The sequence below is a fragment of the Humulus lupulus genome, chromosome 4 (genome assembly GCF_963169125.1).
Source record: "Humulus lupulus chromosome 4, drHumLupu1.1, whole genome shotgun sequence".
In the NCBI taxonomy this organism is placed as follows: Eukaryota; Viridiplantae; Streptophyta; class Magnoliopsida; order Rosales; family Cannabaceae; genus Humulus; species Humulus lupulus.
The window spans coordinates 56257926-56330014 of NC_084796.1; the positions used below are offsets into that span (position 1 = coordinate 56257926).

The 72089-nt window shown below is 37.4% G+C and overlaps 3 protein-coding genes, 1 non-coding gene and 1 pseudogene across 5 annotated transcripts; all 5 read left to right on the forward strand.

The window, feature by feature from the left end:
* The first annotated feature begins 7871 nt into the window (after positions 1–7871).
* Positions 7872–11497, forward strand: LOC133832197 (uncharacterized). Its single transcript, XM_062262572.1, has 3 exons — positions 7872–8358; positions 8623–8794; positions 11416–11497. The coding sequence occupies exons 1-3, from the start codon at positions 7872–7874 to the stop codon at positions 11495–11497; spliced, it is 741 nt and encodes a 246-aa protein (XP_062118556.1).
* A 9551-nt stretch (positions 11498–21048) lies between these two features.
* LOC133830454 (pentatricopeptide repeat-containing protein At1g74750-like) lies at positions 21049–24786 on the forward strand. The gene is made up of 2 exons (XM_062260427.1): positions 21049–21212; positions 21985–24786. The coding sequence occupies exon 2, from the start codon at positions 22006–22008 to the stop codon at positions 24628–24630; it is 2625 nt and encodes an 874-aa protein (XP_062116411.1). The 5' UTR covers positions 21049–21212; positions 21985–22005; the 3' UTR covers positions 24631–24786.
* A 1866-nt stretch (positions 24787–26652) lies between these two features.
* On the forward strand, positions 26653–35819 carry LOC133830455 (uncharacterized). 2 transcript variants are annotated; one of them, XM_062260428.1, is made up of 16 exons: positions 26653–26954; positions 27090–29720; positions 29799–29927; positions 30013–30207; positions 30345–30397; positions 30528–30843; positions 31027–31147; positions 31230–31427; positions 32539–32652; positions 33255–33451; positions 33560–33775; positions 33883–34158; positions 34251–34398; positions 34494–34627; positions 34856–34942; positions 35022–35819. In XM_062260428.1, the coding sequence occupies exons 2-16, from the start codon at positions 27126–27128 to the stop codon at positions 35106–35108; spliced, it is 4866 nt and encodes a 1621-aa protein (XP_062116412.1). In that variant the 5' UTR covers positions 26653–26954; positions 27090–27125; the 3' UTR covers positions 35109–35819. The 2 variants fall into 2 exon arrangements, with proteins under 2 accessions (XP_062116412.1, XP_062116413.1); XM_062260429.1 differs by having other exon boundaries at positions 31233–31427.
* A 19391-nt stretch (positions 35820–55210) lies between these two features.
* On the forward strand, positions 55211–55317 carry LOC133833510 (small nucleolar RNA R71). Its single transcript, XR_009892887.1, has one exon. It is a non-coding gene; the product is annotated as a small nucleolar RNA R71 (small nucleolar RNA).
* Positions 55318–59825: 4508 nt separating this feature from the next.
* Positions 59826–70299, forward strand: LOC133832198 (uncharacterized; annotated as a pseudogene).
* The last annotated feature ends 1790 nt before the right edge of the window (positions 70300–72089 follow it).

Here is a 72089-nt window from a genome sequence, read left to right on the forward strand (position 1 = left end):
CGAACTAATGGCACATTTTAAAATCACATGGTAACGACTCTAGGGGGGTAGGGCGTTACACAGACATAGAGCGTTCGATGGGGGTACATCCACCTAAAGTGCACGGGTCCATCTAGAATTGCTTTTTTCGGCAAGTTCATAACTAAGTGAACCATGATGTCAAAGAAAGTTGGTGGAAAAATTGTTTCTAATTTATAGAGGATGACTAGAATATTTGTTTGCATACTCTTGAGATCATTGACGTTCAAAGTCTTGCAACATAGTTGCTTGAAAAACATGCACAACTCAATGATAGTATCTCAAATTTATTTCTTCATAATATTTTGGATAACTGCCGACAACAATCGCCGAAACAACACATGACAATCATGAGACTTTAGGTCGAATATCTTACCATCTTTCTCGCTCCAATTTTTGGACAAGTTCATAGCGAAACCATCTAGAAACTTCACAGACTTGATAAATTTGTAAAAATCACGACGCTCGTCAACATTGAGAGTGTAACTAGGGGTGGACACTGGTGGAAGCAAGGTTAGCAGAGGCTCGGAGCTTCAACCTTGGAAGATACTTAACAATGGTGAGAAAAAAAATCACAAAAATGGATACCAAACACTTTTATGCAAAAAAAAAATGAAAGATTAATAAAATATGAAATATAATACAAGAAAGAGAGATTTAGAGGGAGAAAAACTCAAAAAATGCCAAAAAAGGGACATACTCGTTGCTGAAGATGGAACTTTTCGCACTAGTGGAGAGAGAAAGAGAAAAGAGAAGCAAGGAGGAAGAAAGGCGCTTGGGCTAGGGATTTATTTCGAGTGATTTTTGTCAGCGTTTTTCATTGTGCCGAAAAAACCTTATTAAGCATCGGAAAAAGTGATCACTTAAATCCCCAAGTGAAAATACACCATTTAGAACGCAACCTTACTTTTACCAGCACAATTTGTTTTTTCAGTAAAACATTTTCCCACCAACTTTTTGGCACCAATTTTACCACACGGGAATTTTCCCAACAAAAATTTTGCCAGCACAAATATGCGCCGAGAAAAGTTTGATTACCCGCCAAAAATTTGCTGTGAGTGGGAGGGAAAATTGTTGGAAAACCATTCAGAGCACGCAGCAAAAACTCACGCGTGGTGGGCCCATTGTTGTTTTATTAACAACAGAACAACAACAATCAAGTTTTTTTCATTAATCATATAAACAATTTATATGACCAGGAAAACAATCCAGAAACATTATCATACAATACTATTAATCATGCAACAAACATATATATAAATATACAATATATTTATATATAATATATAAACACAAAAAATCAAGAACATAAACTTTTACCTCTTGAAGCCTATCAAGTGTCATTGAGTCTTTTTGTATTTTTAACGATCTTCCTATCCAAAGATGTGAGCACTCAAACCACGATTTTCCAGAGTGTTCTCTACACCTCTAGATGTGTGTGGGCACATAGAGAACATGAGTTTATATTTTAGGAATCACAAGTGTTTCTCAACACATGAGAACTTGGGTTATGGTCTAAGAATGACTAGAATAAAGAAGAAGAAGGAAAAAAAATTGTCTGACAAAAAACTCTGAATGATTTGTGTTCTGTGTATTGTATATTTTTTCTGTTTTTTCTTCTTCTTCTATATCATATATATAGAGATTATATTACCTTATCATTCCAAATAATAATAATATAATATAATATAATAATGATGATAGGATTTGATTTAGGTAAATATTTAACTTACCATATTTGAAAAACCATTTTCAAATTATTAAATAATTAAATAAATAAAACAAAAAACTACACAGATACAATATTTGTATAGTGGTACACGCATTGCACCATCTTTGGACTGTGTTAGGCGTGTACTGCTATTCCTTTTTAAGGAATTTTGCATTTTTCTTTTATTTAATTATTTAACTAAATCAATCTCCCACAAAATAATGTATTTATCTTTTTAAGGAAAAGATGACAACTATATTTCAAAATTTAAATTCTTTTATTCTAAATTCAAATTGATGATCATTATTATCATCTTCTTTTAAATTTCAATAAATCAAAACTTATTTTTGACTTACCAATTTTATTTTCTCCCACTCAAATAAAATAATTAATTAATTTATTTATATATATGTAATTCGAAAATTTATATATTTAAATTAATAAATATATTTTTGAAAATTAATAATTAGTTCCAAATTAATTATTCAACCTCAATTATCATATAATTGCATACTTGACCCAAAGAATAAAATTCTTCTCAAATTCTCAAATTACAGTTATACCATTGTATCAACTCTTACATTGATATGATGTTGATAGAGCCATCTTGGGGACCTATGAACCTATAATATCAAGCTCCAATAAATATTACATTATTAATCAAAGCTCTTTGATTAAATAATCATATTTATTAATCTCATGATTACTCCACTAAAATCATGAGATTGAACTCTTGATAATTATAGATATATATTTACTGAGTACTTTATTAAGAATAAAGTGTCCATTGATATAATCATTTCATACATCGTTAATCCTCTATTAATGGTTCATACTTAAAAGGGAATAAAATTACCGTTTTAACCTTTTAGCTATATCTTGTTCCTAGGATACCATTGACTTTACTAGTGAAGGTTGTATCACAATAAGTTTGCGACGTGAGCGCTCATGTAATGACCCACTACTCTAGACATTTAGACCATTAACGAAACTATACATACAAATCCTTAATAAAACTTACATTTGCGAAAATACCATAATTTATTAGAAACTTGTAGAAATAAAAGTTACTCTCATAAAATATCAAGTAGGATATGGGATCCCATTGTCTTTAAAACAAAACATAATTTAAAGTGAAAAGGAGTTACATAGAAAGTGCGGAAAAATACATGTAAAACCATAAATAAAAGACTACATCCTCGAAATCGAACTCTCGACTCCTTGAATCCATTCACCACCGATACACATTCCCCAAGCATCCACGAATCTTACCGCCACTATAGCTATTTTCCTACACATAAAAACAAAAAGGAATGAGCCTAATGCCCAGCAAGGAAAAATCTAACACATAGTTCATATACATAAATTTCATGAGAAACATAAAAACTTAACATAACACTTATATCATGCACATACTATAATGGCCATTATTACTTGGGGTCTCATAGACTAATCAAGTCATATGCCCATTAGATTAGTGGGGTCCTACTAGCTAAGTAGGTCATATGCCCATAATCTATTTGGGGCTTGTTAGTCAAATGGGTCATATGCCCAAGCCTACAAACATACATATTTCATAACATATTTTATAACATATTTCATAGCATAAAACATAAGATAACATAAGCATATAACATATATATTCTATCCTATTTTCCTTACCAAAGTTACTGGGATATGAGGACAGAGTTGGGACTTTTGGAACACTCCTAATAACCATTACGAAAAGGTGAGTCTATAGAAGAAAAAGAGAAATGAAAGGAATGGAAGGACTAAACCTTGGAGAAACATACTTACCAAAAACTTATGTGCAAGTTCTTAGATTTCCTAACCAAAATAAGAATAAGGTTAGAAGACTGAGTAGAAGACTATGAGAAAGAAAATAACATAATACCAATGAACTAGGGTATAGAAATACCTTGAAGACTTGTAGACCAATCTAAACCTCGAACCGAAATACTATGAAACCTTACTTCCCAAAGTGTTTGATAAGCTTATGATGATCAAGCTTATGATTCCCCAACCCAGGTGTTTACACTCTCACACTCACTTAGCATTTGCAGCCTCTGAACTTAGAGCAAAAGATGAATAATGGCTGGGTACTAGGTCCTATTTATAGAGTTTAGGAATGAAAGGATCTTAATTTTACTTGAATAAAAATAGTAGCTTTTTAGGTGAAAATAATTTGAATAATTGTTCAGCAGAGGCTGAAGACTCGTTCAAAAAGGTGCTGGACTTATCAAGAGGTTGAATGGCTGAAAGGAAAACAAATTCAAAATGTTTCAAAATATGCTGAAGGAGGCGATATATCGCCCCCCTGTAGGCGATATATCGCCTGGGCCAGTATGCCAGAGGCTGTCGTGCATCGTCTCGTGTTTTCCGTATCTACGTGCTGCGATATATCGCCCTTATAGCTGCGATATATCGGCACACGCTGATTAATTAAACACGAAATTACACATTTTTAGCTAAGTTTGAATGGAGTAAACAGCCTTGACTAAGCCTTCAACGTATTCAAAGCTGCTGACTGACCTTATAGCATTCAAACTTTTACCCTTATTAAATTTAATCCTCAAAAATACTTAATCCTTAATCATCCATACATAACATGTGCTTAAAATCCTATTGGTCCTTATCTAAACCTTATAGTATAATAAATATTATCCTTAATATCAGTCATATAATCAAACCTTAGGTTAACATTAATATTCTTAAACTATAGGTTAAACTTAGAAAATCTACAAGTACTACTATGAGTGTCCAAATAATTCTCGGTCTGAACCAAAAATCTACAGTTACAAAGATAATGCTATAAATACTATAATACTACTATCTAACTAGCTAAGTAAAGTTCTTGGACTCTACAGCTCATAACCTTTTCAGTTCCAAAAGTCAACCCAATAGGAAACCATTATTCATTCTATAAGAATGTATAGATTCCATGTCTGTTAAGCTACATCCCCAGCCATATACATCATTGAGTCCCCAAAATAATTGTTCTTAGCCTGATCATTATGAAAAACCTTAACGCATGAATCAAATGATCATATGACATATATAGGAGTTCATAGTAACCTCTAGATTAAGATCAACGTGTATATGATCATCGTTTGATGTATTTGATTAATATTATGCAACAATGTTTAAACAAAGTATTAACAAATCACATCTGGTCCAGTTCTACATACTCTCAGCATGCAAAGTACCTCCACTAAAGTGTCCTACTACACTAGTAACTCGGATCTAGGTCACATGTATTCATAATACTAGTGGACCGCACTAGCAGTAATTAATCTACTGATTCCATAACTTTATTTTACTGCAAACTATTTAAGTTTATTATCTTAATCTCGATCCTCCCATACCAATATGAGATTAAGACCACATAGATAAACTTTGGAATTTTCTGATATTCACTTAATATTATCATATAATATCAGACATAGTCTATATATATAATAATTCAATTCAATTATTTATTTTATTTAAAAATATTTGTCAACTACAATTGCTTTAAGGGCACTATTCCCAACAAAAATTCTTAACTCTTTTCCGATGAGTTGCTCTAACACCATCAGTAAATATGGTCTTTTCCTGCGAGAAAATACTGTTGGCAAAAGTTTGATTGTAGGAAAAAATGGTGGACCCTTTGGCCAGCGCTATAACATATACAACACCAGTCAAAGATACTTTTACCGACACATAACTATAAAAGCGTCGGCAAAAGTGGTATTTTTTGTAGTGTAAGTGTTAAAATACAAGCTAGGTATAAACACTTCGTGAATTTCACATAGTGAAGATGTGAAAATTGAATTTCAATTGTAGGCACCTTAAAAACGTGTTTTTGGGTCTAAAGTGATGCATGGAGGTATCCAAGGGTCCCCAAAAAGTTTTGTAACATTTGGAGCATTTTTAGGACCTTCTGAGGGGTCAAAAAACAGAAAGGGTCGCGATGCTACACCACTTGATGTGTCGCCACCCAAGTGGTGTAGCATCGCTTAATGCTTAGGGTTTCAAAATCCCTAGCATGCGATGAATTTCCTACATGCAGGCGACGTATCACCTATCAGGTGATACATTACTTGCATGCATGCAATGCGTTGCCTACAGAGTCCGTACGACTTACGTAAATTAGTTCAAAATGACATGTTTTACAAGTCTAATCTTATTGGTTAGACCTAATAACGATGTCTAGTCTATATAAGGGTCAAAATAGAGTTTTGGAAGACTTGATCACTCTCTCCAATTTCTCTCTAACCTCTCTCTTTCTCTAGCTCCAATAATCTCAAGTTTTCTCCAAGAACTAATAAAGAAAGTGCCTGATTTTATGAGTTTAAGGCTTGTTCAATCTCAATCCTCATTTCCTCCTAGAAAATGCCTCAAGCATCAATGGTGGTTGGGAAATAGAGTATTATGACAACGTTAAGAAACGTGTATAAGCCTTGGATTTGTGGTTTTGCTTTGTTCTAAGGATTTTCTCAAAGTAGTGGTTCTACAAGGGTTTTGAAGGTTCATCAAAGTTGAAGAAGATTATTCACCAACTTGAGTTTGCATAATCTTTCTCAATCTTTATTTAGTCTCTGTCAATCCATTTTTTGTGAAGATTCTAAATTTTGAGGTGGTGTTATCTCACTCTCCCCAAAAAAGATGTTTACACGATGAGGTGGAAAACACTAAAATTTTTACTTAAGTTGAAGTGAAAACATGAGATTGTGTAGTAGACATCTAAAAGTGACTTTTATGAGATTAAAGTGATACAATGATGTATCTAAACATTCTCAAAAAGTTTGGAGGCATTTGGAGACATTTTGGGGTCATGCTCGGGGCATTAATACAGAGGCATATGCGTTGTATCGCTTGTGGGAGGCGGTGCATCGCCTAAAGGTGCATAGGAGGCAAAATGCCCAGCATACTGGGTGGTGATGCATCGCCTGGTCAGTTCGTACAGGATTGTACAATTATGTGACTTAGCTCCAAATAATGTGTTTAAAAGCTCTAATCTTATTTTTTGGACTTAATGACAATGCCTAAACTATAAATAAGGGTTATTAGAGTTTAAAAGCCTTTATCACACTTTTCAACTCTTTCTCTAGCTCTCAAAGACCATAAGTTTTCTCCAAGAAACTCATCAAGCATTGCTTGACTTGCATGAGTTTCAAGGCTTGTTAAATTCCAAATCTCATTCTACTTGGTTGAAGCTTCAAGCAATAAGGGAAGACTTGGAATATAGATTTTGGACAACAATATTCTTATTGTGTATAGGCCTTAGATGTTCCCCAAGTTTGAAGATTCAAGTTGCTCAATACAAAAGGTTGTATCTCTCTAAACTCTAATTTTGTATTTGTGTCATTATATTGTGTTTATGTTGTTTGTATTGATGATGAAGTGTTTCTAAGTTCATCTTATAATCATTTAATCACTTAATCCTTTATTATCAAGATTTGCATTCATACTTTGAATAAGGTTCTTGATTAGCATATAGGGTTTGTAATATTGAACTATTCCTATTATGCATTATTGATTAAGAAAGTGTAAAGCCATAAATTCCTAACAAAGTAATCTTGGCTATAAACCCAGATAGCACTGCCATCATCAAATCAAATATGGTAGAAGGCAAACAAATATTTAAGAGGGTATACATATGCTTAAAGGTATACATATGCTTAAAGGCTTGTAAGGAAGGTTTCAGATGTGGTTCCTCAAAGGGTATTGCAAAGGATTGCTTTTGGCCGCAATAGGAATAGATGCGACAAACTCAATGTACCCTATTTCCTATGTAGTTTGTGAGAAAGAAGATACAAACACTTGGTCGTGGTTTTTAAACTTGCTGAAGGAAGATCTAGATATTGACAAGCCTTCTCAGTTTGTTATGATGAGCGATAGGTAAAAAAGTTTAGAGAATGTTGTTGCTTGTGTTTTTGATGGAGTAGAGGTGAGAAATTATGTGAGGCACTTGCTTACCAACTTCAAGAAGGACCGCCCATGTCTGTTATTGAAACATCAACTATGGGTAGCAACAAATGCAAACATTATTCTAGAGTTTCAAAAGAGGATGAGAGAGCTAAGGGAAACCAGTGAAAGTGCCTACAACTAGTTGGTACAAAAGAATCCATCTGAGTGGTCTAGGTCACATTTTAGTGAAATGGTGAAATGTTACATGTTATTAAACAATCTTTGCGAGTCTTTTAATGCTACAATAGTTGATGCCAGAGACAAGCCGATTGTTACATTGTTGGAAAAAATTCGTTATCGGCTAATGAGTCAGTTTTTCAACAAGGGGGAAAGTGTGAAGAAGTGGATACATCCAGTTGGTAAAAGAATATTGGAGATTGTGGAGAAGAATAAGCATATTTCCAAGAACTGTTTGACTCCTCTGGTTGCAACTTATCAATTTCAAGTTGACTATCCAAACAATGAGTCATTTGATGTTGATTTCCAAAAGAGGACTTATAGTTGCTCAAGGTTTCAACTCATTGGTATCCCGTGTGGTCATGCACTGGCTACCATATGGACAAGTGGTTCGGATGTCATGGACTTTATCCATGAATGTTACAAAAAGGAGACATTGTTGAAAGCTTATGAAGGAATGATTTACCCCATGCCAAGCTCGAAACAGTGGCTAAAGACTGGTTTGAACCCTATATATCCACCTTTTGAAACTAATCTACTAGGGAGACCAAAGAAGGCTAGAAAAAGAGAGTCTGATGAACCAACACCAAGTTTAATAATGACTCAGAGGTTTGGTTAGATCCACCTGTGCAGCAAGTGCAAACAACCAAGACATACAAGCAAAACATTTGTTAATCTAATAGTTGCTCAGGTAATGCATTATGGTTTTGGTTAAAACTTGCTCATGTGTATTGAGATTTGGTCAAAATTTAATGATGATTAAGTTCATGTTCAAAAGAAAAGGGGTAGGCCACCGAATGCAAATCCTTGTGAAGCAACAAAGAAAAGAGAAGATCGATTGAGGAAGCAGAAAGAAAGAGTAGTTGGTGTTGCACAAGGTAGTCCCAGAACTTTCGCCAGACAAGGAAGTTCTCAGCAAGGTGGTCCTTTAACCAGGTCCACACAACATGCCTAGACAACCTACTAGAAGAAACTTGATTTTTGACAAAGCTTTTGAAAATAGTGAATCAACTAATCTATTATAATTTAGTGAATTTTGATGTTTTTGTCAAAACTTGACTTGACAACATTCAATCTGGCTGTACAACTATTTTTTTTTAAAACTAACTTGGTCTTGTTTTGCTTGCTAGTTTTGTGCAATTTGGCCATTAAACTTGATGTAATACTATATGGTTCTTACTTTGGCTAAGTAAGACTTGTTTGGTTTTTTCTTTTTCTAATGTTGAGTTGGTTAATATAAATGGATGAATTTCTGAAGGTTGAGATTACATGACAAGAGGTTGTGTTCATATTGTATCTTTTTTGTTTTTTAACTACAGGAATTGCAGAAGACATATTCAACAACTAGCTAATTAAACATAAACCATCACATTCAATTTAAAACAAGTAATACTTACAAAAGGGTCCAACAAATTGGATCATAATTGACAACAAAACATTCAAATGCTATCTCATAACTTAAAACTATTTACGAATACATATTACAACTACTACAATGTCTATAACCCATAATTTTTTATTACTTTTTACTACCCTAACTTCATCTTCATGCTGTACTTCATCCTTGCTATTAGAATTAGATACAAAAAACATATCATCTCCCATAGAAAAATCACTCAAAACTTGTTGTGTGGTCCAATTGGCATGTGTGTTTCTAGAAACAAGTTCATCTTCCAACTGTTTAATTTTTCTTAACAACCTAGGTGAAGTTGAGAAGAAATGAACAAACCCAGATTTTTCGGAAAAAAAAACTAACCTAATACTTATGGAAACACTTGAAACTTCTTCCAGGATTATCGTTGGTCCAAGAAGTCTTGATGACAACTGCTTTCGATGGCCGACAATTGCACCTCCATTGTTCCATGGTCACATTCAAAATCTTGTGCCCTAGCACTACATGTTCTTCAAATGATTATTGATTGGGGGTTTTCATTTTTTATTTTTCATATATTTACTTTATTAGAACTTTATTTATTTATATTAGTTTTTAAGTTTTATCATCAATTTAGTTTTCTTTTTAAAATATTTTATTACTGATGTTATCCCCAAAAATGGAGATTGATGACGTGGCAATAGAGGTGACAAATGGCAGTACATGGTCCGTAAAAGACACATTAAATAGTCAATAAATACATTGACTCCTCAGAGTTGTGATAAAGTGACCCGGTAGACTGATGAAGAGTTTTGACTGCTTGAGAGTGTCACGTCCAAGCCAAGTACATCCGAGGAGCAGTCCAAGTGCCCGGTCGGACCTTGGTCCGATGAAAGGCCAAGGTGAGGTCGGACCTTGGTCCGAGGAGAGCCAAAGGGACCTTGGTCCGAGGAGAGCCCAAGGGACCTTGGTCTGAGGAGAACCCAAGAGAGTGGTCCGAGGAGAGCCCAAGGGACCTTGGTCCGAGGAGAACCCAAGAGAGTGGTCCGAGGAGAGCCCAAGGGACCTTGGTCCGAGGAGACCCCAAGAATGTGGTCTTTATGTATATGTCCAGCAAGTGCATGGTTGTCCAAATAAAGAAATGTCATGCTAGAGGAGAGTGCCATGTTAGACGAGAGAAATGGCATGCTAGAGGAGAGTGCCATGTTAGAGGAAAGGAGTGCATGTCCTACCACCATGCACATGTCCGACCAGCAAATGCTTGTCCTACCAGCACTTGCATATGTCCAGCATGCATGTGTCTGACTAGCACTTGCATGAGTGGTCAGTAGGAGATATGGATCGACCAGATAGAGGAGGACTAAGTCAAGATTCCCAAAAACGGCTTCAACAAGAACCGGTCTTTGCACACGCAGGAATCTCTCATTCTTCCCACAAATTGGGGGTTTTGTTACATTTTGAATGTTTTTTTTTTGTAATTTAAATGTAATAAATATAATAAAATATCCCTATTATAGGGGATATCAGATGATCCTAAGCATATAAATATGTGGCTTATGAGATTAGAAAGGGGCTTCTTCTCCTTCTTTCTAGACTTTTTGGCAATTTAAGATTTGGTATGAGTTCTAGAGAGAGAAAGTGCGTTTTTCTTGAGAGAGATACCCTTTTTGTATTCCTATTTACACTGAAGAAATTCAGTTGACACTAGTTCATCTGATCTTAAGTACAGATCTATAAATCACAACTCTAAGTGGATTAGGCTATTACCAATATATTGGGGCTGAACCACTATAAAAATTGCTGTGTTATTTACTTTCTGTTCTGTAACAGCCTTTTTGTTATGATTGTCAAAATATGTCTATGTTGTTTCATCTACAGAGTTTGTTGATCAGTCTTTGAATTGTTTGTGAATATGTTGTCTCTGTTCGTTCTACTTAGTCTCGAGTTTCATCTACTGGATGCTGTAGATTAATGAGTACACGTCAGCTTGTGTCAGTATATTTGGAAACATGTTAATTCTGTTTAGCTGGTCGTGTTGTTAATCTGTTAGGTGTTAGGGTTGCTATAAATATAATAATCTCTTTCTAACAACCTAACCCCTTTCTCTGTTAGTTGTTCATTTTTGGTTGAGAAAACAGATTCTTGTTTTTCTCTCTTGTCTTTCTTTCTTTCTTGATTTTTGCAGGTTCGCCATTGTTGAAGGGGGAGCTTGTTGCAGAGCTGTGGGAAGTTCTGTTCTGATTCGAAGGGATTTCGAATCTGGCTAGTAGAGGGATTCAACTAGCGTGCTTGAGGGGATCTTGAGCGTTTCTGAATCGAGGGATTCGATTCATAAGTTCCAAGGGATTTGGAAATTGTTTTTGAGTGGTTACTCAAGCTTTAGGGTAATTTGTAATTTCAGTAGTGTTAAGACGTTGATTCCATTTTGGAACTAGTGATTGTACTTAACATTTGATTTGTTAGTGGAAGTTACATATTACCCGACCCAAGCACTAGTCGGCTGGAAATTGTTCCAGTGCAGATGAAGCTTGTAAAATTCCATGTGTGATTTTACTTTGCTTTAATTGTCCATTATATTCTAGTTGAATAATTTTTGATTCAAGAAGATAGATATTGCACCTTCAAATTGGTATCAGAGCCATCTGATTCTATGAGAATCAGTGATTTCCTGGGGTTCTATAAGGTGCTTTTCATCTAGTTTGTCCTTCATTCGGTTCTTGTTTTTGTGTCTTGCATTTATCTTCTATTGCTTAGTTCTGTTGCGACTAACCCTCTTGGAGTTCCATCTCGAAGAGTGTCACCCTGTTGTTTGTTTGTTTTTGTGTATGATGGACATGTTCAGGGAAGGAGGTTCTACTAGTCGTCCACCAATGCTAGAGGGGGCTAACTACCCTTATTGGAAAACGAAGATGAGAGCTTTTCTCAAGGCCGTGGATGAAAGAGTGTGGATGGTTGTTGAGGAAGGTTGGATCGCGCCAACGGTCAGAGCTGGTGAAATCGAAAGAACCAAACCAATGAGTGCCTGGACTCCTGCGGAAATTGAGTTGGCTAACTACAATTCCAAGGCCATGCATGCTCTGTTCAATGCAGTTTCCACCAATCAATTAAAGGTGATCGCCAACTGTGAGGTTGCCAAGGATGCCTGGGAGAAATTGAGGATCAAGAACGAAGGAACTGATGCGGTAAAGAAGTCTCGGCTTAGATCTCTTGCAAAGGCATTTGAAAATCTGTCAATGGACGAGGATGAAACAGTTGCAGAATTTCATGCTAAACTCTGTGACATCTCTAACGAGTCATATGCCTTAGGAAAGACGTACTCCAATGCAAAATTAGTTCGAAAGGTTTTGGGAGTCCTCCCACGGCGTTTCAAGTCCAAAGTTACTTCCATTGAAGAAATGAGGGATGTTGAGACATTGGATCTTGATGAGCTGATCGGATCATTACAAAACTATGAGATGACCTTGAAGCGGTGGAGCAAGAACAAGAAGCCAAAAGATTCTGAAAAGGATAAACCAGAGAGTGGAGTGGCGTTTGTTCACAAAGAAGAAAAATCCAAAAGTGTAGATCTATCTGGAGACATGTCTGATGAAACATTCGCTCTATTGACCAAAAACTATGCTCGATTCCTCAAAAAGAACTTCAAGCAGAATAACTATGGCGGGAAGGAAAATCAAAACAGAAAGCAGTTCTACAACGGTCCCAAACAAGGTCAACAACCTGAAAAGAAAAATCGTGGCATCAAATGTCGTGAGTGTGAAGGTTTCGGTCACATTCAAGCCGAATGTGCTAACACACTTAAAAAGAAAAAGGCGTTTGCTGTAACTTGGAGTGACAGCGATGAAGATAAAGAAGAAAACAGCAGTGGCGACTCTGATGGAGAAAAACAAATGGTGGCATTCATGGCAAGAAGCTCAAAATCCGAAACCTCAGAGGATGAAGAATCATCTGGGTCCGATGAAGAGAGTCCCCAGAAACAAGAAGCGTATGAGCAGATGTTTGCTCAGTGGGGGTACATGGCAAAAAAGACGAAAGCCCTGGATGACCTAAACAAAAAGCTTGAAACTGAGAAACAAGCTCTAGAAATCCAAATACAGCAGCTCAATAAGCAATTGGATGAAAAAGAGAGTGAGATTTACAAGATCACTGCTGAGCTTGTCCGAGCCAAGCAATCGTTAGAGTTTATTCCTCCTGGTACAGCTGCTATCAATCAGACGTTACAGCTTCAGAAGCCTTATGGTGACAGAACCTCAATTGGATACAAAATGTTGTACAAAAAGGGGAATGATTTGTCCATTGCGGAGTCCTCGTTTGTGACAGCCAAATCTGATCCCAGCGGCGATGAGCCTGTAGGTAAGGCTGATGGAACAGATGTCAGCATTAATAACAACACTGGAGGAAAGCATATTTCTGGACACACATCTGCCCAAGGTAGCAGATTTGTTCCCATCTGCCACTTCTGCAATAGACGAGGCCACATTCGTCCCAAGTGCTACAAATTACAGAATTATATCCAGCTCTTTGTCCAGCGAAATACAATATTTCCGGATAAGACATCAAAACGGGATGAGCGTTTCAAGAGTAATAGAAACGTAGCTTTGGTGGCTCATACATCTCTGGCTGCGTTCAAAGATGATATGTGGTACTTCGACAGCGGTTGCTCGCGTCACATGACAGGGAATAAGGAGATTCTTATGAACTTTAAGGACATAAGCGAGGGACTAGTCACATTCGGGGATGGAAACAAAGGACAGATTCTTGGTAAAGGAGAGCTACAAATCCCGGGAGTCAGTCCACTATCAGAAGTGCTCTATGTGAAGGGGCTCAAGGCCAATCTCATCAGCATAAGTCAGCTTTGTGACGCTGACTATACAGTAAGTTTCTCTAAAACTTGTTGTTTAGTTTCATTTGATGGGTGTTCCATTTTGACAGGAAACAGGACAGCTGATAATTGCTATGCATTGTCCACTCAAATCAAGTGTCAACGGGTGTTTTTGGACAAACCTGATCTGTGGCATTATCGCTTGGGACATCTGAACTATCGAGATCTCAACAGAATTGTGAAACGAAAGGCAGTAAGAGGGATCCCTGAGTTAAAGATTAATTGTGACAGACTTTGCGGACCATGTCAACTCGGGAAACAAATTAGAGCCTCACATCCACCAGTGAGTGCTCTTGCAACATCCCGGGTACTGGAATTGCTTCATATTGACCTCATGGGGCCCATGCAGAATGAAAGTCTAAGCGGCAAAAGGTTTGTCATGGTCTGTGTCGACGACTACTCTAGGTTCACATGGGTGGCATTCATAAAAGAAAAATCAGATACCTTTGGTGCCTTTTCTGCCTTATGTCTACAACTCCAGAATGAAAAATCAACAAAGATTGTCAAAGTGTACAGAATCAGAAGTGACCATGGAAAGGAGTTCGAAAACAGGTTGTTTTCTGATTTTTGTGATCAGCTGGGGATTTTGCATGAGTTTTCAGCCCCAAAAACCCCTCAACAGAACGGGGTCGTGGAACGAAAGAATAGAACGCTTCAGGAAATGGCTAGGGTAATGATGGAGGCTAGGAAAATAACCAAAAGATTCTGGGCTGAAGCTGTGAATACAGCTTGCTATATCAGTAATAGAGTACATCTCAGGACTGGCACTACTCAGACAGCCTATGAGATTTGGAAAGGTAAAACCCCAAACCTAAGTCATTTGCATATTTTTGGTTGTGCGTGTTATGTGCTCAAAGATCGTGAGCACCTTGGAAAATTTGATTCCAGAAGTGAGGAAGGTATCTTTGTTGGGTATTCGACCAACAGTCGTGCTTATCGTGTGTTTGTCAAACGGACTCATTCGGTGATAGAATCTATAAATGTCAAGTTTGATGATCTGGAAGTGCAAGAAGCGTCTCCAGAAGAAGAAGATCAACCTGTGCTCATCAGTCCTCCTGGAAGTATTCCTGGTCCTTTGACTCATCATCCAAATCCTACTTCACTTCCTAAACGGTTTACTAGGTCCTCTCTTCCCTCATCCAGTCCATCCACCCCACGGTCCTCACCCAATCCCTTCAGCCCTCCCTCATCCAACCCCACCCCATCATCCAAAAGAAAATCACCTCCGTCTTCCCCAACGTCTCCACCAAAGCATCCCAAGAAAACATCTAGGGTTCCAGCTACCTCTTCCATTCCTCCAACCACTACAACTCTTCACCATAGTCAGCCTACCCATCCTTTTTGCTCGGACCATAAACTACTGCGATATAGGGATGAGGTCTCTCAGAGAAAGTTATGGTTTGAGTACAATGTTGTTATTGATGATTTTCCTCTCCATAAAGCCTTAATAGAGTCTCGGGGGTGGCTCAATACAGTTACAAATCTCACACCACCTTCTCCGACTTTGGTCCGTGAGTTCTATGCAAATATAGATAAAAGGATCCTTAGTGACACAAGTCCTCTCAAGTACCGAGCCTACATTAGGGGAAAACGTTTTCCTTTTTCTCCCTCAATTGTCTCCAGGGTGTTGTCTATTACAAAAGAGCTGTCTCCTGCATTTAATCCTACATTTACACCATCTAAGCTCGAAATGGGGGTTGCTTTGACTGGTTCTACTTCTTTTGAATGGAGTAATGGTGATTTGCCAGTTCCTGCTTTATCTCATTTTTACAAGGTGCTACATCGGATTGCTTTGAATAACTGGCTGCCGAATACTCATACCACTTCAATCACTACTGAGGTTGGTAAGTTCTTATTTGCTGTCGGTACTGGGGTATCGATTGATTTACCTACTCTTATTTTTGGAAAGATTGTTGATGCTGCTCTAGCCACGGGAACAAGGAATGTTCTCCCGTTTCCTTGCTTAGTTCATCAAATTGCATTAAGAAGTGGTCCAACATTGACTCTACATGATGTGCCTTCAGCTGTTCCATCATTTGGCAAGTCGTGTAAAGCTCTGAAGTCAAAACAGGTTCTGCCTAATACTTCGTCACCTCCAGATCCATCTTCTCCACCTCCAGCTGCATCTGGCACTTCGATCAAGGGTCTTGCTCCTTCTAGTTGGCAGGTTCAACTTGTAAATCGGTTTGTAGCTTTTGAAAAGCGATATGATGAAGATCAGCAACGACAGCGGGCATTTGAGGTTTCCATGTCTCAACAGGTGGATTCTCTTCGACAAACTGTATTGCTGCATCTGTCTAGGTCACAGGCTTCTCATCCTGAGTCTCCACTGGTTTCTGGTAACACTCCTGAGGTATCTGAGGCCACTCCTGTGGTTCCTAATGCAGCTCAAGTTCCTCCAGCTACGACTTTCATGGTTCCTGTTGCAAAAGCTTCCCAAACTCAGGGGGAGTGTGTTCCATCTGCCTCAGCTCCTGCTCATCCAGTTGCTCCTTCTCAGGGGGAGTTATCTTCTGCTGCTCATGGTCCACAGATTCAGGGGGAGCGTTCGTTCGACATCACTCCAGCTGCTCTGAATTCTGCCGGTGTTCCCAAAGTCTTTATGAGGCGTCTTCCCAAAACTCGTTCTGGCCGAAAGAAATATGATCTCTGAAGGGGGAGAGTTTGAGAATTTTATGTTTACTTTTACTTAATATTGTATCAAAGACTGCTCTTTCTGGTTCCTGTATGTCTCATCTTGCTTGAATATTTTTTGTTAATGTTTTCTGACTGAGTTCATTTTAGTTGTGCAAGATTGAGTTTTTATGTATCTGTTGGTTCTTTTTAGTGTTGCCTTGTTAGCTGTTTTATCAGTGATCATATTTTGCCAAGGGGGAGATTGTAACAGCCTTTTTGTTATGATTGTCAAAATATGTCTATGTTGTTTCATCTACAGAGTTTGTTGATCAGTCTTTGAATTGTTTGTGAATATGTTGTCTCTGTTCGTTCTACTTAGTCTCGAGTTTCATCTACTGGATGCTGTAGATTAATGAGTACACGTCAGCTTGTGTCAGTATATTTGGAAACATGTTAATTCTGTTTAGCTGGTCGTGTTGTTAATCTGTTAGGTGTTAGGGTTGCTATAAATATAATAATCTCTTTCTAACAACCTAACCCCTTTCTCTGTTAGTTGTTCATTTTTGGTTGAGAAAACAGATTCTTGTTTTTCTCTCTTGTCTTTCTTTCTTTCTTGATTTTTGCAGGTTCACCATTGTTGAAGGGGGAGCTTGTTGCAGAGCTGTGGGAAGTTCTGTTCTGATTCGAAGGGATTTCGAATCTGGCTAGTAGAGGGATTCAACTAGCGTGCTTGAGGGGATCTTGAGCGTTTCTGAATCGAGGGATTCGATTCATAAGTTCCAAGGGATTTGGAAATTGTTTTTGAGTGGTTACTCAAGCTTTAGGGTAATTTGTAATTTCAGTAGTGTTAAGACGTTGATTCCATTTTGGAACTAGTGATTGTACTTAACATTTGATTTGTTAGTGGAAGTTACATATTACCCGACCCAAGCACTAGTCGGCTGGAAATTGTTCCAGTGCAGATGAAGCTTGTAAAATTCCACGTGTGATTTTACTTTGCTTTAATTGTCCATTATATTCTAGTTGAATAATTTTTGATTCAAGAAGATAGATATTGCACCTTCATGTTCAAAAACCGTCTGTGTCGTTTTATTTCTCTTGAAGGTTTGTCGTTTTTGACGTTCTCACGTCGTTGGCCAAAAACGCGGTCAACAACTGACGTGGTACATAATTAGTGACCTGGACTGTTTAAAATTGTGTGGACCAATTATATATTGCTACGTGTACCTCTACATGACACTTGACGACCAAGTTCCTTATGGTTGCCAATGATTGTTGACAAAAGATATTTTTCCCTAAAAAAAGACTTAGGTATTTTTCGCCGCAAATATCAATTTATATATATATATATATATTAATTTAAGCCTAGGAAAAAGATAGAGGAATGAAAATTTTGGAGAGAAAAAAAAAAGTATGTTTGGTGTTGACTGTGTTTTTAGCCAACGACGTGAGAACGTAAAAAACGATGAACCTTCAAGAGAAGTTAAACGATACAGACAGTTTTAATCAAGAAAAGTAAATAACACAAGAGATTTTATAGTGGTTCAGCCCCGATCAGTCGGTAATAGCCTAATCCACTTAGAGATTTTATTATTTTATCCACACTTAAGATCAGATGAACCAGTGTCAACTGAATTTCTTCAGTGTAAATAGGAATACAAAAAGGGTTTCTCTCTCAAGAAAAACACACTTTCTCTCTCTAGAACTCATACCAAATCTTAAATTGCCAAAAAGTCTCTCAAAAGAAGAGGCAGCCCCTTTCTGATCCCACAAGCCATATATTTATAGGCTTAGGATCATACATCTGATATCCCCTAGAATCGGGATATTTTATTATATTTATTACATTTAAATTACAAAAAAAAATTCAAAATGTAACAAAACCCCCAATTTGTGGGAAGAATGAGAGATTCCCGCGTGTGCCAAGACCGGTTCTTGTTGAAGCCGTTTATGGGAATCTTGACTTAGTCCTCCTCTATCTGGTCGACCCATATCTCCTACTGACCATTCATGCAAGTGCTGGTCGGACACATGCATGCTAAACATATGCAAGTGCTGGTAGGACATGTGCATGCTGAACATATGCAAGTGCTGGTAGGACATGCACTTGCTGGTAGGACATGCATTTGTTGGTCGGATATGTGCATGGTGGTAGGACATGCACTCCTTTCGTCTAACATGGCACTCTCCTCTAATATGCCATGTCTCTCCTCTAACATGGCACTCTCCTCTAGCATGCCACGTCTCTCCTCTAACATGGCACTCTCCTCTAGCATGCCATTTTTCTCTTTGGACAACCATGCACTTGCTGGACATATGCATAAAGACCACATTCTTGGGGTCTCCTCGGACCAAGGTCCCTTGGGGTCTCCTCGGACCACTCTCTTGGGTTCTCCTCGGACCAAGGTCCCTTGGGGTCTCGGACCACTCTCTTGGATTCTCCTCGGACCAAGGTCCCTTGGGGTCCCCTCGGACCAAGGTCCCTTGGGCTCTCCTCGGACCACTCTCTTGGGTTCTTCTCAGACCAAGGTCCCTTTGGCTCTCCTCGGACCAAGGTCCGACCTCACCTTGGCTTTTCATCGGACCAAGGTCCGACCGGGCACTTGGACTGCTCCTCGGATGTACTTGGCTTGGACGTGACACTCTCAAGCAGTAAAAACTCTTCATCAGTCTACCGGGTCACTTTATCACAACTCTGAGGAGTCAATGTATTTATTGACTATTTAATGTGTCTTTTACGGACCATGTACTGCCATTTGTCACCTCTATTGCCACGTCATCAATCTCCATTTTTGGGGATAACATTTGGTATGAGAGAAAAAAGTGGAGTGAGTTCCACCACTTTTTGTCCTCTCCAAAATAGGAAGAAAAGTGGGTGGAAATTTTTTTCAAATAGAAGATAATATTAAATTAATAATGTATTTTTTTTATAGATATTCTATTAACAATTTTAGGAGTATAAAAGTAATTATACAATAATATAATTTTTTTTCATTCCTTCCTACCAAACAACTAGGGTAGAAACTATTTTTCTTTTCCAACTTAAATATTTTATTGGAATCTGTATTTTGTCTAATTACCTGTTTGATCTTTGTATTTTGAAAAATTATTTTATGGATCATGTATTTTGTAAAATGATTCAAATATAAAAAAAATAATATATAAAATTTTGCTATATAGTTTCATAAGGTTTGTGTTTTGAATTAAGATTATGTATTATATATTATTATAATAATAATATTTTATAAAATTTGAATTTATATTAATATAATATGTAGTGTTGTATTAAATATTATTATAATAATGTTATTTTATAATACTTAAATTTATTTTAATATAATTACTAAATAATTATTTTACTTAAATGTTTTATAATAAGAGTGGGAAAAATTTGGGGGCAGAGATTGCAAGTGTTAATAATTTGGGGAAAAAACCTTATTTATTTTATTTTATTTTATTTTTGCTGTTAAAAGGGGGAGTTGGCTTGAGGCTTGAGCACCAAGTAAGTTGACTTTTTAGAGGGTGGTGCCAAAGTAATGTTATCGCACTGTGTCGACTACGACTTAAACTTACAGTTGCTCTTTCCATCACCGTTGATTCATTTCAAAGTTCTTTGATCAAATGATCCACTTGACTTTATTTATTTGCCCTCACCCATTATTTATCCATTTAAAATTCCTTACCATAGATTGGGTAAAAACGTGTTGTTTCAAACATTTTTTTTTGGTCGTAGCTGCATTAAATAATTTTTAAGATTATGTCATTAAATTTATAGAAATTAGTCAAATTATTAAATTTTGGAATGTAATAAGGTTCTGAAAGGTTACAAATTCATACGCTCATTTACAACAAGTTACAAATTCACAATAGATTCAGAATAAAAATATAAGTGTGAATATTAGTTACAAATTTAAATGTGCAAATTATTTTTATTATTTTGTAATTTAATGTTTTAATTATTATTCATAAATTATATAAACTGAAAAGAAAACCTTATAAACAGTTATTTTAACAATAATATGTGTATATATATATTTCATCTTATATTTTGAATTTGGACTTCAATGAGAGGAAATTTCGAGAGAAAAAAAAATTCACAGCCAAACCCAAACACATGAATGAGTCTAAAGAAAAATAAGGAAGTTTTTTTATTTTGGAGTGAAAATAGAAATTTTGTTACTCAAAAACAAAATTGTAAAATAAAAGGTTTTAATTAAGAATCTGATACTGTCACGTGTTCAGGCACCAAAACGAGAACACGTGTCCTAACAGCAACGGTACATATAACGACACATAAGTAAAATAGGGTGAATTGGAAAGCCTAAAGGGCACAAGGCCATAGCTTACCTCTCAGCCTCCATTGTCTTCTTTTCTCCTTTTTTTTTTTTTTTCCCAACTTGCTTGGAAAGAAAAGTTGAAGAGGAGGGCCGCCTCTCCTCCTCTGCTCTTCCTCTGAAACCACACCCGGAAGCTCTTTCTCCATTCTGGTACCTCTCCTTCTCTATCCCTGTCTGTATGTACAAGTGTATATATACGTGTTTATATTTTGAGCATTTCAATGTTTTTGTTTGGTGGGTACGAGTTTCTTTTTTGGGTTTATGAGCATCATTGGTTATTGTGATAGCTGGTTTGTGATTATTTTTGTATATAAATTGTGATTGAGAAGATGGGTTTTCTGGAAATTGATGGAGTTCGTAGAAAAATCTATGCTTTATGTCTGCTGTTGTAGCAAATATGGAAGAGACATGCTTTAATTTTTGTTAGTGTTATTTGTGAAAATTGAGAAGAGAGATTTTAATAGTGTATCGTAAAAAAGAGAGAATTTAATTTGTGGGCATTTGGAACTAGCCAAGTAGCGTTTTAGAGAGTGCTTTAGTTGCTAGCGCCTAGCGGAGCTTCCAAGTTGCTCCTTGGGTAATTGAGCTTCACATGTTGTTTGTTTTGTGCTTTCAGTTAGTTTTGCCAGTTAGTGAAAGACAATATGGAATCAGCTTCATTTAGCTTGTAACTTTTATCTGCATATTCTGACCCTTTTTAACGTTTAATTACAATTATATTGGATTGCATCTTTACTGACCCTTTTGAGAAGGATAATAAGCATTGTTCATTCTTTCTACTAGTATTGTTGAATACCTTGTTGTAGTGGTAGTTTGATATCATTATAGTCATATTTGAGCAAATAATAGTGTGATTTTTCTCTTAATGTTTTACCTTGATTTGGTATCACTAATTAAATAATTTTTGCTTCTTCTTCTGAAGGTGATACTGCATTAGCAAATAATGTTGCGAGCGAAGCATATTGGAAATCTTTCTAACAGTGCAAGATCCTTCTTTTTAAGTGGGTCACGGTGTAATGCAGGGGATGGTAGTTCTTGCACTTGCTCTGAGGATGAAGCTTGTGTTTCACGAAGGCAGCATCTCCGGCATGGAGGTGCACTTGCCCAAAATCAACCCACCTTGGTATCCAGAACGACAGCAAGAGTAGGAAGTTTTGTTCCAGGAGATGCAGTTAAAGTTATCGGTTCACAAAAAGCTAATATCGTTCACCCTGCTTCTTTGAAGCAAGCTGAAATTGCTCCAAAAAAATTGGTGATATCAGATTGTGTAAGTTATGCTAATGTCGTTGAAAATGTTGAGAAGGATGTGGATAACACTTTGCCTCCTATTTCAGACCAGTTTGTTAAGGCTGGTGTTGCAGCTGTAACTTTTCTTTCTGATATTGTGAATTACAAGTTTCCTTTATCTGATGGAATTGGAGTGCTTAACTTCCCCAAAAATTGTATGGTTGATCCCACCAGGATTTCTAGTATCAAACCATCACATGTGAAACACATCAAAAGAGAGAACTTTTCTAGTGTTCATCCTAGATCATCTGCTGAGGCAGCTGTCCAGTTGAATTCTACAAGTAATTCGCACGGGGTAAAGACTAAAGGTGGTAAATCTAGTGCAAGTAAGGGTGTAAATAATGTTCCTCATACCAAGACTGGAAACTCATGGGGCAGTCGAAGTGTACCTACAGATGCCCGGGATAAAAAGGCTGTACCAAATAGAACTAGGTCTCTTATAAATAGCTTCAAAGCAGATTTTAGTTCTAACTATCATCAGGCTTCAGATGCAGGGTCTGAGGGGTGTGTTAATAAAGGCTTTAACAGGCCCCCAAGAGATGTGAAATATCCAAACGCATATGCTTCAAGCAGGAGGCCATCTGCTTATAGTTTTAATCCTGTTGAAAGTGTTTCCCGGATGCTGCAAGGAATGAAGTGGGGGCGTGCTGCTGAAGAGAAGCTTGAAAATCTCAATTATGTGATGGATGCATATCAGGCAAACCAAGTTCTAAAGCAACTTCAAGACCATACCGTTGCTCTTGGTTTTTTCTACTGGTTAAAACGGCAAGCAGGATTCAAGCATGATGGGCACACTTATACCACAATGGTTGGCAACCTTGGTCGTGCTAGGCAGTTTGGTACCATAAACAAATTGCTTAATGAGATGGTGAGGGAAGGTTGCCAACCAAATGTTGTAACGTATAATCGATTGATTCACAGCTATGGCCGAGCAAACTACTTACAAGATGCAGTTAATGTGTTCAATCAAATGCAGAAAGCAGGGTGTGAGCCTGACCGGGTGACATATTGCACGCTGATTGACATTCATGCTAAGGCTGGTTTTCTTGACATTGCTTTACGTCTGTATGATAGGATGCAAGGGGCAGGTCTTTCTCCCGACACATTCACTTACAGCGTCATAATCAACTGTCTTGGGAAGGCTGGTCACTTAACTGCAGCCCACAATCTTTTTTCTAAGATGGTTGGCGAAGGTTGCATTCCCAACTTAGTCACCTACAATATCATGCTAGCTTTGCAAGCCAAAGCAAGGAACTATGAGGCTGCATTGGAGCTTTACCGTGGGATGCAGAATGCAGGTTTTGAACCAGATAAGGTGACTTACAGCATAGTAATGGAGGTGCTTGGTCATTGTGGGTTTCTTGAGGAAGCAGAAGATATGTTTAATGAGATGAGACAGAGAAACTGGGTCCCCGATGAACCAGTTTACGGTCTTTTAGTAGATCTCTGGGGTAAGGCTGGTAATATTGAGAAGGCTTGGGCATGGTATGGAGCAATGCTTGAGGCAGGGTTGCAGCCGAATGTACCCACTTGTAATTCTATGCTCAGTGCTTTGCTTAGGGTGCATCGGCTATCCGATGCGTATAACCTGCTGCAAGGCATGGTGGATTTGGGTCTCAACCCTTCTTTACAAACTTTTACTTTACTTCTCAGTTGTTGTACAGAAGCGCGGTCCCCTCATGACATGGGGTTTTGTAGCAAGCTCATGGAAATTACAGGCCATCCTGCACATACATTTATATTGTCCATGCCATCAGCAGGCCCAGATGGTCAAAATGTACGAGATCATGTGAATAGATTCTTGGATCTGATGCATAGTGAGGATAGAGAAGGCAAGAGGGGACTAGTTGATGCAGTGGTAGATTTTCTTCACAAGTCAGGGCTCAAAGAGGAGGCTGGCTCTGTTTGGGAGGTGGCTGCACAAAAGAATGTGTATCCCGATGCAGTCAAGGAGAAAAGCAGTAGTCATTGGCTTATCAACCTTCATGTTATGTCAGATGGTACTGCTGTTACTGCGCTTTCTAGAACACTTGCCTGGTTTCGCCGAGAGATGCTAATGTCAGGAGCTTGCCCAAACCGAATTGAAATTGTGACTGGATGGGGCCGTAGGAGCAAGGTCACAGGAACTTCTCTAGTGAGGCAGTCAGTGCAGGAGTTGTTGCGAATGTTTAGCTTCCCTTTTTTCACTGAAAATGGCAACACTGGTTGCTTTGTGGGGTGTGGCGAGTCTCTTGGCAAATGGCTGCTCCATCCTTGTGTGGAAAGGATGCATTTGTTCTAGTAAATTATGAGTTTTCAGCATAGTCATTATTGTGGAAACACAATTTTGTCACTGGAGAAATAGGAGAAGATCTCGGCCATATGCTTTAGTGTACAGTTATATATTGAGAACTGGATCTTTAAGTTGTTAAATGAGAAATTTTTTTGTTCTCTTAAATTGTTTGCACTTTGATAATTTGCTGAACTATCCGAAAAGAGGCATAGTAGGACTGAGAATCCATGTCACCTTCATCATATTCAAGTTCTTATGAAGAATGAGTGATGGATAACAATGGTACATCACTATACTGTATCGATAGATTAACTATTTCTTAATCAGGAGGAAAGGATGCATAGACTATAGTTTTCTAGATACCCTTTTAAGATACTGATCAGTAATTAAAGTGGTTGCTGCAATACATTGGTTGCTTTGCATTCAAGACCAAGTAATCAGTCACTATAGAGTTAGAGCTAGACTAAAAGATTCACTATGCTTAAAATTGTAGTTTAATTAAACCTTTTTAGGTGTGGTTATAGGGGCTAAAATATATAAATAAATAAATATATATGTATATATATATATATCTTAGATCTAAAGGTTCCACCCTGAAAAAAAAAAAAAAAATTAAAATATTCCCAATATCCAATGAGAGATAAAAAGTGGGTACTTAAAAACTATTTTTCCCTGGTTGAAGACTGAAAAGCATATTCCATTATCCTTACAGATGTTGATAAGATAGTAAAGAAAATCCCATCTCCATGAAATAAATTATTTATTATTATTATAATTACAACCCTTGACCAGCTCCACCTGTCACTGAAAAATGTCACAATCATTACTTGCTAATTTTAATGAAACAAATATTTTGTTCAAAACACGATCACGTAGTGAAGTGAACTTTTGCACAACAAAGTTATTTGCATGGTTTCTTTACTTTCTTTTGTTTTATTGACTCACTATTACTACTGCTCCATCTATAGGCTACAATAGTATACATTGAAACTAATTGGCTTGTCTATTGGCATGAACTACAAACATTAACTTTGAAAAGAAGTGGACCAAATTTTGCATCAGGAGCAAGCAGTTTGATTGGTCTCTTTTAATTACCAGATTTTCTTTTATGGTATTGGAATGCCTAAATGTTACAATATATACAAATATACATACATACAAAAAAGGTGCTATTTCAGGAAAATGCAAGCATGAGAAGAGAATGGTGCCCAAGGGAAAAAAGAAAGAAAGAGAGATTATTACTTTGGTTTGGACTTGATAATGATAGAAAGCATTGCATTGAGTTTTATTTTATTTTATTTCAACTTTCTAGCATAAAGATTTTGGTGGTAAAATAAAGAAAGTAGTTGCTCCCCCTTTTCACCCATTTTTTCTCTAATGCTTTATTGTAATCCAACCAGATAATTACACCTATCTTTTTCTTGTCACATTAGGGATTTCCTCCTCATACTCCAGATTTATAATTACTTAAATGACATAAATTTCCCAATGGTTTAGGTTATTCAATGTTACCATCTCTCTCCCTCTTTTCCTTCTCTTATTGACTTGGAAATGTTGAGTTCTAAAGTTCAATTTTACTATTTCACTTGGTAATACTTTGTCATTCTCTTCTTCATGAAAATCCCATTTAATTATTGATAAAATAATTTATTTAAGTTTTTTTTTTAGTGGTGATGAGAATGTCTAACCGACCACAAATTATTATTATTATTGAGCCAACCGTTATTTTCTGTGGAATACATGTAACTAAATCCAAGCAACAATTTTTCTTTCAATTATAAAAATTTAAGTATTTATTTCATATATATTTTTTAATTTCCCTAGCAATAGCTGGAGTAATTTGTGATTATACAACGTTAAATATAAATAAATAAAATTTGCGAATTTGAAGGAATTTGTAACAAATTAGAAATAAACACATGTGCATTTCATTTTCAAACGTGAGATAAAGCAAATTTCTTAGCTCAAAAAAAAAAAAAAAAAAGCAAAAAGACATTTTATAATTTAATTAAATAAGAGGGTTAATTAGAGTGAAGGATATATCATTTCTGTTTTGATCTTGGATTTTGGTATTAGGAAATTTCATATCAAACCTCTCTCTCTCTGGGTAGGTGGTGTCTGTGTGCGTGCTCACACAGAGCGACCCGAACCCGACTCCGAAACCCATACCCAGTTAGTTCCTCCCTCTATCTCTCTCTTCACGCACTCACCCACTCTCCTCTTCGATTTCGCGGCCGATCGCTCTACGGCGTCTCCGCCTTCGTCTCCGGCTACAAGTTCCAATTAATTCCCTCGCATTTTCATTCATCTACTATTTTCTTGCTCTGTTACAAGTAAGTTATACTGCACTCTCTCTTTCCTTTTCTCTCGCTCTATATCTCTATGTCAGTATGTGTGTATGTATATAGAGGAATGTACAACGATATGTGTGCGTTGTAATTGTATCTTTTATACGCTTTTGTATTTAGGCGTATGCATGTGAATCAATCGGATAGATTAAGAGGATGGGGAACAAGAAAAGAAATCTTGCGGCGCGTCCTAAACAATCGCCGGCGGCTTCACCGGCGGCGGTGACTAAGCAAGTCGTCGACGGAGCCGCCGGAACCGCTGATGGTCTAAGTTCAGATGAACTGGAGCCTAGCCTGAGTCCCGATACCCCCAATCCTGCTGCTGAGAGTAAGATCCTATCGCTGAAGTCGATTGAATCGGACGCTTCTTCTGAAGCTAATGTCAAACTCGATTGCGACCGAGCCCTTATGGCGCTTCGGCGCGGGAACCATACCAAGGCTCTGAAGTTGGCGAAGGAGTTATGTCAGCGGTACGAAAAGTCGCCTCATTTGGCTATTGTTTACAGAATTCAAAGTACTGTATGTAGCAAGGTGGCCTCTCTTATCGAAGACCAAAACGTCAAGTACCGGCATTTGAGGCGCGCAATTGACTCGGCTCGTAGAGCAGTGGAGTTGTCGTCGAACTCGATCGAGTTCGGGCATTTCTACGCGAACTTGCTGTTTGAATCAGCCAATGAAGCGAAGGAGTATGAGGAGGTCGTGCGGGAATGTGAGCGTTTGCTGGCAATTGAAAACCCTGTCGATCCTGCTACGGAGAGCTCACAGGAGGAGAGCCAGCAAAAGCTATCAACGCCAGAAGCTCGAATTGGTAATGTGCAGAATGAGATAAGACAGCTGATCCAAAAGGCTAATATTGCCTCGATATCGTCCTGGATGAAGAATTTGGGAAACGGGGATGACAAGTTTCGGCTGATTCCATTAAGGAGGATCACGGAGGATCCAATGGAGGGGAGGTTGCCTCCAACTAGGAGGCCCAATGAGATTAAGAAGGCCACCAAGACACAAGAAGAGCGAAGGAAGGAGATTGAAGTTAGAGTTGCTGCAGCTAGGTTGTTGCAGCAGAAGTCTGAGGTGCCCCAGTTGGAAAATGAGGGCGACAAGACTGATAAGGGATTGGATTCACTTTCAGCATCTGGTCAGAGAGCTGGTGACCGGCGGAAGTCTAGCAATACAAGGAAAAGTCAATCTTGTGCGGAAAACAGGGATTTTGTGAGGTCATTTTGGAATTCCATTAGTGTTGATAAGAAGAGAGACTTACTTAAAATTGGGGTTTCTGATCTTAAATCCCATTTCGCTTGGTTGAAGGATGGCTTGGCAAATGAAGTTTTATTAGAAGCCTTGTCTTTTGCTGAGACTAATAGTGGTAGGAAGTGGAGATTCTTGGTTTGCTGCAGGTGTAACGAGAGATTTGCGGATTCTGATTCTCACTTGCGTCACATTACGGAAGAACACATGGCAAGACTTTTGCCTAAAATGAAGTCAATGTTGCCTGAAGAGGTTAATAGTGAATGGACTATGATGCTTCTTAATTGTGCTTGGAAGCCCGTGGATGTGTCAGCTGTAGTTAAAATGGTTCGAAATCAAACAAAATGTAAAGATTCTGAATTTGTCGAGGATTGCACTTTGGGGAAAAATATGGGGGATTGTGACGACAAACTTCCCAACATACAGCCTGGACAATGTCATGAGGACAATGGCTCTATGGCTTACTGTTCTGTTGCTGATAGCTGGCCTGTATCTGATGACTCTGAGTGTTTAAAGCTTCTTGAGAGAATATCTGCTGCATTTGAGGTGCTTGTCAGGAATAAATGTCTTGCAACAAGCCATGTTAACTGGGTGATACAAATTGCGTTTGATGAATTACAGAATATGAATTTAGGATTCCAGCTTCTTAACAATGAGGTGATGCAAACACCTATGTGCATTTGCTTTTTGGGAGTCTCCGAGCTTCAGAAAATCCTCAATCTCTTACAGGATTTATCTCATTCTTGTGGTTTAGGTAGAAATTCTGATAAAAGTATTAGTATCATGGATGATGCTAATAATGCTAGCCAAAGTCTAGAGATTAAGGAGTTACTTGTTCTCAGTGCAGATGCATTATTTGTACTTCTTGATGAATGTTTGTTATCAGATGAATCCCCTCATATTAGCAGTCATCGTGATGCCACAGGCAAGGCTGGAGCTGTTGCTTCTGCAGTGGTCAGCAATGTGAATAATAATGATTCCAGTGCTTTTCTGTCCTGGATATATGCAGGTCCAACTAGTGGAGAAGAATTAGCATCATGGATGCGTGTAAAAGAAGAAAAAGCAAGTGAAGGAATGGAAATACTCCAGATGATTGAGAAGGAGTTTTATCAATTACAGAGCCTCTGTGAGCAAAAATGTGAGCATTTAAACTACGAAGAAGCGTTACAAGCAGTAGAAAAGCTCTGTGTTGAAGAAAATAGGAAGAGGAAAGAATCCAGAGACTATGTCCATCAAAGTTTTGATTCTATTCTGAAGCAGCGGAGAGAGGAGTTGGAGAGTGACAATGATGGGACGACAGTCAGAAGTCGATTTGAGTTAGATGCTGTATTAAACATTATAAAAGAAGCAGAAGCTCCGAATGTCAATCAATTTGGTTATGAGGAAACATATTGTGGTTTGACGTCTCAGTTATGTGATTTGGAATCTGGTGAAGACTATATGCTTCGAGTGGAGACTTGTATAGAAGCTTCAATCCGAAGACACAAAGAACATATACAAGTGGAGGTCAGTGTTTTTCAGTTTTGATATGCTTTCATTAGTTGAGGACGGGCACTTATAATTTTTGGTTGCTTTGTCATGCAGCTTAGCAAAACTGATGCAAAGTTAATGCGAAATGTTAATGTCTTGGAGCAGTTGAAACTTAAGCTTGGCTCTATTGCTGTCCATGATTATCATTCAATATTGCTGCCTCTTGTGAAGTCATACCTGAGGGTTTGTATTCATCGAGTTGAAAATTTGCCTTAGTCTTTAGCAGTTATTTCTTGATTGTATCTATGCTTTTATTCTCTTCTTACAGGCACATTTGGAGAGATTAGCTCAGAAGGATGCCACAGACAAGTCTGATGCTGCAAGAGAAGCATTTTTAGCAGAACTTGCTCTTGATGACTCTAAGAAGGTTGTCAGGGGGGGAAGTGATAATTCGAGACATGCTCAGGAGAAAACAAAGGATAAGAAAAAGAACAAGGAATCTAGGAAAGCCAAATATTCAAAGGTTTCGATTGTTTGGTGTGATTTTTTTTAGGTGGTGGTTGTAAATATGTGTAGAAACAAGCATGACAATAAATGTGAAGCTCACCTGTTTCCCCTCCCTGTGGTGTGTCTTTATTTATTTTTTTCTTTCTTCCACAGGTTACTGGTGTTTCTGAGCCACAGAAACATGATGATGAGATTGATGACCCAGTGTAAGTGTCCTTCTCTCACTGCTCAAATTAATTTCACTCTTTAGTTAATTGCTCTCTAATCAGTATTTTTTACCGGTCTATGAAATAAGGCACATTCATTTTAATGTATGTATATTGTCTCTTGCTGCAGTTCCTTACCAGTTGCATATGATGCCGATCATCCAGATTCTGAGATCATTGTTTCTGTGGATGGTGATAAAATACAGCAACAGGAAGAGGAACTCAGGCGAAGAATTGAACTTGAAGCAGAGGAAAGAAAGCTTGAAGAAACTTTGGAGTTCCAAAGACGAATGGAGAATGAAGCTAAACAGAAGCACCTTGCTGAGCAACATAAAAAAGCAACACAAACATATCATGAGAACGTGGCAGAGGGGATGCATGATGCAAGCTTGAAATTTGATTCTGTTGATTTAGATGCAAGTGAGCAATTTAAACCTTCAACGCTGGTAAGCATTATTTGGTTGCAAATGCTGTGTTTTATTCACTCTCTTTCTGATAAGAGCAAGATATTGAATTTGATACTGGAGTTTATTTAAAAAGCATTTGGGTTCGCTTTAATTTGGAAACAATGTACTTTTAAAGAGGATCTTGGAGTCTTTGAAAAACCCAATGAATTTGCACTCTTTTAGGAGCACTTGGCAAGCAAGTCAGAGGAAATCCTCGCGCCTCACCATTCTGCACTGCCTATCAACTATTCTGCCACTCCCTGTACTCAAATTAGCAGAGATAATCAGGCCAAAATTGTACAAGGTGGATTATTTTTTTTTCTTTTTTTTTTAGATGAGAGTTGGGATGCACTTTAGAACTGCTATAATGGTCTCTTTTATTACAGCAGGCCTTCCTAATGAAGGAATTACCGAGGATGGTTTTGTGCCTTCTGAACGACGATCTGGAAGAAGCAGAAGAAAGCAAAAGAGTTCTGTCAAAGCTCCTGTTGGAAAGCATCAATCCTTGTCATCGCCAAGGGAAAGTGTTGAAGTTGGGAGTTCACTTACTGAGGGTGGTTTAATAGAAGTCCATAGTAGCAGCAGTAAGTTCCAGAATTAATTGACTCTGCACCTAATTATTATTATTAATATTTTAAGTATGATAATAAAAACAAAGTCATACACATGTGGTAGATTTTTTTCAATTATGTTTGTATTCCGTTGCTATTTCGGGTCAAACTACATTTTTCTAAATGGTTACTACGTTAATGTAGTTGCTCTTCATTAACTTTTCTAACTATCTATTTTGTTATTATATATCAATAAAAAAGAAAGGCACAGTTCTCGTGAAGGTTTTATATTTAACGACATTTCTAGATACCTTGTTATCGTAGTCATAGAGGATTGGTTGTGCTAGTGTTTTTAAATTCCTACTTTTTGGTGACGAAAATTGTAGAATATTGTTTTAACAGTTTATGAAAGATCGAGTGATTTTTGCATTTTTAAAAGATGGTTCTATTGGCACTCATTTTTTCTCTCCTTACCCTTTTTTTTAATTAATTATTTATTTACAAATATATCATTGTATAACATGACACCTGTAGGTTTAAACGATAAAATGTTATTTCTTAACCTAAGCATCCCACAACATATTTAGTATTACATTTATTATTTTTAAGAAATTAAAATTATACAAAATGTGAGCAATTAGTTAACAAAATATTGATGTGGAAAAATGTGTTTTAATGGTTAAATGATAAAACTAATGAATACTAAAGTATAAGGTGGAGAATTTTTTTTATCAGTGTCATTGTCTATTTAACAGAGTGCCAATAAATTCAATTCTCTTGAAGATGCGTTTATAATATTTTTCAAAAGGATAACTAATTAACTAATTGAGTTTTTTTTAGTATTTAAACAGATTTGTATAATAATTCTTAAAAACTAAACTATTCCACTTAGATTTTTTTTTTGTTTTTTATTTAAATTTAAATTTGAATTAGGATTTATTTTATATTTAAATTTGTTTTATATTTAAATTTAAATTATTGTTATGTAGTTTTGAAGCATCTGGATTTTTTTTTGAATTAGGTTTATAAATATCTCCATGAATTAATGAGGAGTAGTTTATTATACCAGCTTATCTCTGCATTCTTTTTTCTCTTGTACTGCCTCGTTCAGTTGACACATATAAACTTCTGTTATTTAAATCAGTTAAGTCTGTATTGGGAGACGATGAGGGTAAATCATTAAGACACGTACAAGCAGAAGACGATGATGAAGAAAGGTTCCAAGCTGACCTAAAAAAGGCTGTGCGCCAAAGCCTTGGTAAAATTTCTGTAACATAATTTAAGTTTAACTATTAATTATTGTTTATATGTTATGTGATTGAATCTAAACTGGACTTCATTTTCTTTTTTAAGAATTAGAATTATAGCTTATGACATGTGTACACCATGAAGTTATTTTGTTTACCTTATAAGATCTTTCTTAGTGTAAAGTTCTGTCACTTCCTTCCATAAGCATGTAAACTTCTTTGTCACTTCCTTCCCTAAGCAAATCAGGAAACAAAATACTTGCTCTATACCATAGATAATCAAAACCTTTAATGAAAAAATATTTTCTTTAACTAATAATTTTCTCTTCTTGTTCTGGAAGTTTCAATATATATGTTCAATATTTTAGTGATTAAAAAGACCAAAGAGTTCAATGATTGGCTCAATCAATAAATTGGCAGTAAAAAAATGAGGCACAAACACGACCCATTTGTTCTGGAAGTTTCACTATATATGTTCAAATTTTTCTCTTCTTGTTAAGTCAAATTATCTCTTTTCACCAGTGAGCAGATCTTACAGTGGTTCTTTGTTACCTTGTGTATCGGTTTATGTTACTGGTGTACTGTTTAACCTTATACTTGTGCTGTTTTACAGACACATTTGAAGCACAGAAAAAGCTGCCCTCTGTTTCTAGTTTGAAGATGCTGCAAATGGCTTCTGGAGAAGTAGATAGTGGGAGTGGTGCATCCAATGATGACCAAGTGGATAATATGATCAAAGATAATAAAGTTGGTGCAGGATTGAAAAATGAAGTTGGTGAATACAATTGCTTTCTGAATGTAATTATACAGGTGAGTTTCTTATGATGAGTTAGTTGTGGAATGTATAATCTTTGTGCGTCTTTCTTTTATCTAATTTTGTCAGCACATTGACTGTTTTGACTTTTATTTTGTATACAGTCATTATGGCACATTAGACGGTTTCGAGATGAATTCCTGCAGAAGGCAACATCAGAGCATGTTCATATGGGTGATCCATGTGTTGTCTGTGCACTATATGAAATTTTCTCTGCCTTGAGTATTGCATCTATTGATTCATGGAAAGAAGCAGTCGCTCCTACTTCTTTGAGAATAGCTTTGAGCAACCTATATCCAGATAGTAATTTCTTCCAAGAGGTAACCTGTTTTTGCATAATTACTAGGATAGTTATTTTCATTATCTGCTCATGAGTCTGGCATAATTTGCATTTTGTAAGGTTTGATTGAGATGTGTGAAATTTCAGGCTCAGATGAATGATGCTTCTGAAGTATTGGGAGTAATATTTGACTGCCTTCACCGGTCATTTACTCCTGGTTCAAGCATTTCTGATACTGAATCAGTGGCAAGTAGCTGCATGGGGTCTTGGGATTGTGCAAGCAATACTTGTATTGTGCATTCCATTTTTGGAATGGACATTTTCGAACGTATGAATTGCTACAATTGTGGACTGGAGTCTAGGCATCTCAAGTACACCTCTTTCTTTCACAATATAAATGCCAGTGCTCTCCGGACAATGAAGGTATGAACTTTTTACTTATGGTTGAGAACTTACTGATGCTGTCTTGTGGGTTGGTTGGTTCATCTAATCTTGATGTTTTTTTTGCTATTAAGGTCATGTGTGCTGAAAGTTCTTTCCATGAGCTTTTAAATTTTGTTGAGTTGAATCATCAGTTGGCATGTGATCCTGAGGCTGGAGGCTGTGGGAAGCTTAACTACATCCACCACATTCTCTCATCTCCACCACATGTTTTCACTACGGGTGAGTTAACACAACAGTTTTTGAGTGAATTCACTTTTATTAAAGGAGCTAGGAAGAACGCCACATGTTAACTAGAGATATACTTTGTCTTGCAGTTCTTGGATGGCAAAACACTTCTGAGAGTGTTGATGATATAAGAGCAACATTATCGGCTTTTAATACTGAGATAGATATCAGTGCCATTTATCGTGGTCTAGATCCAAAGAACACACATGGCTTGGTTTCTGTGGTATGTATATTTTGAAAAATCTTGAAGCACACGGTTATTTACTCTTCGTACTGCAAAATTTCATGTAAATAAAATAGAAATCTTTTGTTCGGTTGACAAAAATAATTATCCTTCTTATCCATTGAACTTATCTAGCTTTGCCCTTTCCTCTTGGATTCAAAAGAATGGTTTTCATTATAGTTTTTATCTAATCTGCAATATGTGAAATATACATTTATTTTTCATTAGGTTTGCTATTATGGGCAACACTATCGTTGCTATGCGTACAGTCACGATCATGGACAGTGGATTATGTATGATGATAAAACTGTCGAGGTAAATTCTTTTTCAGTCTAGTACCATGGTATCTTACTAGCCATCTTTCCCTGTCTTACAATTTCTGCTTCATGTCCAGGTAATTGGTAGCTGGGATGGTGTTCTTGATTCGTGTGAAAGAGGGCATTGGCAACCTCAACTCCTTCTATTTGAAGCTGTTAACTAGAATTTTTGCAGAACCCATCACATTTTTGCTTTGAGGTTGTATGTGTAAGTGCATCTGTTTGAAGTCCTCAAAGTTCTGCTGACACTGATTTTTATGTGGTAATACTTGCAAGCTGGTTCCAGTTTTAGATGAAAATGTTTCAATAGAAAATCCAGAGCGGTGTAAAGTTTTTGATAATGGGATAAGGCCAAACAAATTTGTTGGAGCAACCGATCCCCAGGGAATAATCATGTCTCAAAGAAGAGCCTTTAAGCATTTGACACAGTTGCAGCAGCAGCTATTATTAAAAGCATGCATAATTGGGGGTAAAGGTCTCTTGAATTTTAATTACCTTTTATTTCTTGGACATCTACAATAAGATGGCTTTTTTAATGGAGGGCTTAGTAGAAGGTTCTGTGGCTTTGAAAGAACATTGTTAGCCACTTACGGTCGAAGGTCGAAGCATATATAGCATGTAGCTTGTAACAGCAGCAGGGGAATATAGTTTTTAGATTGAGAAATATTTGTTTAGCTGTTTCGAATTCCCCGAAAATTTTTGAAAGAGGTTTTGTACAGATCACAGTATAGCCCATGGCTTGTTGAGTCTTCAACTGTAGGATATACAGTGAATTTCTTTTATCTTTCTTGGTCATTTTGATGCCAATCCCCTAAAGTTGACAAACTGTTATGCTACTAAAAATTTGTTCGTAATGCCATAAATTTTCTTTTCAATTGATCTCATGCATTGCTATCGCATGTAAATGTATGCAGTTAACAATTTTCTTTTGTTCTCTGTTCAGTCTTCTTATTAAGTAATTGTAGACGGTCACAGTTTCGCATGTATATATTCCTTCTGCATCTTAGGGTTTTCAAACCAATGAGATTTTTTTTTAATCAAATTTTAACATTCGTTGCCTTTTCTGCTAGTTGTTATTTGTATCTTTCTACATTTGTGCCATATGTATAATGCAAGATGCATATTTGTCGTTGGAAACACATAATATGATTTTAACACTTGATTTGAAATTTCGATAATAACGCCCAATCACAGTTTTTTTTTTCCTTTTTCTTGGGGAGAATATTAGAATCAGTTTGTGATATGTTAGGAACAGTTTGGTGCAGCAGCTATGATTTTGAATTAATGTAGCTGAATCTAAGTGTTTCTAAACTAGATGTTTAGATTACTTTTATGGCATGTTTTCTATTGTGAGAAGGGACATTTCATGTTATTAGGTGAAGTTTTTTAATATGTGCATAAGTTACTATCTCAAATATATAATAATTTTAATTTTTAGATAAAATTACCCTTAACATTCAAACATTCATTTTCTCTTTCAATCCGAACTCTCTCTCTAACATCTCTCTCTCGTTATAATCTTGTAGATCTAAAAAAAATACCAAAATTTAAAAAAAAAAATCTGAAATAGATATTTGAGTGAAAAAATATGAACCTCCAAAGTTTTTGTCAAATTTCAGTATGGAGTATCGAAATTGCATCGAAAAAATTCGTTTTGGCTAAAAATCAAGTTTTCATGATTGCATTGCAACAACATCGAAACACCATCGATTTTGCATCAAAAAATTATCGTTTTGGCAAAAAAAAAACAAGTTTTCATGATTGCATTGCAAGAGCATCGAAACATCATCGATTTTGCATCAAAATTGCATCGAAAAAGCATCATTTTGGCCAAAAATAAAGTTTTCATGATTGCATCGGAACAACATCGAAACACCATCAATTTTGTATCGAAAAAGCATCGTTTTAGCCAAAAATCAAGTTTAATGATTGCATCGCAAGAGCATCGAAATTGCATCGAAATACTATCGAAAAAAAATGGCTCAACTTATAAGCCGAGAGACTAAAAGGTTCGACTTATGAGTCGAGGGTTTATAAGGCCTGACTTATAAGTCGAGGGCTTACAAGGCTCGACTTACGAGTCAGAGGTTTACAAGGCCCGACTTATAAGTTGAGGGTTTACAAGGCTCGACTTACGAGTCGAGGGTTTACAAGGCCCGACTTATAAGTTGAGGGTTTACAAGGCTCGACTTACGAGTCGAGGGTTTACAAGGCCCGACTTATAAGTCGAGGGTTTACAAGGCTCAACTTACGAGTCAAGGGTTTACAAGGCTCGACTTATGAGTTGAGGGTTTACAAGGCTCGACTTATGAGTCGAGGGTTCACAAGGCTCAACTTATGACTCGAGGGTTTGCAAGGGCCAACTTATAAGTCGTGATTGACATTATGCGCACTGAGTGCAGGCCATTATGGCTAGGCCACCCTGGGAGTGCATCATGCACTTAACTGGCTCAGATGCCATATGAATAAATGGAAGTGTGACACGCACTTGTGTTATCCTATGGTCACTTACTTGTACAGTGTGTATGCTTGGTTTCAGTTATTACTGTTAAGCATGCTGTTATATTCTGTTGACTATCTGAATCTGTTAATATGTTTTCTTGCAGAGTCTTTTGGCTCACGGGTGCTTTGCGGTGCAAGTAAGGGTAAGTAGAAGCTTGACCAGCCATGAGATTGAGAGCGTTAGGGGCGATTTGTACATATGCAGTCTGCTTGACCGCCATGGCCGAGGTATCGCAGGGGAACTAGGGTTGGACCCTGTTTTGCCGCTTAAGTCGGCTTATTTTGTAATCCCTGAGTTGTAAACAAATTTTCAAACTTGTATTTTGGGATCCCATGTAAAAATTAAAGTTTTATTTTAATAGAAATGTTTATTCCTTGACCAAGATTTTTAATACATGAACCCTTAGTGGCTTAATCACATATTTTAGTCCAAATGACTCGTTTAACAAGTTCAACACAAATTTAAACACATGTGGTAACATACCCTAATTAGAGGGATTTACAACTTGGTACCAGAGCTGCCAAGTTTTAAGGGTTCCTGATGATGGACTGGGCATGCACACTCGCCGCTAAAGAGAAGCTCGACTCAGGGTTTGGTTACTATTAATATAGTTATGTGTGTAATTTCTTAAATGAATATATATGCCTTACCTATTTGTTTAAATAGAAAGTATGAGTTATTCTGATAGGGCTTGGCCCTTGACTGCTATATGCTTTTTAAAGATGTGCTTATTAGCACAATAGTGCCTTGTAAAAGCTGTAGGATTGCTTATAAGCATCATTATTGCTCTTAAATGTCAGAAACACTTATTAGCGGGTCTATATGTGCATGTATGCTAGGAAATGCTTATTAGCACCGTTAAATGTTAAAAGGAATGTTTATTAGCATCGCTATTTGTCTATGCGTGCCAAAAAAATGCTTATTAGCATCGTTATTGCTCTTGAATGTTAGAAATACTTAATAGCATTATGTTATGTATATGAATGTTAAGAACGTGCTTATTAGCACCTTGTCTGAGCATGAATATGAATCGACATGCTTATTAGCATGGCTATATATATGTGTGAACTACTGGGATGCTTATTAACTTTGTCGATGCATGTGAATGCTTATTTGATCGGTTTTGAATCATGGGATGACATGGAGTATTGTTATTATTACCGGATAAGCATAGTCATTGATTGCAGCTAGACTTGGAAGTATGCTTCCAGGGCAATCCAATGAGCCAGTTGGTGCTGGAACTCAGGTTGGAAGTAATGACCAGGGAACCCTCCGCCGGCTCATGAAAACTGGAAACAGGTGCTTGCTGATCTGCAAGCTAGGCTGCAGAGGCAGGGAGAAGAGATTTGTGAGTTGGGACAACAGCAGGTTCCGGCAGGGAACGTTGCGTCAGTGTCACCATCTGTTGCTACAATACCGGCCGTATAACAACAGTCTGAGATAGAGAACCGTTGGGAGTTGTTATATGAACAGTTCAGGAAGTAGCACCTTCTCGTTTTTTAGGGTAGTGCAGATCCACTCAAGGCAGAGCAGTGGATGAGTATGATTACATCCATCCAAGACTTTATGAGGATGGTGGGCAACGAGAGAGTGGCCTATGCCATGTATATGTTTCGGGAGGATGCCCGAATCTGGTGGGAGGTAGTATCCCCGACTAGGAACATTAATACCCTGGATTGGGAAGACTTTAGAACTTAGTTCAATGAAAAGTATTATAATGAGATAGTTAGAGCTGCAAAAGCTAAAGAGTTCAGTAAACGGCTGCAAGGGATATGACAGTGATGGAGTATGCACTGAGGTTTGATAGATTAGCCAAGTTCACTGCAGAATTGGTGCCCACCGATGGAACAAGAAGGAAATATTCCTTCAGGGGCTACGATCTATGATAGCCCAAGATGTCAGAATTACAACAGTACCCGGAGTGACGACATGCACTCAGGTAGTAAAAAGAGCTCTTACTACAGAGTGTGCTGAGAACAAGATCTAGCGCGAGAGCGCGGCCAGAAGGGATACCGGGAGAATGGGACCTCCCTTTACAGGATCTGGTAGGGGCGGAGGCCTTAATGACAAGAAGAGAAAGACTCAGATACTGTTTTGGCCTCTGGCTCTGATAGGAGGCCACGAGGTGTATGGTTTAGCCGCAGAGTGATAATGGGAACTGGAGGACATATCTAGGGTGTGCCAGATGTAGAAGATGTCATCTAGGGGAGTGTTAGGTGAAGGCCTACTTTTTATGTGGAATTGTGGGGAACCTCAAGAAAGACTGCCCAAGAGTGAAGAAATAGGAGCCGAAAAAGGAGGACAACTCGACTCCGGTTCGAGTGTTCGCTCTGACGCAGGTTGAGGTTGAGGCTAGACCCTCAGTAGTGATAGGTCGACTTTCTAGTGCTGACATTTCTTATACTGTACTGATGAACTCTGGTGCTACACACTCTTATGTTTCTAGTAAGATTATTGATAGACTGTGTAGACCATGTGATTACCATGCTGCAGGGTTCGGGACATTATTACCCACTAGGGAGTTGGTAGTATCCAAGAGACGGGTCAAATCACTGCCAATGATAGTCGACGACAAAGAGTTGTCAGTTGACTTAGTAGGGTTGGTTATGACCGACTTTGACATGATTTTTGGGTATGGATTGGTTAAGAGAAGTATGGGGCAACCATAGACTGCAAGAAAATGATGGTAACCTTTGAGCCTGAGGGTGAAGATCCTTTTGGTATTTATTGGCACTGTTTATGGACCCCGTGTACTTCGATATCTGTATTGAGTGCCAGAGACCTATTGCAAGGAGGTTGCATAAGATTCCTGGCCAGCGTGGTGGATACCACTCAGGTCATGCCAGTGGGACCAGAAGAGACTGGGTTAGTCTGTGAATTCCTAGATGTGTTTCCAGAGGAATTACCAGGGTAGCCGCCACACATAGAGATAGAATTTGTTATTGAATTGGCACCTAGGATAGAGCCAGTGTCTAGGGCACTATACAAAATGGTCCCAATAGAGTTGAAAGAACTGAAGGTACAATTATAGGAGTTGTTAGACTTGGATTTTGTCAGACCCAGTTTCTCACCATGAGGTGCGTCAGTCCTATTTGTGAAGAAGGGGGATGGTTCTCTGAGGATGTGCATAGACTGCAGAGAGCTGAATAAGTTGATCATTACGAACAGGTGTCCTCTGCCAATGATAGATGATCTGTTTGATCAATTATAGGGAGTAAAGTTGCTGGTGGGCTAGTTGGCCAACATTACGCTACAGTCTACACTGTTGGAGAGAATAAAGGAAGGTCGGTTGGGTGATCCACAACTGACGAGGATCAGAGGAGACATCCTAGCTGGGGTAGCTAGGGACTATACAATATCAGATATAGGTTTACTGAGATATAAAGGCTGGATCCGTGTTCCGATGGATACTGTTATCAGATGGGAGATTCTGGATGAATCTCACATTGCCCCGTACTCTTTGCTTCCTGGAACCACGAAGATGTATCAGGACCTGAGGACTTTATAATGGTGGCCGGGGATGAAGAGGGATGTAACCAAGTATGTGGCCAAGTGTCTGACGTGTTAGCAAGACAAGGTCGAACATTAGAGACCAGCGGGGCTATTACAACCCTTGGATATCACAAGGTGGAAATGGGAAGACATCACCATGGATTTTGTGGTGGGATTTCCCAGGACAGTGGGTCAACGCGATTCGGTGTGGGTTATCATAGACTGATACACCAAATCGGCTCACTTTTTACCAGTGAGGACGACTTATACAGTTGACCAATATGCAGATCTCTATGTAAGAGAGATAGTACGCCTTCATGGAACTCCGAGGTCGATCGTGTCAGATTGGGACCCCACATTTACTTCCAAGTTTTGGGGAAGTTTGCAGAAGGCGATGGGCACGCAACTGAAGTTTGGTACAACTTATCATCCTTAGACAGATGGACAATCTGAGAGGACGATACAAATATTAGAAGACATGCTACGAGCATGTGTGCTGGACCTTGAAAGGTCCTGGAGTAAATATTTGCCTTTGATAGATTTTTCCTACAATAACAACTATCAGTCGACCATTGAGGTGGCTCCTTATAGGATGTTGTGCGGTAGGAAATGCAGATTTCCCATTCATTAGGATGAGATAGGGGAAATGAAATACTTGGGTCTTGAGGCAGTTCAGAGGACCAATGAGGCTAATGAGAAGATTAGAGTTCGGATGCTCGCTTCTCAAAGTAGACAGAAAAGTTATGCTGATCCAAAATGCGGGAACGTGAAGTTCCAAGTGGGAGACTAGGCCTTCCTTAGATTCTCATCATGGTAAGGGGTGAGGAGATTTGGGAAAAGGGCGAGCAAAGCCCTAGAAATGTGAGACCATGTGAGATCCTGGAGGGGATCGGTTAGGAGGCCAATAGATTGGCCTTACCTCCGGCGCTGTCAGCCGTACACAATGTATTCTATATTTTGACACCTCAGAAGTATGTGTTAAACGTGACTCATATATTGAGTTATGAGGGTCTGGAGCTTCAGGCAGATCTCTCCTGTGAGAAACAACTAGTCCAGACACTAGACAAAATGGACAAGGTCCTGAGAAACAAAATCATACCTTTAGCTAAGGTATTATGGAGGAACAGCAAGTTCGAGGAGATGACTTGGGGGTGAGAGTCCAACAGGCTGGATCAGTATTTCGAGCTGTTCAGGTAAAATTTCGAGGACGAAATTCCTGTAAGGAGGTGATAGTTGTAACGCCCCAATTTTCCTAATATGGCTTAGTGCCTGGATTAGGGGGTTAGGAGGCAATAATTGAATTAATTAGATGCTTATGTGTTATGAGCTTATTATTATGTGAATTATATTATGATATGATTATGTTTGCATGTTTAAGTGTATTAAATATGCATGTGGGCTCGTTTTTTATTAGAAGAGCATTTTCGTAATTTTGACCCGTTGAGGGTATAATTGTAAATATTTGTGATATATAATTGTGACCATATTATTATGTGGATATATTAGAGTTACCTGGCACGAGGCATCCTAGGGAGCTAGTTAGCAGAAAGGTCACAACGGGGTAAAATACCGGGCTCGGGGTAAGCTTAGGGATATATTGGTAGTTTGGTAAATTACCGGGAATTATAGAGTAATAGGAATTAATTGATGATTATTGGTTGATAGATTATTTGAGATTATATGAGATAATTTGAGATTAGCAGGAATTATGCCAAATGACAATTTTGCCCTTAGGAGTAACCTTTGAGGTTAAATGGGGCAAGGGGCATTGTGGTCATTTGACCACATGGGTCAATTAACCAAGCCAGTAGCTGAGCTTAGGCTCATTCAAGTACAAGGCATTCTTTGAGGCTTGGGAGCACTTCACTTTGAGGAACACACAAGGCACTTCAACTTAGGCCAAGTATTGAATTTTGGTGAAGATTTAAGTGGAATCTTGTGGAGTGGCAACTGAAGGCTAGGAGTAAAGGTTTCTAGGGCCCTCATCAACCTTAAGGAATTCAAAATTCAGGGGTGAGATTCCCATATTTTGATATTCAAAGGTATTCTTGAGTTTTTATGGTTTTTGATTCCTAGTTAAGTGTCTATGGGTGTTTGTGGTAGTTTGAGTAGTGGGTTTTGTTGCCTAGGCCTAGTGAGTTGTTTTTGTGACTGGAATTCTGTTAAAAACATTGTGTTGGGTCAGGTTGGAGGTTTGAATTTGTTGGAAATCGCAAGATGGAATTTGGGGAAGAGCACTTAAGTTCTAGGCATATTTTTAGTTTCTAGCGACCTAGAGCGACCGCGCTAGGTCGAGCATGACCGCGCTAGGTCAAGCATGACCGCGCTAGTGTCCCAGAAAAGGGGAAATTGGAATCCAATTTGGGGGTTCGAGTTGAGGGGCGCTATCGTGCTAGGGGTTGGTGCGACCGTGCAAATGGCCCAGAAGTCCCAATATTTCTGTGGGTGCGACCGCGCCAAGGGCCCTGAAATGCTAGTTTTTCAGATTTTTTGAGCTAGGCCCGGGGGCTCGAGGAGTCTGACTTGGGAGCTCGCTTGGGGGCTCGAGGGACATTTTTAGCGCATCGTTAACTGGAAATCATGGTTTTTAAGAGTTAGAGTTCAGTTTGGAACTCGGGTTCTAGGGTTAGGTCCTGATGAACATATATTGGTGTTGTGACTAGGGTTTCCGCCACGTTCGGGTTAGGATTAGCGCTCGAGGTGTTGGAAAACCATTCAGAGCACGCAACGAAAACTTTGTATGGTGGGCCCATTGTTTTATGATTTATTAGGAACAACAAAAATAAAAAAAAAATTCATTAATCATATAAACGATTTATATGACTAAGAAAATAATCCAGAAATATTATCATACAATACTATTAATCATGCAACAAATATATATATAAATATAGAATATATTTATATACAGCATATAAATACAAAAAATCAAGAACATGAACTTTTATCTCTTGAAGCCTATCAAGTTTCCTTGAGTCTTTTCGTATTATAAACGATCTTCCTATCCAAAGCTTTGAGAACTCAAACCATGATCTTCCGGTGTGTTCTCTACACCTTAAGATGTGTGTGGGCACATAGAGAGCATGGGTTTGTATTTAGGTATCACAAGTATTTATCAGCACATGAGAACTTGGATTATGGTCTGAGAATGACTAGAATAAAGAAGAAGAAGAAGAAGAAGAAGAAGAAGAAGAAGAAGAAGAAGAAGAAGAAGAAGAAGAAGAAGAAGAAGAAAAAGAGTTTTGTCCGACAAAAACTCTTAGAACTATTCTGAATTGTGTATTGTTGTGTGTGTGTGTTTTTTTTCTATCTGGGGATATGTATATATATGTATATATATTCTCTTCTTCTTCTTCTATATCATATATATAGAGATTCATACTACCTTATTATTCATAATAATAATAGTAATATAGATATATTATAATAATGATGATAAGATTTGATTTTAGGTAAATATCTAATTTACCAAATTTGAAAAACCATTTTCAAATTATTAAATAATTAAATAAATAAAATAAAAACTACACAGATACAATATCTGTATAGTGGTGCACGCATGGCAAAGTCCTTGGACTGTGTCAGGTGTGTACTGCTATTCCCTTTTTAGGGATTTTGTATTTTTCTTTTATTTAATTAAAATAATTTTCCCACAAAATAAGGTGTTAGTCTTTTTAAGGAAAAATATGACAACCATATTTCAAAATTTAAAATTTAAATCCAAAATTCAAAATTCAAATTAATGATCATTACTATCATCATTCTTTTAAAATTAAATAAATAAAAAACTATTTTTGACTTACACATTTTATTTTCTCCCACTGAAATAAAATAATTAATTTCCAAATTTTATTTATTTATATATATGAATTTAAAAATTTACATATTTAAATTAATGAATATAGTTTCAAAAATTAATTATTCAACCTCAATTATCATATAATTACATACTTGACCCGAAGAATAAAATTATTCTCAAATTCCCAAATTACAGTTATACCATTGTATCAACTTTTACCTTGATATGGTGTTGATAGAATCACCCTGAGGACCTATGGACCTATAATATCAAGCTTCAATAAATATTACATTACTAATCAAAGCTCTTTGATTAAATAATCATATTTATTAATCTCATGATTACTCCACTAAAAATATGAGATTGAACTTTTGATAATTATAGACATATATTTCTAAGTACTTTATTAAATAATAAAGTGTCCATTGATATAATCATAACATACAGCGTTAATCCTCTATTAATGGTTCATAATTAAAAGGGATAAAATTACTGTTTTACCATTTTAGTTATATCTTGTTCTTAGTACCATTCACGTTACTAGTGAAGGTTGTGTCACAAAAAGTTTGTGACATGAGATCTCATAACCTTTTCGGTTCCAAAAGTCAACCCAATAGGGAACCATTATTCAATCTATAAGAAGGTATATATTCTATATTGCTAAACTACGTCCCAGCCATATATATCAATGAGTCCCCAAAACAATTGTTCTTAGCCTGATCATTTTGACAAACCTTAACGCATGAATCAAATGATCAGATGACATATATAGGAGTTCATAACAACCTCATGATTAAGATCATCGTGTATATGATCATCGTTTGATGTGTTTGATTAATACTATGAAACGGTGTTTAAACAAGTATTAACAAATCACATTTGGTCTAGTTCTACATATTCTCAGTGTTGCGAAATTTATAGCTATGCAAGTGCACACAGTCGCAAACTCGTAATAAAATGGTAAAACCAAGTATCGTCCTCAAGGACTGAGTTATCAATTACCAGTCAATTAATTTCTTGTTCTATTTGATGAATTGAAATTCTTGATTTTTGTAAAATACAGCAAAAGAAACAATAGAGTGCAGGAATAATAATCGAAAAGTAAATAGAATAATAACTAATAGTAAAACTTTTAATTTAATCACTGAGAAACAATTAGGATATTCAATCTCATCAACTATCCTCCCTATTATTTCTTAATGCAAAGTGTGAATTCTTCTTCTTTTGACCCAATTCAATTAACAAGTTGATAAAGCAGCCTATAATCATACTATGAATTATATACTCAACCTAGATGACAATTTCCTATATTTCTATGGTAAATTGAACCACAAAGGTAACATTAATCTCAATCAACTTAATAACAGTTACACAATTAATTCAGATACTTTCATTCTAAATTAAAATTATGTCCAATATAACCACAGCAGAATTAAATCTCACTTCTCAGATTTTGACTTAATAACATATATATCTGACTAAAGATGGCCAATCAATAATCAATCTATAAGAACAGGTCATATGGAATTGAAGAAGAAAGAAATTAAAATTGCATTAGGTCATAACAGAGATTCAAGTGATTCAATTGAACATCCTAAACAGAAAATTAGTTCATAGTCATAGTACTAATCACAACAAAAACTAAAGATAACATCAGGAAGAAAAACATGTAAAAATACTCTAAGCTTGAGCCTTCAAAACCAGAACTTCTTCCTTCGTCCGTACGTACATTTTTCTTCTCCTTTTCGTCATTTAAAACCTAGGATTTCAGATTTTTAAAGAGGCAGGCCGCGGCTCTACATACACTATGCTGCGGCCCGTATCATAATTTCTGGGCAGAATATCCTCTCAATGTCGCGGCCCTCTGAAGCCATGCCGCGGCCCGCATCGTCGCTTTCTGGGCAGAGTGCCCATCTATGCCGTGGCTCTATCTAGCCATGCCGCGGCCCGAAGACTTCCTGAAAAACAATGCTTCTGTTTCCCACCTAGCCGCGACTCCACTTTGCTCATGCCGTGGCTCTTAAGGGAATTCTCAATTCTTCAAGTTTTCATCCCAAAATTTCACCAACACTTCCAAATTGTGTTGAGAACCATTCTTGATCAAAATATGATGGAAAACTCAGTTATTTCTTCCCTTTCTTTGGCATTTTCTTCCACATGCTCAATTCTTCCTGACATTCACAATAGACAAACAAGCAAAGCATAAACCCGCGCTAAATGAAGGAAAAACGAAATAAAAGACTACTAAAAACATCACCAAAACATAATAAAAACTAGACTCAACAAACTCCCCCAAACTTAACCTTTACTCGCCCTCGAGTAAAGACCAAGTTAAACTAACAAAAAGAAACAAACACAAACTAACAAGCTAAACCATCATTACCATCTACACTGCTTTGCCAAAACTCATGAAATCTCAATTGCAATATTTATAACCAGAATTTCAGCTCAATTGCCTTAAAGTCCAACTTATACAATTCAATTAGGGAAATCAATAATATATCATGAAAATGACTACAACACTTGGATTCTATCATATAAGCTCAACTCATTCCAGACAATTCCACAAACCAACTCTACAATATGCTTTCACTACTTGACCTTCTCCACTAATGTCAACAACACATGTTTTGAAATCAAAAGGACTTTCACAGGTTATAGTGTTAGGCTTAGGTAAGGGTAGATGAAATTCTCATTTAGGCTCAGTCATTACCATAAGCATAAAAAAACCTTGAAACCAACCAAATTTCTCTTTACCACACCAAAAATCACCCTTTATACAATTAGAGAGAGAGATTACAACACTTTTCATTATTTTTTTCTTTTCTTTTTGTATCATTTTTGCTTTTTTTTTTTTTTTTTCTAGCCTTATCACTTTTTTTTTTTTTCAAATCACACTCCCCCAAACTTATTATTTTCTATATATATATATGATTAAGGAGTGTGACAAAGTGATATATATATATTTTTTTCAAAGACTTCTCTCTCTCTCTTCTTTTTGTACAATCATACTATACTCCAATCATACCAATTCCTTACTATTTTTCCTTCTTCTTTCCCACAAATTATATGCTTATGATAACAAAAGGAAAGGAAAACACAAATAAAGAGGTTAAGAAATTTAGGCTCAAATAGTATAATCAAGAACAAAAACCAAGTTTAAGGCTCAAAAAGGGTAACTATGGACAATTAACTCAAGGTTGGCTTGAAAGGCACAATCGATCCAATAAAATTGCCTAAATCATTTTTCTAAACATATGTCATCAAGAATTTCGCCTCAAAGGCCAAATAATGCAAGTTCTATTTGATTCAAATTGTCATTCCACCAACCCTAGTCAAACACATATAATAAGATCCAAAATGTTGTTTTTTTTCAAAACATATTACAAATTTCCCACAAAACTTTTTAAATTCAACTCTAAAACAATTGAACCAAGCACACAGTTGAATTCAATTTCCTTTTCACGAGCAAAGACAAAGCAACTACAAACAAGAATGATGGCTTAACATTTACACTAAACAACACAGAAAAAACAACGCAGAAAACAAAAATAAAACAAAATAAGCTCCCCCCCAAACTTAAGATGCACATTGTCCCCAATGTGATAAAGAAAAGAACAAGGGAAGAGAACTTACCTGACGCCATATCAGTATGGCGGAGGAGGTGGTGGAGGCGGCCACTGATATGGAGTGTACTGTGGCGGTGGAGTGAAGTAATTCTCATCAGCAGAGCTCATAGTCCACCTCGTGACTAAAGTGTTCAACTCCTCAATATGAGCCTGCCCATACTCATTTTGTTGCACCATAAAGTCATTATAGTGCTGATTTTGCGCCTGCTGCGATTGGATTAAATATTGATTTTGTTGAATAAGGTAATCCAATCGAGCATACGTACGTTGCGTGTGCTCATCAATCGGTCCTCCAATTGCCAAATTTGAAGGTGGGTTACTGGGACCTGCTTCTTCTGCTTCCTCCTCCTCAGCTTGATCAGGGTCCACTGTTTCATCAGCCCGGCTGCGCTTATTTGGCTGAGTAGAGGCTGGCGGCGTAAGAGAGGCTGGAGGGAAGGCCGTAAACAAAGTCTGATTGATTGATTGCCCCCATTGCCCTCCGGACTAGATCACTGTTGTAGGCTGGTACCTCATAAGTGTTGCAGAGGGTCGAGAGGAAGGTACCATGTGCGACACCAGCTGTAGTATTGAACCTGCTGATGTTGCGAATGCTATAGCGAATAATGCGACCCACATCAACTTTCATTTGGGTCATGATAGCATACACCAGCAAACAGCGCTCTCGATCAACAGAAGACAGATGAGATGTCGGCAGTAAACGTGCACACACAAAATAAAACCACGCCTTCGCAATAGGATTTAGCTGCCACCTGAACAACTCTTTGGGCCTCCCATTAAGATAATTGAAACGCGCCCCTTCCACACTCAAAACCGCAGCCACATCATCATAGTCTGGCTCCTCAAAATGAGCCAACTGCCAATGTTCATCCTCTTGTGCAGACAACGAGGGAAAGCCCAGTAATTGGTTAAATGCATAAAAGGTTGTAGGCACCAGTTTACCCCTGATAAAATTGTTCTGTTCTGCATCTTGATATGAAAAATTGGCAAAAAATTCATATAACTGAGAGCAGTTGGCTGGGCCCACATGAGTAGAATCACAAAGGAAACCCCACTTACGGCGCACTATCTCAGCTTTGATAATGTCATAACCAGGGTTTTGTACAGTAGTGGCCTCATTAAGCTCAAACCCCCTTTCCCTTACCACCGATCTCTTATAAATCTTTTTAAATAAATCAGCTGCATCCTTATTGACAAATAAATTCGTGTCATAATCAGCTGGGGCAGGTGCTGTTGGTGGTGGTTGAGTGCGTGATGAGGATGCTTTCTTTGAGAAGGTGCCTCTAGGGGGGTTTCTCTTGGGACCCATAGTTTCTTTCAAACAAGAATAAACAAAACCCCCAAATAGGTTTTCAAGACTTTGGGCACAATTTCCTTAGGTGTCACTCCCCCGAAACTTACTAATTACCACAATCAACAGTCCAAACACTAATTCCCAGATAAACAATTGACAAAACCCTTAAGCTTCTCACAAGAAAAACATAGAACAATCCACAACACCACAATGCAGTCTATTCTCCAATCAAAAGCATTAGAATAGAGAGGATACACTTACTTGAATGGCACAAAAATTCTTCTTTTGGTCTCCTTGGCTGATGGAAGTCTCAAAAATTAGAGAGAAAAAGAGGTTTTTAGTGTGATGTAGATTGTGAGATTGAGATTGAATGAGACTATGGTTGATTTAGGGCTTTTTATCCCAATTTTCGGACTCGGGTCGCGGCATTACCTTGACCATGCCGTGGCCCGCATAGAATCGCCAGGATGTAATACCTCGACCCTCTCATACATATGCCGCGACCCGCCTCGTTATTCTGGGAAAACTGGGGTTCAATGCCGCGGCCCTCCTCATCAATGCCGCGGCCCGCCCCTAAACTTCAAAATCCGTGGGCCTCTGGAACCCCCAATGCCGCGGCATCATATGGCTATGCCGCGGCCCTTAAGGAATTCCTATTTTTTTTATCTTTTTAATTTTTTTTTGATTTTTCACGTTTTTCACGATTCTAAAAGTCCAAAAATAAACCAAATATCCATTGTTTACAAATACAAAAGTAAAATATAGGGTGCCTCCTACAAGCGCTGTCGTTAACGTCATTTAGCCGGACGCTGAACCCCTCTTCAGAGAGGCTTCAGAAGGAGGATAGACTTCGCTTGATCAAAACTACCACCCAAGTAGGGCTTCAATCTCTGACCATTGACTTTAAAGGAATCACCTGAGTTGCCCCAAACTTCTACAGAACCATATGGAAAAATTTGAACTACAGTGAATGGCCCTGACCATCTTGACTTCAATTTGCCAAGAAATAGCCGCAGTCGTGAATTGAAAAGAAGTACTTGCTGCCCTGGTTGAAACTCTTTTCTGATTAAGTTCTTGTCATGCCAAGCCTTTGTTCTTTCTTTATAAATCTTGGCATTCTCATAAGCCTCATTTCTGAACTCGTCAAGTTCATTCAGTTGCAATAGCCTTCGTTCACTAGCGGCACTCCAATCGAAATTCAGCTTTTTCATATCCCAGAATGCCCTATGCTCCAATTCAACTGGTAGATGACATGCTTTACCAAACACCAACTGGTAAATTCAGCCTATTGGTGTTTTAAATGCAGTTCTGTATGCCCAAATCGCATCATCTAACTTTTTCGACCAATTTTTCCTCGAACTGTCAACGGTCTTCTCAAGGATGCTCTTGATTTCTCTGTTCGAAACTTCAGCTTGCCCATTTGATTGAGGATGGTAAGGCAAAGCTTTTTGGTGATAAACTCCATAACGAGCCAGCAATGCATCCAGTTGCTTATTCACAAAGTGTTTCCCTTCATCACTAATTAGAGCTCGGGGAGTGCCAAATCTAGTAAAAATATGTTTATGCAGAAAATTAAGCACAGTTTTACCGTCATTGGCTCTAGTTGCTGCAGCCTCCACCCATTTGGATACATAATCCACTGCCAATAGAATATATTCATTGTTGTAAGACGGTGGAAAAGGCCCCATGAAATCGATGCCCCATACATCAAACAGTTCCACTTCAAGAATCCCTTGTAGAGGCATTTCGTTTCTCCTCGAGATATTGCCAGTTCTCTGACATCTATCACAAGCCTTGACAAAAACATTGGCATCCTTGAATAATGAAGGCCAATAGAAACCACTTTGTAATACCTTAGCCGCTGCTCTTGATGCTCCAAAATGCCCTTCGCATTGCTGAGTATGACAGTGATTAAGAATGGACTGCATCTCTTCTTCAGGAACACACCTTCTGATAATCTGATCAACACAGTGCCTATAGAGAATAGGTTCCTCCCAATAGTAGTGTTTCACCTCAGAAAAGAATTTCTTTAATTGCTGCGTTGACATTTCAGGAGGCACAATTTTTGCAACCAAGAAGTTCACTATGTCTGCGAACCAAGGGACAGCTAAAGTCTCACTTACCCCAAACAACTACTCATCAGGAAAGTGATCATTGATTTGCACTGCTTTCTTATTTTCAGTCTCCTCCACCTCAAGTCTAGAGAGATGATCAGCTACCACATTCTCGCTGCCCTTCTTGTCACGAATCTCCATGTCAAATTCTTGAAGCAACAGAATCCATCTAATCAGGCGGGGCTTGGCATCTTTCTTTGACATCAAGTATTTAATGGTAGAGTGATCAGTGTAGACAATCACCTTGTTACCAATCAGATATGGTCTGAATTTATCGCAAGCAAACACAATAGCTAGCAACTCTTTTTCTGTAGTGGCATAATTCAGCTGAGCATCATTTAGAGTCCGACTAGCATAGTAAATAGACCTAAATACCTTGTCAATCCGCTCTCCCAAAACTGCCCCCACTGCGTAATCACTGGCATCACACATCAACTCAAAAGGCAATTCCCAATTCGGAGCTATCACAATTGGAGCAGAAATAAGCTTTTCTTTCAAGAAATTAAAAGCCTTCAAACATTCATCATTGAAATCAAAGACAACTCTGTTCATAAGCAGATTTGAGAGAGGCTTGGACACCTTAGAAAAATCTTTTATGAATCTTCGATAGAACCCAGCGTGACCAAGAAAACTTCGAACACCTTTGACTGAAACTGGAGGAGGCAGCTTTTCAATGGTAGAAATTTTTGCTCTATCTACCTCAATTCCCTCACTTGAAATTTTATGGCCAAGAACTATCCCCTCTTTCACCATAAAAGGGCATTTCTCCCAATTCAACACCAGATTAGCCATCTCACAACGACGCAGCACGTTCTCCAAGTGACCCAAACAGAGGTCGAATGATGAACCAAAAACAGAGAAATCATCCATGAAAATCTCAATACACCGGTCTACCATGTCTGAAAATATGGCCATCATGCACCGTTGAAATGTTGCAGGGGCATTGCATAGTCCAAATGGCATTCTCCTGAAAGCAAATGTGCCATAAGGACATGTGAAGGTTGTTTTCTCTTGATCCTCTGGTGCAATAGCGATCTGATGATACCCAGAATACCCATCCAAGAAACAGTAGTAGTTATGGCCTGCCAATCTGTCAAGCATCTGATCAAGGAAAGGCAAAGGAAAATGATCCTTCCTTGTTGCCTTATTGAGCTTGCGGTAGTCTATACAAATCCGCCACCCCGTTACAGTTCTTGTTGGAATGAGTTCATTGTTCTCATTTTTCACTACAGTCATTCCACCCTTTTTAGGCACTACTTGCACAGGGCTCACCCATGCACTATCAGAAATTGGGTAGATCACCCCAACATCCAACCATTTAAGAATTTGCTCAAGTACTACATCCTTCATGGCTGGATTGAGTCTTCTCTGGGCCTCTATGGATGGCTTGCTATTCTACTCCAATAAGATTTTATGCATCACTGTCGCTGGGCTTATACCTCTAATATCTGCCAAGGTCCACCCAATGGCCAATTTATGCTCCCTTAAAACCCTCAACAATTTCTCCAATTCTATCTTTGACAGGTCAGCTGACACAATGACCGGTAAAGTTTCATTCTCTCCCAAATAAGCATATTGCAAGTGATCTGGGAGGACCTATAATTCCAACGGTGGTGGCTGCTGAATGGAGGTTAGCGGTTTATCAGTCGCATCCGCTAATTCTTGGAACTTTTTCCAATATGGTAAGAAAGAGTTGATCCAGTTTACACATTCTCTGATCTCAGCATCATCATCATCATCGCCCTCATCACCTAATAATACTGCCTCTAAGGCATCACTGCTCATCCTTCTCTTGGAGATTGCCTTTTCTATCACATCCACACAAAAGCAGCTATCACTAGCCACCGGATACTTCATAGACTTGAAGACATTAAAGACTACCTCATCTCCTTGAACTCTTAGCTTAAGCTCTCCTTTTTGAACATCAATAAGAGCTTGGCCTGTGGCTAGAAATGGCCTACCAAGAATAATGGGGACATCTGTGTCCTCCTCCATGTCCAGAACAATAAAGTCAGCAGGAAATATGAACTTATCCACCTTCACAAGAACATCCTCAATAATACCTCGTGGATGTGTTAACGATCGGTCTGCGAGCTGTAAAGTGACAGTTGTTGGTTTTGCCTCCCCCAAACCAAGTCTTTTAAACACAGATAAGGGCATCAGATTGATACTTGCCCCCAGATCACATAAGGCGTGCTTGCATTCAAACTTGCCAATGGTGCAAGGTATGGTGAAACTCCCCGGATCTCTCAGCTTTTGGGGTAACTTCCTTTGTAAAATCGCGCTGCACTCTTCAGTGAGTGCTACAGTCTCATAGTCCTCCATTCTCCTTTTCTTTGACAAAATCTCCTTCATGAACTTAACATAACTGGGCATCTGCTCCAAGGCCTCAGCAAAAGGAATGTTTATGTGCAGCTTTTTAAACACCTCAAGAAACTTAGAAAACTGTTTATCAAGTGTAGTCTTTCTAAGCCTCTGAGGGTATGGAACTCTAACTGGCTGTTCAATAACAACTGGCGGACTCTGTTCTGACTGTTGATGGTCTTCAGTAACCTTTTCTGAACCAGACTGTTCACCCATCTCTTTATTCTGAACCACTGCCTGTGGAGGTCTAGGATGCTCAGTTTGCTTCCCACTCCTCAGAGTAATTTCCTGAACTTGCTCCTTGGGGTTGACTTCAGTGTTACTAGGCAAGTTTCCCTGGGGTCTGTTATTGAGCATATTGGCCAACTGCCCAACCTGTGTCTCAAGGTTTCGAATAGAGGATCTGGTCTTAGTCATAAATTGAGTCTGAGTATTAGTAAGAGTCAACAAAGTAGCTTGAAGTTCATTAGGTCTCTCAGGTTGAGGCATTGATTGTTGAGGCCTAGGCTGTTGTGATGACGAAGCTTGATTCATCGGTGGCTGAGGCATGTTATTATGAAATTATCCCTGAAACTGAGGTTGTTGGCCTTGATTATTCTTCCACGAAAAATTGGGATGATTTCGCCACCGAGGATTGTAATTGTTGGAGAATGGATTATTGAGCGGCCTTTGAAAGTTTCCCACCGCTTGAACTTGAGCATGATCCATTGGGGTGTTATTCATACAGATAGGGCACTGATCGACAGAATGAGCACCACCACACATTTCACACCTCACTGCCATCTGAACCGCATTAGCAGATACACTGCTCTGTTGCAACTGCTTGGTCAAAGAGGCTACTTGCGCTGTTAAAGCAGTGATTGCATCCAGCTCATGACCCCAGCTACCTTCCTAACTCCTGATGATCTTTCCTCAGACCACTGATGGTTGTTTGTAGCCATGTCCTCCAGCAGCTCATAAGCACCAGTTGCGCTCTTACTCATAAAAGTGCCACCTGCTGCAGCATCAATAATGGTTCTGGTTGTCGGACATAAACCATTGTAGAAGTTCTGTACTAGCATCCACTGTTCAATGCCATGATGAGGACATCTTCTCAGGAGTTCCTTAAACCGTTCCCACGCCTCATATAATGACTCTCCGTCATTCTGGCAAAAGTTATTTATCTCTCCCCTCAATTTAGCAGCTTTGGACGGAGGGAAGAATTTGGACAAAAATTTCTGAGCTAGATCTTGCCAGGTGACAATAGAGTTTGGCTGCAGAGAGTTCAGCCAAATTTTTGCTCTGTCCCTTAGAGAAAATGGGAAAAGCCTGAGCTTGATTGCGTCATCACTCACTCCATTATATCTGAAGGTCCCACATAACTCCAGAAAATTGGACAAATGGGTGTGAGGATCTTCAGAGGGTAACCCATTGAATTGCACAGAAGACTGCACCATTTGTAGAATAGCGGGCTTTATTTCAAAGTTGTTGGCCTCTACAGTTGGTGGACGTATACTATTTTGTACTCCCGTCAGAGTGGGTAGCACATAATCTCGCAGGCTCCTCTCAGCATTGGTCTGAGCCTGAACCCCTCGTACAACTCCAGGAGTTTGAACATTCCTGTCATCCCTTTCATTCTGTGCCATCTTCACAGATTTCTAGGCCTCTCTCTTGTTCTTTCTGATTTGATTGCAAGACTTTTCAATCTCAGGATTCAGAGGAACAAGTGTGTCCTTTCCTTTTCTGCCACGCATATACCAAAATTCACCTAAGATAGATAAATTAAGCAACTAAAGAGATTAGAAACAAGAGAAATTAAAATCAAATTAGAATAAAAATTAATTAGACTGATATTGATAATTATTTTCAGTCCCCGGCAACGGCGCCAAAAACTTGTTGCGAAATTTATAGCTATGCAAGTGCACACAGTCGCAAACTCGTAATAAAATGGTAAAACCAAGTATCGTCCTCAAGGAATGAGTTATCAATTACCAGTCAATTAATTTCTTGTTCTATTTGATGAATTGAAATTCTTGATTTTTGTAAAATACAGCAAAAGAAACAATAAAGTGCAGGAATAATAATCGAAAAGTAAATAGAATAATAACTAATAGTAAAACTTTTAATTTAATCACTGAGAAACAATTAGGATATTCAATCTCATCAACTATCCTCCCTATTATTCCTTAATGCAAAGTGTGAATTCTTCTTCTTTTGACCTAATTCAATTAACAAGTTGATAAAGCAGCCTATAATCATACTATGAATTATATACTCAACCTAGATGACAATTTCCTATATTTCTATGGTAAATTGAACCACAAAGGTAGCATTAATCTCAATCAACTTAATAACAGTTACACAATTAATTCAGATATTTTCGTTCTAAATTAAAATTATGTCCAATATAACCACAGCAGAATTAAATTTCACTTCTCAGATTTTGACTTAATAACATATATATCTGACTAAAGATGGCCAATCAATAATCAATCTATAAGAACAGGTCATATGGAATTGAAGAAGATTGAAGAAGAAAGAAATTAAAATTGCATTAGGTCATAACAGAGATTCAAGTGATTCAATTGAACATCCTAAACAGAAAATTAGTTCATAGTCATAGTACTAATCACAACAAAAACTAAAGATAACATCAGGAAGAAAAACATGTAAAAATACTCTAAGCTTGAGCCTTCAAAACCAGAACTTCTTCCTTCGTCCGTACGTACGTTTTTCTTCTCCTTTTCGTCATTTAAAACCTAGGATTTCAGATTTTTAAAGAGGCAGGCCGCGGCTCTACATACACTATGCCGCGGCCCGTATCACAATTTCTGGGCAGAATATCCTCTCAATGCCGTGGCCCTCTGAAGCCATGCCGTGGCCCGCATCGTCGCTTTCTGGGCAGAGTGCCCATCTATGCCGCGGCTCTATCTAGCCATCCCGCGACCCGAAGACTTCCTGAAAAACAATGCTTCTGTTTCCCACCTAGCCACGGCTCCACTTTGCTCATGCCGTGGCTCTTAAGGGAATTCTTAATTCTTCAAGTTTTCATCCCAAATTTCAACAACACTTCCAAATTGTGTTGAGAACCATTCTTGATCAAAATATGATGGAAAACTCAGTTATTTCTTCCCTTTCTTTGGCATTTTCTTCCACATGCTCAATTCTTCCTGACATTCACAATAGACAAACAAGCAAAGCATAAACCCGCGCTAAATGAAGGAAAAACGAAATAAAAGACTACTAAAAACATCACCAAAACATAATAAAAACTAGACTCAACACTCAGCATGCAAAGTACCTCCACTAAAGTGTCCTACTACACTATTAACCCAGATCTAGGTCACACGTATTCATAATACTAGTGGACCGTACTAGCAGTAATTAATCTAAAGATTCTATAACTTTATTTTACTACAAACTATTTAAGTTTATTGTCTTAATCTCGATCCTCCCATACCAATATGAGATTAATACCACATAGATAAACTTTGGAATTTTCTGATATTCACTTAATATTATCATATAATATCGGACATAGTCTATATATATAATAATTCAATTCAATTATTTATTTCATTTAAAATATTTGTCAACTACAATTACTTTAAGGGCACTATTCCCAACACGAGGTCCCTCCGCTATTCGCATGAGGTTCGAGGTATGAAAACCACACCTGGTGCGTGAGATGCATGATTGGGGCTTGGACCAACTGTTAAATGTAATATGATTGGGGCTTGGCCCAACTGTTAAATGTAATATGATTGGGGCTTGGCCTAACTGTTAAATATAATATGATTGAGGCTTGGCTGTACTGTTAAATGTAATATAATTGGGGCTTGGGCCTAGCTAATGAGCATGATTATAATTATGCATGTGTATACCTGTGTAAGTACATTGTAATGCGTTGTATATGTGTATAATGAATGTAATATATGTATGACTGTTCCCAACTGGGAGGTTTGGCTTATAATTCGAGAGTTTGTCTATTGCACCTAACCAAAAGCTCGACCTGCTAGTCGAGGGAATATTTGATTAAAATAAACGGGGCTCGGCTTATAAGTTGAGGGTTTACAAGGCTCGATTTATGAGTCAAGGGTTTACAAGGCCGACTTATAAGTCAAGGGTTTACAAGGCTCAACTTTTGAATCAAGGGTTTACAAGGCCCGACTTATAAGTCGAGGATTTACAAGGCTCGACTTATGAGTCGAGGGTTTACAAGGCCCAACTTATAAGTCGAGGGTTCACAAGGCTCGTCTTATGAGTCGAGGATTTGCAAGGCCCAACTTATAAGTTGTGATCGACATTATGCACGCTGAGCGTAGGCCGTTATGCTAGGCCACCCTGGGAGTGCATCATTCACTTGACTGGCTCAGATGCCATATGAATAAATGGAAGTACGACATGCACTTGTGTGACCCTATGGTCACTTACTTGTACAATGTGTATGCTTGGTTTTAGTTATTACTGTTAAGCATGCTGTTAAATTCTGTTGACTATCTGAATCTGTTAATATGTTTTCTTGTTGTGTCTTTTGGCTCACGGGTGCTTTGTGGTGCAGGTAAGGGTAAGGAGAAGCTTGGCCAGACATGAGTTGGAGAGTATTAGGGGTGATGTGTACATATGCAGTCTGCTCGACCGCCACGGTCAAGGTATCGCAGGGGAACTAGGGTTGAACCCTGTTTTGCCGCTTAGGTCGTCTTATTTTGTAATCCCTGAGTTGTAAACAAGTTTTTAAACTTGTATTTTGGGATCCCATATAAAAACTAAAATTTTCTTTTAATGGAAATGTCTATTCCTTGACCAAGATATTTAATACATGAACCCGTAATGGCTTAATCACATATTTTAGTCCAAATGACTCATTTAGCGAGTTCAACACAAATTTAAACACACGTGGTAACAAACCCTAATTAGGGGACGTTACAACAGCAGCAGCAGCAACAACAACAACATCAACTAGTAGCTCAAGCCTCAGCCAAAGCAGAACACAGAATATCAAAATGGCGGCAATCTAAATGGAGGATATTCATACGAGGGATGGCCGATGGAAATTTTTTCACCATATCCATCTCAGTACATGGAGCCAGTCCATGAGTGTTTTCGAAAGCAGCATGCCCCAAATTTTGAAGGGACAACTGACCCCTTTGAGGTTGAGGAGTGGCTCAGGAATGTAAAGTTGATTCTAATGCACATGAACCTCAGCAACGCGGATCGCATATCCTGCATTTCATCTCTACTGAAAAAGGATGCCAGAATCTGGAGGAATCTGGTGCAACGGTCTCACGATATCACCATCATGACTTGGGACATATTTGTGGAGCTGTTTCACAAGAAGTACTATAATTTGACAATCATCGCTACCATAGTGGAATAATTTGTTAGTCTGAAATAAGGAAATTTATCAGTAGTCGAGTACGCCCGACAGTTTGATCGGCTAGCAAAGTTCGCATCAGAGTTTATCCCGAACGACTACTTTCGGGAAACCAAGTTTTCCAGAGGGCTCAAACCAAAGATTGCCTTAGGGATTAAGCTGGAAAACCCCAGAACCACTTCTTACGCCAATGTCCTGAAAATGGCTATAGAGGTGGAGAGGCTCCAGGAAAAAGTTAGCAAGGTGGAGGCGAGCAAGTTAGACCCCAAGTAGCAGAATCAAACTCAGAATGGTCGAAACCACAACAACCAGCATAATAATAATGGACAGAAAATGAAGTATCTCGATAATAAGCAGATCGACGTTGACAAAAGAGCACAGACCAACAACGACAATAACAAGCCGAGTTTTGTGGAATACCCTCAGTGCTCCAAGTGCCACAAGAGACATATTGGGGAGTGTCTTGAAAAAAACAAGGGTTGCTACAAGTGTGGCTAGGAAGATCATCTGAAAAGATAATGTCCTTAGCTCAAAGCAGAAGAGAAGAAAGATAACAAGATGGTTCCAGCTAGAGTCTTTTCTTTGACTCAGGGAGAAGCCAAAACCAGTAATAAGGTGGTCACATGTCAGCTTCCTATCCTCGATAATATATGTTCAATATTTTTTGATTCAAGAGCAAGACACTCGTATATCTCGTTAGGAATGATAGAGAAACTAGACAAACCTTGTGAAAGATTTAGAAATAGGTTTGTTACGAAACTGCCTTCAGGCTAAATCGTTCTATCATCACGGATAGTACGAGGAGTACCAATCAAAGTCGAGGACACAAAGCTAGAAGGAGACTTGATAGAGCTAGATCAAGGATTTTGACGTAATACTGGGCATGGACTGGTTAGCAAGACATGGTGGAACCATCGACTGTCGACGCAAGCAAGTGACATTCGAAACCCCCGAGGGTCAGAAATTGTGATTTATGGGTAAGGTTTCAGGACTACAGACACAACTTATCTCATCTCTCAAGGCCCAGAGGATGATAGAGAAAAGATGTCACACATTCTTAGCAAGCTTCACGGATGTTGCACGGGAAACACCAGTAAAGGTTGGAGACGTCCGCATTATAAAGGAATTTCCAGAGATATTGATTGATGAATTACCAAGGTTACCCCCTAACTGGGAAATTGACTTCACAAAGGCACCATACCGGATGGTACCTATCAAACTCAAGGAGTTAAAAACACAGCTACAAGAGCTCATAGACTTGGGATTTATCAGACCAAGACATTTGCCATGGGGGGCACTGGTTCTATTTGTGAAGAAGAAGGATGGAAGCATGTGGATCTGTATCAATTACTGCGAGCTGAACAAGGTGACAATTAAGAACAAGTACCCACTACCCCAGATCGATGACTTATTTGATCAACTCCGAGGTGCGACAGTATTTTCAAAAATTGATCTATGGTCCGGTTATCACCAGCTCAAGGTAAAGGAAGAAGATATACCAAAGATGGATTTTAGGACTCGATATGAACATTATAAGTTCCTAGTTATGTCTTTTGGTCTTACCAACGCTCTAGCCGCATTTATGGACTTAATGAACTGGTTCTTCAAGGATTACCTAGACAAATGCGTCGTGGTATTATTTGACGATATATTGGTGTACTCCAAGGACGAAGTTGAGCACGGGGAGCACTTAAGACTGACCATGTTGCAACTGAAGGAGCACCAACTTTATGCCAAGTTCAAGAAATGCGAATTTTGGCTATCACAAGTAGCATTCCTCGGGCACATAGTATCCAAGGACGGAGTTGCAATAGTATATGGACCCAACTAAGGTAGAGTTGTGAAGGATTAGCCAAGACCTAAGAATGTGTCAGAAGTTTTCTTGGGCTGGCAGGCTATTACCAGAGGTTTGTGGAAGACTTTTCTAAGAAAGCCACTCCGTTTACCAACTTGACTCGGAAATAGCAGAAGTTCAATTAGACGAATAAATGTCAGGAAAGCTTCCAGTTGCTCAAAGAAAAATTGTGTTCAGCACCGACACCAAACGACAAGTTTGTAGTATTCTGTGATGCATCCAAGCAAAGGTTGGGCTGTGTGCTGATGCAAAATGACTAGGTGATAGCCTACGACTCAAGACAACTGAAGGAATATGAGCAACGCTATCCAATACAAGATATGGAGTTGGCAATGGTAGTCTTCGCACTGAAAATCTGGCGCCACTATCTATATGGAGAACGGTGTGAGATTTATACGAACCACAAAAGCTTAAAATATTTTTTCACACAAAAGGAGCTCAACATGAGGTAGCGCAGGTGGTTGGAACTAGGAAAGGACTATGACTGCGAAATCTTATACCATCCAGAAAAGACAAATGTCCTTGCAGATGCATTAAGTAGGAAGAATTATGGAAGTCTGACAGCATTATCCGAAATTGAGAAGTTGCTACAGCAAGAACTGATTAATGGCAGAATAGAAATAGTCATGGGTCAACTGGCTAACTTGTCCATCTAGTCAAGTTTACTAGAGAATATATGAATTAGGCAAAGGCATGATGACACGCTATTACCGCACATAGCTGCAGTCAAAGAAGGCAAGACTACGAAGTTTTCTATATCAGGAAATGGGTTCTTGAAATATAAGGGTCGGGTATGTGTGTTGAATGACCATGGAATTGAGATGAAGATATTGGAGGAGGTACACACTACCCCATACTCAATTCACCCAAGGCCCACCAAGATGACTCACGACCTTAAGGAACTATATTGGTGGTCTGGAATGAAGAAAGATGTAGCCGAGTATGTGTCCAAATGCCTAACATTCCAGCAAGTAAAGGCAAGACATCAACGACCCGCATGCTTGTTACAACCGCTTAGTATTCCGGAATGGAAGTGGGAAGACATAGGCATGGACTTCGTGACAGGACTACCACTGACAAGCATGCAACATGACTCAGCTTGGGTAGTGGTGGATAGACTCACAAAGTTAGCTCACTTCCTGCTTGTCAAGACTACGTACACTGCATGGAATCCCTAAAACCATAGTATCCGACAGAGCTTCGGTGTTCACATCGAGCTTCTAGGGAAGCTTGCAGCAAGCCATAAGTACCAAACTAAGTCTCAGTATGACATTTCATCCTCAGACCGACGAACAGTCTGAGTGTACCATACATATTTTAGAAGATATGTTGTGTGCTTGTGTATTGGACTTCAGAGGATCATGGAGCAAGTATTTGCCACTTATTTAATTCTCCTACAATAACAGCTACCAGGCAACAATTGGTATGGCACCCTATGAACTACTTTACGGAAGGAAATGCCGGTCGCCGTTACATTGGGACGAGGTAGGAGAAAGACAACTACTTGAACCCGAGCCTATTAGAGAGGCTCAACATGCAGTGGAGCTAATTAGAAAGTGTATGCTCATTGCTCAGAGTCGACAAAAGAGTTATGCGGATGAAAATATGTGGAATTCAAGGTCGGAGATCAAGTCTTCTTAAGGATATCTCAAATGAAAGGAGTGAAGTGGTTCGGGAAGAAAGACAAACTCAGTCCCCGGTACATAGGTCCTTTTGAGATATTGGATAAGGTGGGACCAATAACGTATAGATTAGCCCTACCGCCAGCTCTAGCAGACAACCACAGTGTGTTTCACATTTCGATGCTGAATATATATGTGTTAGACCCGTCCCATGTGCTCAGATACGATACGTTAGCACTCCAGAAAGACTTAAGTTATGAGGAACGAGCGCTTCGCATCCTAGAAATGGGGTGAAGGAATTATGGCCGAAGAGTATTCCATAGTCAATGTCTTATGGAATTATAGCACACAATGAGAGGCAACGTGGGAATTGGAGGAAGACATACAAGCACGGTATTCAGAATTGTATGGTAAGTAAATTTCGAGGACGAAGTTATTTTAAATATGGGAGAATTGTAGTGCCTCGGAATTTTACTTAGTTAGATAATATTATCTTATGCTGTAGTATTTAATTTTTTTGTGATATTGGTTCAAGCTGGGAATTATTTGGAAACTCGTAGAGCTAGTTATGAATTTGATAAGTTTAGTCTGTAGTTTAAAAATATTAATTTTATCCTAAAGTTTAATTATTGTAGTTGGTTTTAGAAATATTATTTACTATAGCCTAAGATTTAAATATAATAATTAAGAATGTGACAATTGTCACATGTATATTTATTAATGATTTAAGGATTTTAGATGAATAAAATAATCAAGGATAAGCCTAGGAAGTCTAGAACCTTCCCTCAAATGCTAGGATCTTGTATTAATCAGTCAAAGTGGTTTAAACAACTTTAAGTGTGCTTAAAACGTGCAAAAATGTAGTTTAGTACATAAGTGTAAGCCGATATATCGCAACTATAGAGGGCGATATATCGCCTATGCTAATAGGGAAAAACACGTCGACGTTGCATGATCGAAACCACGGGGCCTCGACAAATCAGAGCAGGCAATATATTGTCTATAGTGGACGATATACCGGCTGCCTGTGTCACTTTTGAATTTCCGTGGAATTCGAAGCTAGAATCAGTCCTCAACAACTTGGACTTGTTCGTAAACGATTTTGACATTTGTTAAGCGAAAAGTGCCATTTTTATTCATTTTAATGGGAGTTAGTTTCACTCCTTAAACTCTATAAATAGGGCCCTTCACTCAGTCTTTTACAGGATTAGTCTAATGAATGATTAGTTACCCATTTTATTTTTGTTTTAATTAATGAACTTTTTAAGTTTTAATCAATCAATTTTAATTGTTTTGAAAAGGAGTTTTTAATTAATGAGTTTTCAGAGTTCTAATTAATCATTTTTAAAGTTTTTTGTTTTAATTTAATTAATGAAAATTTTAACTTCTAATTTATCAAAATTTCCCAAGGATTTTAGGAGGGGAAATTTGAGTTTCTACATGGGCTTCTAATTAAAAAAAATCTTGGTTTATTCACATTATATTTTAGTGGTATTCTTTCTCTTGTTTCAAAAATACCACTTTCATTATTTTTGCACCCAACTCTTCCTATTCTCTCTTATCTCTCTCTTACTCTCTTTCTCTGTTTTATCTGAAAATGGCAGTCACAACATTATCATCGTCACACACCCTCATCCCTCTCTTAGTTTTTCCTTTCTCTCTCTCTACCCCTCCATTTCTCATCTCTAGCTTCTCCATGGAAGCTACAAAAAAATGACTCATGATAGTTTTGAGTGATTTAGAACTTAAACTCATGACTATCACTTAAGACACTAAGAACTACAATTCGAATAGATCTGGAATGGTTTTTGGGATTTTATTTTTGGGATTTTATTTTTTTCAGATTTGAAACTCTTAAATTTGCAGAAAATCAACTTTGCTTGATGGTTGCTCGATGTGGCCTTTAAAATCAAGATTTTTATGAAAAATGGACTTTGTTCGATGAAACTCGATGGGTGCTCAATAGTTGCTCGATGCGATTCTTGCAAGATGCATAATTTTTCACTCAAGTGTCTGTTTGGGGAGATTTTTGTTTTTTTTTTTTGAATTTGGATTTTTTTGTGAGACCTACACATTTAATATGTTTATATACATATTTTGGAAGTGTAAAATTTGAAAACATACCAAAACATGTCTTAAACGTGAACTATGTTTTGAATTTTTGTATTTTTTCATCAAGTTTTACACTTCCCAAATGTGTATATAAATATATTAAACATGTAGATCTCGAAAAAATACCCAAATAACGGACACCCGAGTGAAAAATTACGTCTCTCGTAAATTTTTTTTCGAAAATTATTGAGTAACTATCGAGCAACCTTGAGTGAAGTCGATTTTTTCATGAAACTCTTGATTTTGAAGGTCCCTTTGAGTTGGCATCGAGCACCTTCGAGCAAAATTGATTTTCTGCAAATTTCAAAGTTTCAAATTTAGAAAAAAAATCGCAAAAAACCTCAAAAGTTATGCTCAGATCTGTTCGAAATGCAGTAATTAGTGTCTTAAGGAAACTTTTTTTTCATTTCATTGGGTTCTCGTATACTTACCTTACCCATAAATTTTTTTTCTTCAGGAGAAAGATCAAGAGAGCGAGAAGATGAAGAGATAGGCTAAAAAAGATACCAGGGGAATTTTAATAAATCAGTGAAAGAGTAGCATCATTTTTTGATGGCAATAGTGGATGACATATTTTTTTAATTATGAACCAAGCATGGAAACTAAAATTTACCTTTAGGAGTTTTCAATTAATAAGTTTGGAGATAGTTCTTTTAGGAATTTATCTTTTTTTTTTTTTTTAAAAATAATCATGTTTTTTATGTTAATATCTTTTTAATCAATTTTGAATTTTCAAAATTAATAAAAAAACTGATATGACATTATATCCTTCCGAAGTTTAGTGAGGGAATACTGTTGATGTTAGTTCTAGTAAATTGTTGGGATTATGCTTTATTTATTTATTTTATTAAACGATAAAAGAATATAAAATACTGTACATTTTTTTTTTTTACTTTTATTGATTTATAGGAAATTTTTTTATGGGGTGGCCCTATTGTTAGGCGTGTTGTGATTTTGGTAAGTTTGAAAAATTATAATTTAAATTTTTTATATAACTGTGTACATTATAGTTATTGTAAGTATCACACAAATTTTTGAAAAAATCATAATAATTTACAGTAATTGAAATTATGGTTCAAATAATCAGTTGCATGCGTGTTTATTTTTTTTATCGCGTATAAAATAAATTTTTTGAATCCTAATTTTGGCACTATAAATTATTCAGAATATTTTAAAAATTAGTGAGATGTAGCACAATACATATTATTATATAAAAAAAATTAGAATATAATTTCTGTATGTATCAAAAACATGAATTCACTTACCAATAAAGGCAAAAATGACGCCCTACATTAGAATGTCCACATATTATATATGGGTAATACTTTGTGGGGCATGTGTTTTACCCCACCGGTGGGGACATAATAATCACAACTGTCTATCTGTATGATGGCCCTTGTACAATTTTTATTGTACACCGCAAAACACTGGAGTATGTCCTATATGTAATATATATAAATATATATATAGATATATATTCTTTTATATTTTGATAAACTCTATAATAAAACTAAAACACCTTATTTTAGTTCAAAAGACCAAGAAAACAAAGACAAAGCTCAGTGACTAGTGCAAAAGAAAAATAAAAGAGAAAGCTTTGTGCCCTAACTGAGAACTCAAAATCAAGCGATTGAACGTCAGTTCTAGAGAAGATAGATCAGAGTAGGATAAAAGTACTCGTCGAATCGATTACTACCAAAAAATTAAAAATGAGATAGTAAAATTTAACAATTTAAGGGAAGAACATGAAAATTAATGGGTCCTCCCTTGTCCTTTTTTCTTTTTTGTTCTCTGAACAATTACACCCATTTTCTCTTAATCTACTATCTAATATTACAAAAAATTTAAATAAGCAATTTATTTAATTGAACATGAGATAATTTTCAATCTAGTAACCATAACTAGAATGATGACATCTTATTTATTTTGGATCTATTAATGTAAAACACCCTTAATTAGTACTTAATAAAATATTCACATTTTCAATAGTTTATAATAGAAAACCATTTATTATAAATGTTTCAATATAGTCTTGCTTAAAACATGTAAATTTGGCCCAAAAGTTTTAAAAGAAAATATTAATTTTTATGCAAAGTTCCAAAACAACAAATAATTCAATTCCCACTAATAAGTTTAAAAAGTCTCATAAAACATAACATTATTAAAAATTACGTTTTTAATTGATCGTTTTTCTTCCATAGAATGCCCCCACGCCATATACACTAGGACGACAGAACTCCCCACATCACCACGCGTGCCATAGAGAAACCTATTTGTTACCTGGAAGGGAAAGAAAGGGGTGAGCTAAAAGCCCAGTAAGAAAGTACAAACAACAAGCAAGTAAGATACAAAAATTTACAAAAACTATCATTCATCTTTATACATCATAGCATCATCATAAAATTGACATCAATATCATAAACATAAACATAATGCCACCATCATATCATAAACATCATAACATCATAACAAAAATCATAAACATCACCAAACATCATAACATAATTATAAACATTACCAAACATCATAACATAATCATGAACAATTCCTTGTGAACATGGCCCGCTAACTTGTCCATGCCACCCTTTGAGGTAAACAAGAGTCTCTGGTCCTTGAATAACCTCGGCGCATCCGCCCATGGAGTTACGTCTTCATATCCTTAGTAACTCGGGTTATGTCTTCTTTATCCTTAGCAACCCATTTTGATGTGTCGCGTTCATCACGCTAACATTCATTCATATCATACAATATTTATACAAGCCAACATATCATCACATTATGATATTTATAATTCATAACATTTCATTCACACAACAGTCTTACCATTCATAATATAACATTCATAAATTCTATCTAACTTCCTTACATCAGATCCAAGCTAAGTAAAACCACAACTTCTCAACCAGCCTATACCATAATCAAAACAACATTCCTTAGCTTCACATAATTACTATTTTGCCCTCTCATATAACTCATGTGTGTATGTGAGCCATGCACACATGGTAGGAGTTACACACAACATCAAATATGCTTAATTACACATAAGGTCATAAAAGAATAATGCTCATTATACCTATATTGTATGCATGCTCTTTCTATAAAAACTACATGGTTGCATAATAGATATTATTTTGGTCGTAAAAATGAATTTGCATGTAATATGCATACGTGGGAACGTTGTGTAAATGTAGCGTTTAAAACGATAATTCCATGCGTCTTCTATCATTTTAAAAATTATAGACTTGTAGCATGTTTTGTTTACCATTGTTTATCTTCTTAAAATTACTAGGTTGATTAAATCTTCCAAAACGTTCTTTTTATTTCATAAAAACAATTTTATTTAGCCATTAAAAATATATAAAAGATCCATTTATTATTTTTAAATTACAAAGAAAAGCAAAGGCATTGGAAATTTTTTTTTTTAAAAAATACCTATGATTATCATGTCTCCTTAGAAAATAACAATTTAATTTAAGTTAATAGAATTTCATAATTTGATGTGAGAAAAATAATAATTTTAAGTGTGGGAAAAATATATTTTGTTTGAATTATTTTTAATACTTAATTTTATGTAACACAAATTCATATGTGAAAATTAAATAACTATTTAAAACTTTTTAAACTAAACTTTCAGCTATTATTTAAAAATCACAAGTGAATTAAATCCAACATTTTTCTTAATCCAATTAAAGAAAATCATAACTTGTAAAATAGCCACTCATATTATATTAAAAATATCACTTTTAAATTTTACCATTGTTTAGGTTATTTATTTATTTCAAAATACCAATCAAATTCCTTTTATTGAAACACACTTTACATTTTTAAACAAAAATTCCAGCAATCAAATTTATCATTAAAATCATCATCCTTATTTTAAAAACTCATATTTTCTAAAAAATATAACAAAAATCTGTAGGTAATTATTTGTGAAAAAACATCATTTTAATTGTGAATTAAAACACCATTTTATTTTCACAAACACCACTTATCACTACAACAATTATGCCCATATATTACATTAAAATATAACATATTTTAAAAAACTCTATTGTTTGACACAACTAAAAAATTTATTAGGCGGTAAATTATTCACTTAGGCGCCAAATGAAAAAGCAAAAGAATCCCTAATAACCCTACGCCTCCTCTGTTTCTCTCTCATGCTCTATCTTTCTCTCTCAGCAAGATACCGTGCGGTCTCATCCTTTACAAAGTCTTCAAGCGCTTCTTCTACGATGACGATAGGTCGAGACCTCCGATTCCAATGCCCTCTTCTCTGTCGCCGATCGGTACTTCTGTTTCTCTCTCTGTAAATATATATATATATGTATGTATATATACAACAATTCGAACACCAATTCCCTTCCTTTTCAATTTGCTGTTTCTGGGTTTTTGTTTGCAGACTTGAAAAGCTTTATGGTGGGAAGGCCTATGTCGGCCTTCGGATTCCCGATGCTGACACCGGCACTCGACAGAACATCGATCTGGTTCTCCTCACCAAAGGTTATGCAAATTTCTTTCCCAAAATTATAAATTATAAATAAAAACCTCATCTTTTTGTTCTCAACAGTGCAACTACGATACTCTCATTATATAACCTTGTACTACTACTCTGTTAACTAGCTCAACATAATAGAAGAAGGGTCAAAGATGTCTACTTCAACTCAATTTGCTTTGTTTCTGCTTACGAAGTTGTTACTTTTCTGTTTTTGGTGCAGAGGGGCAGTGGTTGTATCTGTCAAGAATCTTGTTGGATTTGTGTTGATCAATGCGGATGGTAGTTGGTCGTGTGAGACCAAAAATAAAACAGAACATCTTCCTAACCCAGTAAGTAGCTTTAAAAATCAATGCTTTCTGAATGGAGCCTTTTAATTTCAGTACTTTTATATATCAAATGCCTTTGCTTATTGCTGTCTTTGGTTTAGTTTAGTTTGCTGTTCACTTTACTTGGTTGTTTATGTGATACTCATGGTATTTGACAGCAAAAGCAAAAGTAATGCTTCAAATGGGGAAATAAATGATGTATACGTATCAAGTAATGTCATGGATATGCATGCATAACCAAATCTACAGATTCCAAGTATTTTTGTCTGGATTTTGGTCTTCAAGTTGTTTCTTTCATATTGTTTATTTTTAGGTGGAGGAGACTAGAAAACAAGCTTCAATTCTTGAATCATATCTTGAACAAAGAGGAGTTGCTTTGCCTAAAGGATACTTGTTTTGCAAAGTTTTACTTCTCAATCTGAAATGTTGGTATGCGATTGATTTGAATGTTTCGTGATTTGACCTTTAGTATCTTTATTTCACAGATAAATCTGTAGCTTTTGTTATGGTGTTTAAATTTCTTAAACTTACATGTTACTTTTATGTATGTATATGCGTGCACATGTTCGTGCTTATGTACCTATGTTTATTAGGAGCTAAAAATCTTTTTTAGAAAAGAGGCAAAGAACTTGGCTGAGGACTATGGATTTTCACCTAGCTACAAGAAAATAAAATAAAAAAACTTAAACCAAATTGTTTTAATTACACTACATTTGGTATTTAAAAAAAAAAACAGAGAGACAACTGTAAATGTTCTCTCTCTCTCTCTCTCTCTTTCTCAGAAAACCTGGACTACAAAAACACAAGATCTTTTTGCCAACTCCAACAAAGCTCCTAGTAAATGGCCAAAACCAGGAATCCCTGCAACACCCTTCTCTGGTAGCTCCTTTGACTAACTGGAACCAAAGTCTCAGAGCCATAGAACAATGCATGAACAGTTGATCTATGTATTAACCTTTCACATAGGATGCTGAAATTTTAACTTAAAGACAGAAGAGGACATTTCTTTTGCAACCTATCCCAGGTTTAAACCTTATCACACGAGTCTCCAGCAAAAAAAAAAAAAAAACTTATCACATGAGCAATATGTTTTGACCTTACTGAGTGCCACAGACTTCCAAATTCCCAGAGAAGGCTTAAAAATCCAGACAATAGGTGACGAGTCAATGACCATACCCTTTTACCATCTAATTTAACTCTCAACTGAAACCCCTCAAGAAGATTTAACAATGAGGAAAACTCAGTAGTGTTACATAGAAAGTTTAGAAATATTATCACCCCAAGATAAGAAAATACCAGGGAAAGAGATTTTAAAAGGAGAAAAGCCCCTCCATTAATATGTTCTCATCAATATGTTCAATTAAACAACACTTATCAGATTGGCCTATTTTCCATTTTCTTTGACCCTCAATGTCTCTATGTTTCTCTACCTATTGTTATGGCTATTGAATTGAGGATCCCTACATGGGGTCAATCAGAATGATATCTAGCAAGCCTAGCATAATTTAGAAAGTACATTGCCACAATGAAAACATAATTATTTTGTATTCGAAGTGAATTAAAGGGTTATAATGCGGCCATTTTAAGTTAGACACTAAACCACTGCACATGCCTATCTCAGTGATTTTGTAGGTTTGTTTCACATTGTAGTTGTTGTAGATCGTAACATCTGTGACATTTAGTTTGTCTTCCCTTTAATTTCACCGAGCTTCTTTTCTTGCAGTACTATTCAGCCAGGCTCCTTTCCACCAGAAGTCATTCCCTATGACCAGTGGACTCAACAGAAACCAGAAACAAAGCCTATGTTTTCTGGTTGGCTTAAGGGTGCATTTGGAGGTGGAAAGAAAGAGATGCAAGAATCTATACAGCAGAACCTCAATTTTATTCTCAGTACTGCTCCAATTTGGGATAGGTTTGTCATTTATCTATACTATAAAGTATAAATACTTATTTCCTTTTTAAGGTATAAGAGATTGTTGCTTTGGTTGTCTGAACATTAATGAAGTCCTTATTTTTGAAGTCATTTCAAATGACATTTAGATACTGCTTTCCAATTGTAGTTTTTTATTTTCCAAGGAGCTCTAAACTATTTTAAGCTTTGAACAAGTTTCTTAGTCTTCTTTAAAACTTGTCTGGTCATTATTATTGCTTTGTTAAAGATAGGAGCACATGCCATTTTTATTG

Bases quoted from the DNA above. Each gene is read 5' to 3' on its own strand.
- LOC133832197 (XM_062262572.1), top strand. From the start codon at position 7,872: ATGGTGAAATGTTACATGTTATTAAACAATCTTTGCGAGTCTTTTAAT. The intron at 8,359-8,622 runs GTTTGAACCCTA...ATGATGATTAAG, and splicing joins GAAACAGTGGCTAAAGACTG to TTCATGTTCAAAAGAAAAGG. The intron at 8,795-11,415 runs GTCCACACAACA...TGATTTTTGCAG, and splicing joins CAAGGTGGTCCTTTAACCAG to GTTCGCCATTGTTGAAGGGG.
- LOC133830455 (XM_062260428.1), top strand. From the start codon at position 27,126: ATGGGGAACAAGAAAAGAAATCTTGCGGCGCGTCCTAAACAATCGCCG. The intron at 32,653-33,254 runs GTAAAATTTCTG...GCTGTTTTACAG, and splicing joins GGCTGTGCGCCAAAGCCTTG to ACACATTTGAAGCACAGAAA. The intron at 33,776-33,882 runs GTAACCTGTTTT...GTGAAATTTCAG, and splicing joins ATAGTAATTTCTTCCAAGAG to GCTCAGATGAATGATGCTTC.
- LOC133830454 (XM_062260427.1), top strand. From the start codon at position 22,006: ATGTTGCGAGCGAAGCATATTGGAAATCTTTCTAACAGTGCAAGATCC.